At 42.8% G+C, this 60,948-nt stretch overlaps 7 protein-coding genes and 1 pseudogene across 7 annotated transcripts in view; 4 read left to right on the top strand and 4 right to left on the bottom strand.

Moving 5' to 3' along the window:
- The first annotated feature begins 15,863 nt into the window (after window positions 1–15,863).
- LOC127772849 (WAT1-related protein At5g07050-like) lies at window positions 15,864–17,977 on the top strand. The gene is made up of 5 exons (XM_052298832.1): window positions 15,864–16,240; window positions 16,348–16,717; window positions 16,832–16,990; window positions 17,088–17,239; window positions 17,337–17,977. Exons 1-5 carry the CDS (start codon window positions 15,951–15,953, stop codon window positions 17,623–17,625), a joined length of 1,260 nt encoding a protein of 419 aa, XP_052154792.1. The 5' UTR covers window positions 15,864–15,950; the 3' UTR covers window positions 17,626–17,977.
- Window positions 17,978–21,596: 3,619 nt separating this feature from the next.
- On the bottom strand, window positions 21,597–26,734 carry LOC127772545 (65-kDa microtubule-associated protein 5). Its single transcript, XM_052298480.1, has 11 exons — window positions 26,506–26,734; window positions 25,835–26,038; window positions 25,505–25,759; window positions 25,211–25,426; window positions 24,455–24,610; window positions 24,182–24,341; window positions 23,281–23,432; window positions 23,078–23,165; window positions 22,594–22,667; window positions 22,434–22,508; window positions 21,597–22,056 (listed from the first exon to the last, which is right to left on the bottom strand). The coding sequence occupies exons 1-11, from the start codon at window positions 26,557–26,559 to the stop codon at window positions 21,778–21,780; spliced, it is 1,713 nt and encodes a 570-aa protein (XP_052154440.1). The 5' UTR covers window positions 26,560–26,734; the 3' UTR covers window positions 21,597–21,777.
- A 1,065-nt stretch (window positions 26,735–27,799) lies between these two features.
- LOC127774859 (cysteine proteinase inhibitor 3) lies at window positions 27,800–31,713 on the bottom strand. Its single transcript, XM_052301150.1, has 4 exons — window positions 31,395–31,713; window positions 29,106–29,331; window positions 28,631–28,719; window positions 27,800–28,105 (listed from the first exon to the last, which is right to left on the bottom strand). Exons 1-4 carry the CDS (start codon window positions 31,617–31,619, stop codon window positions 28,091–28,093), a joined length of 555 nt encoding a protein of 184 aa, XP_052157110.1. The 5' UTR covers window positions 31,620–31,713; the 3' UTR covers window positions 27,800–28,090.
- Window positions 31,714–33,003: 1,290 nt separating this feature from the next.
- Window positions 33,004–36,173, bottom strand: LOC127774222 (RAN GTPase-activating protein 2-like; annotated as a pseudogene).
- Window positions 36,174–36,498: 325 nt separating this feature from the next.
- Window positions 36,499–38,248, bottom strand: LOC127774417 (uncharacterized). Its single transcript, XM_052300659.1, has 2 exons — window positions 37,158–38,248; window positions 36,499–37,062 (listed from the first exon to the last, which is right to left on the bottom strand). The coding sequence occupies exons 1-2, from the start codon at window positions 38,146–38,148 to the stop codon at window positions 37,046–37,048; spliced, it is 1,008 nt and encodes a 335-aa protein (XP_052156619.1). The 5' UTR covers window positions 38,149–38,248; the 3' UTR covers window positions 36,499–37,045.
- A 3,695-nt stretch (window positions 38,249–41,943) lies between these two features.
- LOC127774345 (uncharacterized) lies at window positions 41,944–46,432 on the top strand. Its single transcript, XM_052300570.1, has 2 exons — window positions 41,944–42,138; window positions 44,265–46,432. The coding sequence occupies exon 2, from the start codon at window positions 44,294–44,296 to the stop codon at window positions 46,145–46,147; it is 1,854 nt and encodes a 617-aa protein (XP_052156530.1). The 5' UTR covers window positions 41,944–42,138; window positions 44,265–44,293; the 3' UTR covers window positions 46,148–46,432.
- A 5,919-nt stretch (window positions 46,433–52,351) lies between these two features.
- Window positions 52,352–58,075, top strand: LOC127773525 (1-deoxy-D-xylulose-5-phosphate synthase 1, chloroplastic). Its single transcript, XM_052299607.1, has 9 exons — window positions 52,352–52,694; window positions 52,788–53,093; window positions 53,208–53,358; window positions 53,450–53,721; window positions 56,070–56,343; window positions 56,466–56,773; window positions 56,866–57,147; window positions 57,249–57,533; window positions 57,657–58,075. The coding sequence occupies exons 1-9, from the start codon at window positions 52,572–52,574 to the stop codon at window positions 57,816–57,818; spliced, it is 2,163 nt and encodes a 720-aa protein (XP_052155567.1). The 5' UTR covers window positions 52,352–52,571; the 3' UTR covers window positions 57,819–58,075.
- Window positions 58,076–60,910: 2,835 nt separating this feature from the next.
- Window positions 60,911–60,948, top strand: part of LOC127774687 (E3 ubiquitin-protein ligase SGR9, amyloplastic-like) — a 1,371-nt gene continuing 1,333 nt past the window's right edge. Inside the window, exon 1 of the mRNA XM_052300972.1 lies at window positions 60,911–60,948. This exon is cut by the window's right edge and continues 1,333 nt beyond it. The gene's annotated coding sequence lies outside the window, so the exon portion shown is untranslated.

The following is a 60,948-nucleotide window of genomic DNA, read 5'->3' as shown; positions in this document are numbered from 1 at the left end:
AAAAAGTTAGCACAAGTACTAGTACCTCATTATCTAAAACAAAAGCACTAGTACTACCTGAAATTGAGATCAAGCTAGCACAACTGAGCAAGCAAATGCTAATTTCTCCAGGACTTCTTCTGAAGCTTTTGTCAATTTCCCGTTCCTTTAACGTGGTAAACTGGTAACCTTTCCTGGAAAGATAATAGTTACGTGTTATCTGCTCAGCTGTTCAAGTGTTTATGGTAACTGATCCAGACAAATCGGAGTAAAGTTTCGATTCCTTCTTATGTGCTTTCCAAAGAGGAACTGAAGTAGAAACTCTGCTCGGATCTTGCGCACCTAGTACAATTATTAGCTAGAAAATGCTTCTCAAGCTTATGGATCAGTTCAACAAAGCACTAATATAAGCAGAGGAAGAACTGGCAAGAAAAACTGAGGAAAGAGCATACGACAAAGCTAAGTGCCTTAAGTCTGATATCAAAAAAAGAAAAAAGTGCCTTAAGTCACAACTGACACGGTGACACTGGGATGGCATTCACTTCTTTTTTTTCTTTAGGCATTCAGTAATGCAGCAGAGAAAGTGCAAACTTTGTACAGATGATTGATTGCTCTGATTGTGCTACTTTTGCTTAGCCAAGGATAATATATGTGATTTGCAGACTATGTAAACAAGGTAGTCTGGCACATGGCATTACGAAATTTATATATGTGTTTGTTGAAGGATGATTGCTTCTTGTAGTTCGATTAGAATTGTGCTCCTAAAGAGCAAGTACTATACGGGCTCATGTGTTATCTCTAAAAGTGCCACGTAAAATTAGATAATGAGATGGAAAATAGAAATGGAGAGGGAGGACGAACCACCTTTTATACAAGTAGCAACCTCTACACAATATTTAAGAAAAGTGGAAATAGAAAGTGAATAATGTGAGAGAAAGTCAATTAAAGAAGATTTTAGAGTTCGTGTACGTAACGTATTATACATGTTGTCTTTATAGATTTTTTTTTTAGAGAAGGGGATTTTTAACCCCAAAAAGTGGAAATAGAAAATGAATAGTGTGTGAGAGAGAGTCAATTAAAGAAGATTTTAGAGTTTGTGTGCTACAGGTAACATATTGTACATATTGTCTTTATAGATTTTTTTTTAGAGAAGGGGATTTTTTTACTCGACCTCTACATCCATCCTTTGCTACTATGAAGATTTGAACTCAGGACTGCTACTAAAGTCATTGCAACTATTAGGCCACATGTCTTTTCGTTTATAGATGATATAGTTAAAATTAGAGATGGTAGTCACCTTCAATATAAAACTTGCTCTAAATATTACTGATGATTAAAGTATTTAACTTCGATGTACACGTGGGCAGACACTGTGTGCAACAAAGACACTTATGTCCGTAGATCATATTGGGTTCTTTGCTTGTTGTATGGGATGGTCAAAAGAGCCAACAATTAGATAGCACTTTTGATGGAAAACTATGTTTTGGCAGATTCAAACTTCAGAGAGACGGAGTTGTTCAAAACTGTACAAGAAATGAAGTTCTGACAACAAATGAGCAGTCGTTGTGCACTTGTGCTTCATAGTATTTCTACTCAATGGAAGAGTACAAGAGGATAAATAAATCTGAAGTTATTCAGCTTTTCAGATAGAAGTTTTTTTACTAGTAGGCTATAATAAATTAACCTTATGTTTCCAACCTTTCAGAAGAATTCATCACTTTAGTCTGTTCCTGATAATACATATCTTTTTCTCATCCTATGGGTATATGTGTTTCATGATAATTTTATGTGCTCCTTGTTAAGCAAAGGTCAGAATCCATTCTACTATCTTAAAATAATATGTGTTTCATGACTCTCATACAAGTTAATCGCACATATGTGACACTATTACCCCAAGATTTGTTCTTTTCCCTTTCCCTTCACCTCGAGAAAGTTAGAAAAAAATATTTGTTCTTTCCCCTTTCCCTTCACCTCGAGAAAGTTAGAAAAAAATGAGACCAATCTAGTAAGGACTAAATTAATTTTATATTAAGGTGGTGGTGAGGCTCGAACCCGTACCAGCTAGCTCACAGCTTGCGTTGCTAGCCGGGAAGACCCCGGGCCTTTCTTAAAAGGAAGTCGAGAAAGAAGAAATAATGGGACCAATCTAAAAAGTACTAGATTGATTTTGAATTAAGGAGGGGGTAAGGCTCGAACCAGGACCGACTAGCTCGCAGTTTGCGTTGCTAGCTGGGAAGACCCCGGGAGGGAGAATGCAACTGTGTAGCTCATGCTCTAGCGAATTTGGTTTTACATACTAAGCATTGCACAGTGTGGCTATGGAAGCTCTTTTTTATTCTACAACTTATTGTTGAGTAATTAATAAAGCATTTTCTTCCCTGAAAAAAGGTTGATCGCATATACTTAACACTATTACCCCAAGATTTGTTCTTTCCCCTTTCCCTTTCCTCCGAGATTACCACAGATTGTGGCAGAATATATCCCGGCTCGAATCAAAACCAGCCGTATATATTCAGAGAAAAATGTTTCCAGCACGAGCAAGCAGCCGTGAATCCCAGTTGCTCCTGCGAATGGAGTAATCGAATTCTACGTATACAGCTAATCTGCTCTTAATACGTATGCATCATATGCTTCTTCCCGGCATCTGAGAAACCAAGTAGTGCGCCTAGAGGAATCACTGCGACAATTAATCAGTCAATCAGCACGAAGCACGCACTGCAATTCTGCAAATGGCATAGCAGAAGGGAAGAACAGTAACTGCACGAGAAGGGCACTGTTGAAGAAACAGTCCCTCGAAAGAGATACCACATATTCAAATCCGTCGTGAGGATTTCCGGTCCCTCGTATATATTTTTTTTCTAAATTTAATGCACTGTTAGAGAAGGATGATAACTATTTATATGATGAATAAGGAGATAAATGGTCATTCCTCGAAGGATGAAAAGAATTTTCCACAGATAGCATCGCTGCTAGCTTGGCAAACTGCAAGCTGGCTCATCGCAGGGAGAGGTGGTATCTGACGAGCCCTGATCTCGAAGCTCATCTATGAAAGAAAAAGAACGAACTGCATCGACTGAAGGACTCTGATCTATCCATGTCACCATCTGTTTCCTATTTTTCTTTTAGTCTGTTTCCTATTTTTCTTTTAGAGTCATGCTTCCTATCTTTATAAGACTATGTACGAACAGATTGTGACTTGTGACTACTATTATTGACAGCACTGGTTTGGCTCAACGGCTCAAGAATTTTGAAGATTTTGGCTCTCTGACAGTGCTACATTTATCAAAAGACAAATAAAAGGAAATGCAATCGTAGCCTTGAACTCGAGAGCTTCCGGCCACAAAATTATTACAGAGGTTCAGCGTTCAGCCGTTCAGGCTATAGCATCACACATCGTGATGGTAAACAAACTAACTCATAAAAATGCATCAAAATTTGGATGAAGAAAATTATTAATTACTCACACTGTTTTATATTATAAAACACTTTAACTTTCCTCTTAGTCAAACTTGACCAAATTTATATAAGAATATAATAGCATTTTTAACCCAAAATAAACATATTATCAAATTATATTTAATATTAGATTTAATAAAACTAATTTAATGCTATAGATATTGCTACTTTTACAAACTTAATTGAACTTAAAAATGTTTGAATAGGAAAGAAAATCAAAACGATCTATCTATCTATTATATTATTAAAACAGCTTTGAAAGGAGGCATCACGTTCGCTGTGGGGGCTAGAAATTCCCACATTAATAGGAGAAAAAGAAAAAAAAGAAAAGAAGAGTCCGAGTAGAAATACTATCTAAAAATAGCTGAAATTCGGAATTAAAAATAAGTAATATTGAAAGAAGTTTCCATATGAGAACCCAATACGAGATTAATCAAAATTTAAAATAAAAATAAAATAAAATTTAAAACTAGAAAAAAAAAGAGTTCCAGTATAAATACAATTTAAAAATAACTGAAATTCGGAATTAAAAATAAGCAATATTGAAAGAAATTTCTATACAAGAACCCAATGCGAGATTAATCAAAATTCGAAATAAAAATTAAATAAAATCCATAATTATAAAAGAAAAGGATAGTCCAAGTAGGAATATAATTTTAAAATATTTGAAATTTAGAATTAAAAATAAGGAATATTAAAAGAAGAGTCCATATAAGAACCCAATACAAGCGCAATTAATTAAAATTGAGAATAAAAATAAAAATAAAATCCAAAATTAGAAAAAAAAAATAAAAGAAGAGTTCAAGTAGGAATATAATTTAAAATTAGCTAAAATTCGAAATTAAAAATAAACAATATTGAAAGTAGAATTCATATAAGAACCCAATACGAGATTAATTAAAATTCAGAATAAAAAATAAAATAATATCCAAAATTAGACAAATTAAAAGAGACTTCAAGTAGGAATACAATTTTGAAACAACTGAAATTGAAAATAAATCTATTATATTATTATTATGGTTGAGATCTATCCACATATTAGATGATATCAGAGTTGTAAAGCTAATAAAAGTCTACGATTTAAAATATAGAATATATAGGACGCAATTTATATATAAGAAATCAAAACGTATTAGGAAAGAAAACTAGACATATTAGGACAGAAATTAGGATAAGAAGCCGCTTCATTGAGTTTGGGGGGAAAAAAACTGGTCCGATTCAATAGAACTTTCAGCGATCCAGCCAAAGGATGGACTGCCAGACTGCAAGCTTCTGCCTGCTATAAACTAACAAGCGGAAGCTATGGGCAAGCCAAAATTTTGATGACTTAAGCATCGGCTATAGTTTTTGAAGCATGACAAATAACATACTAGCTTAATATTTATAGTTTGCAATACGTAGATGTCATTTATTATTTCTTATTAATCATGCCATACATATAATCAATAGTAAATTGCACACACGGTACAACAACTTGGCAGGTGGGTGCGATATAGTGCAAGAACTTAATAATTGAACGTCCGAGTGTAACAACTTGACAGGTGGGTGCGCTCTAGTACAAGAACTTAACAATTTAGTATTTTTAGTGTATCAACTTGGCTAAGCATAGGTAAGGTGAGTTTTTTTCATGAAGTCAATATGCCATTACATAGTAATCATACCTATATTTCTTTATAATATTAAATTTAATCTTTAAGAATTATACTGCATATAGTAGTACAATTTACATCCAATTACCTTTAAGATTTTTTTTTGTTTTCTTCAACTTCTCAAATATCAACCGAAATATAATAATTTCTACATCTAGTTTAATTGATTTTTAGTTATTAGTTATTATGGTAAAAATATAAATATACTTATACAAAATCCGCGCTAGTATATTGTCAAAATTAATACTTAAAAATTGAATTTATATAAAAATGCTCCAAATAATTAACTTGTCGCATAAGTTTTAAATTTATTGTATCAAAATTGTACCTACCTTATAAGTTGTTGCATTTATACGATCACTTATAAAGTTCTTATACTAAATTGCACCAAACTGCCAAGTTGTTGCACTAAAACACTCATTTCTTAGGTTATTGCACCTAATTGCACCAACCTGCCAAGTTGATGTACCGTGGATGCAATTTACTCTATAATCAATATTTACATGAAAGCTTAAAATTCAAGTATAAACATATTAAAACTTTTTTTAAAGCAATGACATAGATTAAAATATTATAATGTGAATACATCACATGTTTTTTATTAGATTGAATTTGGACATGAAATTTTGCAACAACGTAAGCCGTATAAGAAAGAGCAAATGCATAATAATACCAATTAGTTACAAATTACCATGATCGGTATTTTTATATACTTCAAAATTATTAAGACAACTTCGAAAGAAGATATCACGTACACTCTGGGATCTAGAAATTGAACCGAAGAAAAAAAATCTATACCGTAAGATCATGAATCGGACACGTGAAAGAGCATGGACTAGAATTTGATGTGTGCTTCGCAATAGCAATTGAAATCAAAATTGGATTAGGAAACTTAATTTATTACACGAGACAATCATGTCCTGTCCGTGTAGCTAAATTAGAAATCGTATATAGGCACAATTGACACGTCCTGTACAAAATCATGTGCAGGGGAGGCAAACCAGCTGGGCATCCAAATTCCTTCAGCCACGTTCAAGTTTTGCACTATCGCATAATCTCTAGAGGCAGCAGTATGCTTTTCTTTTTTAAAAACAATCCTAAGTAACAAGATTCCCTAATAGTTTTAGTATGCTTTTCTTTCTACATATTTACGGTCCATATGTATAGCTCATATACTCCGATGATGGGGCAGAGCTGAGAAGCGGCGGAAATTACCACATTAATCATAAAAAGTGAAATATTTAAAGGATCTAGATTTTAATGGTTTATATTGATCAATATAGTTTTATATAAACAAAATACATCAAAGTAATGTAAAAGAAAGCCTCTACGTTTGCTCTCAAGGTCTATAAGTAGAGTAGTGATGGTTGATAGGGCATCTAAAAATTATAAACAAAACCCCAAATAGAATCCCAATGACGATTAAGAGGAGGAACGACGGACAGGCCGTTAAGAAGCACGGTCACAGCGGTTGGCGGGACTTCTAGAAAATAAAAAATGAATTCCAACAATAGTTATGTTCAATTTTTAGAATCACAATGAAATAAAGAGTAGGAAGCGGACGGGCCATAGAGGAGCATAGTGGCATCGTTCAATGAGACTTCTAAAAATTATAAAAAATAAAACCCAACAAGACAATAAACCCTAAAAACTACAAGGTCCAACTTTTAAAGATTCGGAACTTCTAAAAAGTAAAAAAAAACAATGATAATCATGTTCGATTTTAAAATCTCAATGATAATAAAAAAGGGAGGCAACGGACGAGCCATAGAGAAGTACAATGGAAAAGCCGCTGACTGTTTGGCGGGACTTCTAGAAAGTAAAAAACGAACCCAAACGATAATTATGTTTAATTTTTAAAATCTCAATGACAATAAATAAAAGATACAATGGACGGGCCATAGAGAAGTATAATTATAATGTTTGACGGGACGTCTAGAAATTATAAAAACAAAACGCTAGAAATTATAAAAACAAAACCCAACGTGACAATAAACTCAAAAAACTATAAGATCCAATTTTTAAAGGTTCCAAGAGAATGAATAGAAATAGTGGTAGATTGAGCAAGCAAATAAAGAAGGAGATGACATAAGGGGTAGCAACTGTTGTGACTTTTAAAAAACTATATAATTAGAAACATGGGGGATGATAAGGTTTGATCTTTCAAAGTCTTAAGACAATGATATAGCTATTTAATAAATTTTAAGTAAAATCATACTAAAAAAATATATAATTTTGTTTGGGTGCTAACCGCGCAATTGCGCGGGCCACCCAGCTAGTTTATTATAAAACAGAGTGAGTACGTAGGCCTTGTTTAGCTAATGGGTTAGGAAAATGATTTCGATCTCACCCACTAAAAGACATATTTAAATCCTAATGATTCATTCTCCTTCTTTCATTTAATTCTAACCATTCATTCGTTTCGCAATCTCAATCTCACCCTCTCATTTCCTATTATCCATTCATTCATTCAAGCTTGCGGTGGTAGCGAATGATTTTTTTTTCTCGAGCCAAGGTGTGACCGGGCCGGTCAGTGCAGATGCTACGGACGAGTAGCATCAACCTAGCTACGAGTTTAGTAGAGATGCCCATGCATGATCGCTCAGGCAGTTGTTCAGTCACGGCTTGCTTAGTGCTGCGGTACGTGTAGATTCATGTAATTTTGCCTACTGCCGTCCCACTTGGAGGTCACGAAGAAATCCACGGATTCGGCGAATAAATCGCGTGCCGGCCGGCTGCCCGCCCCTCCTCCCGAATCGGCTATTACAGGTGTGCGGCGGCGGCAGGAGCTAGTATCCGCCCGCTGTGACGGAACGTGTTTCGCGCAACCTAGCGCGTGCAAAGAAGAAAGGACGTCCTCGCTGTGGCTTAGCTTTAGACAGTACTCCGCCCGTAGTATGATTTCTCTTCCTTTCTCCGCGTCGAGCTCGACGGGGAAATCTACAACGATATTTGGTTCGGGTTCTCGATGGCTGATGCTGGGGAAATTCTTTATTTTTTTCAATTACACGGTAGACATATACACGCGCACCAATCACTATACGTGTAGCAACATACTTACACCTCCATAAATATGTTCCCTAATACATACTCTAAGAGACGGAAATCAGCGGTGCATCTCTGATCTCATTAAAATCATGTTGAAAGACCACTTACATATGCGTAATATTCTTGAGTACCAGGATTTGAGCACTGGTAGGTGAAGTTCTACACCCATGATTATAATTTTATTTGAAAACTCTTTGATTTGAACCCGCGAAGAGAAGTCGCCTCGTTTATTCAAACACCATCAAAACAAATAATTAAGAAAAAACTTTTAAATTTTGATAATATTTGTAGAATATATATACTATCTTTGTCGTAAAATATAGCAACATAGAATGTCTAGTATATTGCTCTATAAAATGTTAAAGTCTAAATTCAACTCACATACGGAGAAATAAAAACAAGTTTAGCATATAAACAGTACACCAGTACTATTTGCACATGATTTGTATTATTTTTCATTTCTGACGTGTAGATTGAGTTTAAATTGATTTTTGATACACATGCCATTGTACCTGGCTGATAGGGACATCCCCAAAATTTGTTTCAGACTTTGTTTATTTACTTGGTGATCAGAAATTTAATCCTACTCTAGGATAGTAAGCATGAGCTCGTTGCTTATAGTATTTAAATTTTGTTTTAAAATATATTTCACCAACGCAACAATTCTTTTACCTAATTTCTCGCATTTTTTAAATCTCAACCAATTACAATAAATCCTTTATTTTATTTTAATCACTCGTTAATCTCCTTATTTTATTTTACTTATGTTCTTAATCTCCCTAAAAAAAACTTCGTGCTTATAATCGACACGGAGGGAGTATGCTTTTAAAGACCTTTGCCAATGCCGACAATTTGTTCTGTCAGAGCAAGGATTCCTCGCTACTACATAGCCCGTCATGCCTTTTTGTTCCCTTTTGTCTTCTCACTGTAATCATGTCCCAAAGGCAAATGTTTTCCAGGACAAATTGATTGTATCATTCGTTTGCCCTCCAAGATCTTCGGTGAAGCACCGACGCCTCCCGGAACCTAGGCAAGAGCCGCAAAAGAAGGAACAGCAGCAGAGGTGCCTACTTGCCATTGTACCTCTGATCAGTGGCAGAGCTTGGAGTGAAACTTTCAGAGGGCCAATACGACAATATAGTAGACTACAAAGTTTATTTGCGAGGCTATTTTTGCTAGTAATTTAGTCAAAGTCAAACTGCTTTAAGTTTGACCAAATTTATAGAAAAAAATAGTAATATTTTCAACCTAAAATAAATTCGTTATAGAAATATATTTAATTATTAATTTAATAAAACTAAATTGGTAATGTAAATATTACTATATTTGTCTATAAACTTGGCCAAACTTTAAGCAGTTTGACTTTTACCAAAGTTAAAACATCTATAACCTGAAACGGAGAGAGTAGCTATATATTATAAGCGGTAAAACTAAGTGACTTTGTATTCTTTAGGAAATTGGAGGGGATATGTCGTTGAGATGGCCTCAACCCTCAAGCTCCTCCCCTGCTTCAAGTCCCAATGGTTATGCAAATATTGTTTTACAAGCAGTAGATCCGTTTGTGTCAGCAGAACTTATACATGGGATTGGTAAGGAACTTGTGGATAATGGATTTCTCTAAAACCTAAATAAACCAAACGGTGAGGGTTGGCGCAACGGAGGCACTTCCCTAGCAATACATAAGTAGTGACGGAAACATCAGCAGGTTTTAGGTGGTGTTTGGATCCAGGGACTTAACTTTAGTCCCTATATTTAGACACTAATTTAGAGTATTAAATATAGACTACTTACAAAACTAATTACATACAAATGAAAGCTAATTTGCGAGATAAATTTTTTAAGCCTAATTAATCCATAATTAAAGAATGTTTACTGTAGCATCACATAGGCTAATCATGGATTAATTATGCTCAATAGATTCGTCTCGTGAATTAGTCCAAGATTATGGATGAGTTTTATTAATAGTCTACGTTTAATATTTATAGTTAGTGTCCAAATATTCGATGTGATAGGGACTTAAAAATTTTAGTCTCATCTAAACCGGGTCTTAGTGTTCTTTACTAGTACTAGTAATGTCTCTAAATAATTGGCTTCAATGGCTATGGCGGTAGCAAGATCTGGATAAATAGCTGATTTATAAGCTAATTACTATTCGATATTATATCAGTCACCGATACTGATGAGTGCGAAATTTGATGCAATGATCGGTCGCTAATTTTGGAGATTATATTTCTTGTTTTGAGAAAAACAAGAACTATATATAACTTACAAGCCGATATGCTAAAATAATGGTTATGCATATTTTCATCAACATAGGTGAAAGTTTTAGCAATAGATGTAATAAGCTGGTGCTCAAAATAGTTTTTCTTGAATTTTAAGTTAAACTGTGATTTTGTAATTTATAGATGTAATCTATTATATTATTAAAGGAATAGAAAAAGAACCTCCATATTCGCTCCCATGGCCTAGAAATTCTCACATTAATCGGAGAAAAAGAAAAGGCAGAGTCCATATAGAAATACAATTTAGAAAATAGCTGAAATTCGGAATTAAAAAATAAGGAATATTAGAAGAGGAGGTTAGAGTCCATATAAAAATACAATTAGGAAATAACTGAAATTCGAAATTAAAAAAATAAGGAATATTAGAAGTAGAGTATAGAATCCATATAAAAATACAATTAGGAAATAACTGAAATTCGGAATTAAAAATAAGGAATATTAGAAGTAGAGTATATAATCCATATAGATAAACAATTAGGAAATAACTGAAATTCAGAATTAAAAATAAGGAATATTAGAACTAGAGTATAGAGTCTATATAGAAATATAATTAGGAAATAATAGAAATTCGGAATTAAAATAAAGAATATTAGAAGTAGAGTATAGAGTCCATATAAAAATTTAAAACTAACTAAAATTTAGAATAAACATAATAAAATTAAAAGTAGAATTTAGAGTCGTATAAAAATACAATTTACAAATAACTAAAATTTAAAATTAAGAAAAGCATGCGAAGAAGAGTTTAAAGTCAATTTAGGAATACAATTTAAAAGTAACTCAAATTCGAAATTAAAAATTAAAGAATATTGAAAGATGAGTTTAGAGTCACATAGAAATACAATTAGAAATAATAAAAATTCAGAAATAAAAATACATAATATATTGGAAGAAGAGTATAAAGTCTATGTAGAAATACAATTAACAAAAAATTGGAATTAAAAAAAAATATTGAAAGACGAGTCTAGAGTCCATATAGGAATATATATAATTTACAAATAACTAAAATTTGATATTAAAAATAATTAATAACTAACACGTATATAAAATACAATATGAATATTACACATTAGTAGTTTTGTAAAGTTATTGCAAAATTTAAAATTATGTTGTCATTTTAATATATTTGAATAATATAATGAGAAAACATATATGCTATTATATGAGAGAAAATATAATGATGCTAGCCGCGCAATTTGCGCGGGCCACCATGCTAGTTTTTTTTTGAAACAAAGGAATTTTCATCATCTTAAATAAAAAAAAGATAAACCAAGACAAGGAAACAACAATCTTCTGCACCAACTAAAATATCCAAATCCAAGATGGGAAAAAAAATTATGCAGCGGCCGGATAGCCATCCATCCTGACAAGGTGCGTGTTCTCATGTCGCATCAAATTAGATGCATCTATGATATCTGAAAATGAAAATGGCCCATGAGAGACGGCTCCATATCTACATATCTGCAAGGTTTAGGGGCACATATGCATACTATGCGTCAGCATCGAATCTTATGGGGTTCATCTAAGAGAAACAAACATCATTCCCCACAAGAAAAAGGTTCAGAGCAGCCGAATCAATTCCTCTTTGCAACATCTAAAGGAGATCCTCCTCGGTGAATTTCGTTTTTTTTCCTATGGTGCAGAATTAGTATGAGTGGATCTAATTTTGCAACAGAGCCACTGATTCGGTCGTAGATTAGTTTCAACTTTAATTGGTGCTTCCCGTTTATATGGACGGCACCGGTATCCAACGACACGAGGAATCTGAAATGAGTTTTCGCATTTCCTGGAAACTTAGCAAGTGATCTGAGAATAATAATAACGGTTTTGAGGAATTTTTCTGTAGGATCTGTGAGGCTCAAGGATAAATCCGTGACCCAACATTGTGCATACCTGGCCATGCTGCGAAGACATGCAAGTGCCAGAGAAGCTTTCGGCATCAAGAACCGGGGCAAATTGCGAGATGAATCGTGCAGTCGGGCTCAGCTAAGCATCGATAATGATCTATATATATATCTCTATCGGTGAACACATATGTGTAGTTAGATGATGCCGGTGTCGTGGATGTTTGTCAACCATTAGGAACAGCTCCGGCCACGTACACCAGTGTCGATCGACGAGCTGAATGTGGATTGTGCTTCAGAAGTTCAGATGGAAATGGTACTTTTTAGAACTTGGATGGAAAGTCTCAAAATGGATGGGTTTCTCCTTTTGACATAACGCATTTGCTAAGTGAACATCAGCTGGAGACTGGTAAATAAATTTGGCCATCCATCACTCCGGTCGGTTTGTGACTTGTGCTTCAATTTAATGTATCTTTTATCGCGATGCTGAGATTTTCTCTTCAGCAACCTGTTGTTCATCGTTGTAACCAAATATCTCTTCAATATTAATAAATTTTGGTCGGCTTCTCTTCGCTGGCCTGGCGGAAAAAAAGAAATGGGCCATCCATCCAATTGCGTACGAGTTATAATGGTTCAGATCAAAACATGTGATACTGGAAGATCGATTTTAATCTCTCGTAGGAATGTCTGGTTATATTTTTTTCTCTTAAATGCAATTAAATGAATATAAAAATATTAAAAGCATAATACATACTACATTGACATCTATTACTCCAGCAAAATTCAACTCAAACCAATCTACACATTAAGAAAAGAATAGACAAATCCAACTGTAAATAGTACTCTACATGCACTTTTAATCTGTTGGATTTGTCTTTTTCTATGAACTTGAAATTTATTTTTTTTAACGAACAACGTCAAACGATGTAATGTTTCAAATTGATAGATCGTGAAAATTTACAAGATTCACACCCTGGGAAACATAAATTAGGAAAAGAAAAAAAAAACACCAACGTGTTCCAACAACTCGTCACTCCTAGGAAAAGGAACACGCACCAATCTAGTCGCTGCTATGCGTGTCTGGACGCCGCCAGCCCAATAAATAGGACACAAACATATTGCTTAGCACCAACTCCAAACAACTGATCAACCACGGGCTCTCAGCCATCGCAACATAGAAAGATTTGGCAAGGGAGGGGGCGAGAAGGGAAGAAGATCCACTCCTCCCTCAAACAAACCCGATGGCAACATCTAAGAGCGTCGCCGAAAACCGAACTGCTGCTCGAAGGTGGGACAAGCAAGAAGGGCAGGGTCTCCTAGATAGCGCCTCAAGGGAGGTCACGGCGCTAGAAGCGCCGCTGCTGCCCGTCCAAACTTGGACGTGGTTTTCACCCGGATGGTCCCGCTATAAGTAGAGGAAGGCCTCTAAAAAAGTTTCTCAGGAGGGATTGTAACGCCCAACAAGATTTCGTCGTTGTCGGTCCGGATAGGAAAGCAAGGCAAGGCTTTCACCTGTAGGCTACCTCAACCTTCCGTCATAGCCCTGACGTCCCGCCACCAACTAAACTCCACTAGCACTCCCTCTCTGCCAAACTGCTCTCCTTCACTGGTCAGACCCTAAATGCACCAGGGGAACCACTGCGCCGATGGTGCCATCTTTTGCTCACCGGCCCCTGCTCCTAACTCTAGGCTGACACTGCAGCCACCCTCTCCGCACACACAGAGCAACGAGCACCACCACCACCCGTGTTGCTTGTTCGGCATGTCGCCACCCTGCCACAAGCCCCTGCTCGCCACATACGCCCTTCCCTTGGAGTGGATGCAGCCGCTCTCGGCAACCATGTATCAATGCCTTCCATAGTTGGTCCCGGCGCGAGCCGTCACCACGACCGGTCCATGGCCGCTGCAGCCTAGGAGGCTTCAGATCCAAACGAGAGGACACCATATCTGATGATGTTGGCCCTCTACCCCACCGCCATTCCATCACACGCTACTTTCATGTCCGATGTCCCCCAACCCCGCCACCAGCCACTTCACCAACATGCTGCCTCCACATCCCCCAACCTTGCCACTTGCAACTCCACCACGCGCTACCTCCTCCGCCCCTAGCCCTGCTGCCTCCTTCAACGGTATCCTCACCAAGTACCGGTCAAGGAGAGACCGGATCTAGGTGGTGCTAACTCCCGAGCCGACTTAGTACCCTAGCCTAGTGTCCTTGCGGAGGAAGAGAGCGCCCCATCGCCATCATCATCGCAGATGTCCAGCTTTGCTGATGAGCTGCTCGGGCAGCAGCGACATGAGGGAGAGGAGGAGAGAGGGGAGCAGCGGCAGCTGGCTTTTTGTCGTCAGGGTCGCCCCTGGGGTGGGGGCGATGCGGACTAGATAGTGTAAATTTAAATTTAGTAGGATGTTAGACACATGACATATGAATGTTGTTAAACATTTTGAAAATTTTTACGACTACAAGAATATAGGTATTAGTAAATTAAGACCGCCCGTAAAATATAGCACGTCAAAGTAAATATTTGAAGCGACGAGAGGAGAATCCCAACAAGAGAACAAAACGAGTTTCCCGTGGTACACTGGCCCAAAAGCCTCAAAACCCGCCCACTCCCGTTTTCTTCCGCTCGCGGAACGCAACGGTTCACGCGCGGCTCGGTCGCGAGCCAGCGCGCGCAGCCGCGGGGCGACGGGGCCAACCAATTCAGCATGCAGCCACTGCCGCCACGACACGACACGGGAGCCCAGCCGAGCCTAGCCAAAGCGTCACGTACGGTACGGCGCGGGAGCGCCGGCTACGTGCAACTCCTCCACCCGCTGGGAAAGTGTTCTCCTTGCGCGATCGTGGAGACCACAAAATCGGTTCACCCCCAACAAAAAAAAAAACAAAGGGAAAAATAAAAATAAACAAACGACGAAGGACACTACTGTTTGCGAAAATGAGTTGAGTACAGTAGCAGCTGACGAACGACGATTGCTATCGGTGAACAACTACTACTCCGTAGCATGCAGTTGACAAGAGGCGAGACACGCGGTCGCTGAGGCTGCACCGGTTACTGTCGCGCGGCACGCCATCGGTCGAGCTCGAGCACCTGCATCAGGTTCGAAGGAAAACGTGGTAGACTTTGCATTTGGATCCAGCGGAGAGGATACGGATACCCCCAACGAATTTTTATTATTTTTTTAACTTCTTTAACTTTTTAATTTTAGAAATAAACCATTCTTAAAAACTTATTTCCTAAATCTGAACATTTTAATCACGTCAATCCACCTTACGTGACAAAATAACACGATCACGTCACCCGCAGTTGACATGACAGTTGTCATCTGGCAGACCGGCATGATCAAATAACGTTGTCACGTTATTCAAGCCGGCGTGACAGTATCGTCTGACCAAAAGATTCAGATCTTGAAAATAAATACGTTTTAAGGTATATTTTAGAATTAAAAAGTTCAAAAAAGGAAAAATCACCCCCAGCCCAACCATCCGTGCCATGCAGAAGCCGCCTCCCGCGCCCGCTCGGCTAAAGATGCGCGCCGCGGCGGCGGAGAAAACGGCTATAAATACGCGACCCCTCCGCTTGCCACACTCTCTCCTCAGAAGCAGCAGCGAGCTCGCGAACGCGCCACTGCTTAGCTTACTCCCGCCTCACTATCTGTCTTGGCGCGTCGTGTACACGATCGAGCACCAGACAATGGCGGTGGCGCAGCAGCAGCAGCAGCAGAGGCAGGCCACCGGTGAGTCGCTGATGCAGAAGTGCAAGCCGTACGTGGCGATGGTCTCGCTGCAGTTCGGGTACGCCGGCATGAACGTGATCACCAAGGTGTCCCTCAACCACGGCATGAGCCACTACGTGCTCGTCGTGTACCGACACGCCTTCGCCACCCTCTCCATCGCGCCCTTCGCGCTCGTCCTCGAGCGCAAGGTCCGCCCTCGCATGTCCTTCTGGGTCTTCCTCCAGATCTTCGTCCTCGCCCTCCTCGGGTACGTACGCATACAAAAATTGGAGATATATGCTCTGTTTTTTTAGCACAGTATTTGCTCTGTTCTCACGCACTGACCGGCCAATGTGTATGTATGTCCACGTGTAGGCCGGTGATCGATCAGAATTTCTACTACGCCGGGCTCAAGTTCACCTCGCCGACCTTCTCCTGCGCCATGAGCAACATGCTCCCGGCCATGACCTTCGTCATGGCCGTCATCTTCAGGATGGAGAAGGTGAACCTGAAGAAGGCGAGGTGCGTGGCGAAGGTGGTGGGCACGCTCGTGACGGTGGCCGGCGCCATGCTCATGACGCTCTACAAGGGGCGCGCCGTCGAGATGGTCTGGACCAAGCACATGCACCTCCACGGCCCGCACCAGGACGCCGTCGCCGCCGCCGCCGCCGACAAGGACTGGCTCAGGGGCTCCATCTTCCTCATCATCGCCACCCTCGCCTGGGCCTCCCTCTTCATCCTCCAGGTCAATATACAGATGCCGCCATGAATCCATGCAACGCTTTAGCTCGTGATTAGTTGCTCGCTCCAAGAACGTTGGAGCTCAAGGTGTTCGGTCGAATCTGCTCTGTTCTTGCAGGCCGCGACGCTGAAGAGGTACGACGCGCCACTGTCCCTGACCACGCTCATCTGCTTCGTGGGCACCCTGCAAGCCATCGTCGTCACCTTCGCCATGGAGCACAGCATGTCCGTGTGGAAGATCGGCTTCGACATGAACCTCCTCGCCGCCGCCTACGCCGTCAGTCTCGAAAACCATCTTACCCATCCTCTGCCTCATCGATCGGGGGGGATCAAACATGGCGTGACACTGACCAAGAACCGATCTGTACGTGCAGGGTATCGTGACATCGAGCATTGCCTACTACGTGCAAGGGCTGGTGATGCAGAGCAGGGGGCCCGTGTTCGCCTCGGCGTTCAGCCCGCTCATGATGATCATCGTCGCCATCATGGGGTCGTTCATCCTCGCTGAGAACATCTACCTCGGAGGGTACGTAGCCATCGATCGACCAATCACCATGGCGACTGGCAGAGCTCAAGCTCGATCGGATGTTCACGTTCTTGCTGTTTCGTTCTTGGTTTTGCAGGATCATTGGGTCGGTGCTGATCGTCGCCGGCCTGTACTCGGTGCTCTGGGGGAAGCACAAGGAGAACGCGGAGAAGAAGGAGGCCGAGGCGATGGAGATCCCGGTGGCGATCAAGGGCGTCGACGGCAACGGCAGGGTCATGGACATCGTGGAGCTGGACGAGGTGCAGCTGGAGAAGGCCCAGGTGAACGGCAAGGCGGCGGCGGCGGCGGCGCACGAGCACGCCGCGGTGGTTGCCGTCGCGGTCCCCGCCGAGGAAGCCCGGATGCAGGGCAAGGACGAGGCCTAGGCTAGACAGATAGGTCCACTGATCGGTGAACCATTGCGTCATTTCACCATCTTTTCTTGCCTCTGTTCTTCCCTGAGATGTTGTAGTGGCACATAATGATGTAAGCAATGGTGGTAATTAAGTAGTAGTAAATTAGTAATTAGTAAAGCTAATGTGGTGTGGAAGATGAGGAGGATGCAGTCATGCAATCGACGAGGGAGAGTTTTGTAACCTCTCTCGATCTGGTTATTCACAGATGATTTCAGGTTGGGATTGTTATCTCATCTAAGGCAATGTATCCCTTCACTCAATGATGACATGTGTGAACCACTAGACCTCAGATTCCAAACCTATGTCAAGCAAGTGTTTGGTCATGTCATGTTATCCCTGTTTCTGGTAGCTGTTTTTCCTGTTTCATGCAACAGTAACTGCTAGCTAGTGCACAAAGAAATTAATCATATAGTCTTTAAGCTCCCATGATTGGGTGTAGGCAGGAAGCTCTCCTGAAACTCTGCAAAAGAAAAGAACTTAGTACATCTAAAAGCAAAACTTTTCAGTTTTATGTATGAAATTAAACAGTGATCCCGATTTCAATATGCGTTTTCGCTACGTATCAAGGTGATGCGGTCGGTTAGCGCAGAATATTGGTTCCGTTCCATGTTGAGAAAAAGAAGTAAAACGCATCCACTGCATGTGAATATGCTATTGGTGTGCTAGGCAACACCAACGATGCATACTGATTCCAAGAACCCTGTCTTAATTGGCAAGGATAGCATCCAAGAATCTCAGCATTAAGCAGTGATATGGGAGCTGGAGGAATAATTGCCTAAAAGCTGATCCTACTTAGCATGCACTAGCCAAGATTCAGTGTCAGCTCTAAACCAACATGCATCTCGCTCTTAACTGATATATTTAAAAATTCCAATCTGTGGCCCCCATAAGCCATGGCCAGCAACACCAGTGCAGTGGACAAGTTGGATCCATTAGGGACACTAGTGCCAGGAACAAGAACAATACCTGAATTTGATGCCCATGTGCCTCCCCTTCCAAAAAGAAAATTCTCATTCTCATGTCTTTTCTCATTCTAAATCCTGGGAAGGGATCCCGATCGATACGCGAATTCGATAAGCTCTCTACTAGGTTCCCTCTCTGGCTTTCAGTTGCTTCAGGGAATATCAGATCAAGTTGCAAGATGTATGCAACTGCATGAGGCACACATGACAAGCAGTAGTCACTTGTTCAGGAAGCTAATGGGCTCTGCATCACTCGCTACATGAAAACCGATACACGTTACGGGTTTCAATTATGCAAGGCGATGCGCATCACGCTCACGCCCTTGGTTCTTATCATGACGCAGCACAGCAGCTTATCTGTCAATCACGTTTCAGATCAGGAGTAATTTTATAGTCCTTAAGGAGGTTTCATGAGGTAAAAAAATTTAGTGTAAAAATTGGTACTATGAGTACCAAATTTACAATAGAAAAAGTGGTACATCATAGTATCTACTCAAAAACTGTAAAATTACTCTTCAGATCAATGTTTACCTGAAGAAGAACAGTACAAGACAGGTCTTAATGTAACCATGCAACAAGCCATGAAAGCAGATTTAACAGATGGAACAGAAAAGAAAGGAACGGCAGATGCTGAGCTTTTAATCAAACAGGTGACTAGTTCGTTAGTTATCTTAAGATAAAATCCATGCTGCAACTCTACCTGTCTCGGCAGATAGTCCTTTCTTTCATTGTTTTTAGATAATGAAATTTATTTCGACCTTGGCAGAAGCTATAGCCAATTATTAACTTATTACAGTAGTCCTTTTCTTTCATGTATTACAGTAACTGATTAGCGTGAAGCATGCTTACTTCTGTTGGTTTAGGAGTAGATGGTTTACTGAATCCAGCACTCATCCTCTAATCAGGTAGGGGGGGAAAATAAAGTGATTCCACTGAACATCTATCAACATCTTATGAATAACAGAAAAGCTATCTCTGTGTAGAGAAGCGATGCACACATAAAGCAAACCACACTCACAACATTAGTGTGCCCACACTCAGCCTACATTCTCTTAATTGTTCCATTTACTTCAGAACCCATGCTCAAGGGATTAGCACAAAGTTCGGAAAGAATTCCAGCCACATTAGCACAAAGCAGGAACAGAAATGCTAGTAATAAGTGACTTAAGCTAGGTCTTAATCATGCACAATACATGATACGGCATGGGCATAAGTATGATATGTCACTCATGCAGCCGGCAATATGCATATAGGCCAAGCCATGTTGCTACCTCAAATTGCGCATATATGATTCCTGTAAATCCAAATGGCTTCAATTTACAATATCTCCTATAGTTTTTTAACTTTTTTCTTTGCGATTTTCTTAATTTAAGCACGTTTATAAACAGGACATTGCATCATGATTGCTCTAAACAGTAAATTAAGCTTGTGCACTATAACGTAGTACTAGTATAAGATATTTTAAGTTGCAGCACTGCTTCAGAAGTGCCGAGCTTTTGATTCCATCTGTTGTTGTGTATCAACAAAAGCAGATAAAACAACAGTTTCTGAGACGACCAAGCAAGTATTCAACTAAGGATACAAATAAATTATCGTAATGGGAGCTTTGATACTTTAACTTATGAAAACAAAAGTGTTGAATAATCTCACATTAGTTGTGGAAGGTCAAATGTCCAGATATAAAGTGGGGGAGCCCCTCACCTCAATGGCTAGCTTTTGGTGTGAGAAAGGCCCTTTACGATTCTACAATTAGTATCAGACTCTGGCTATACGGTGAAGGGGTGGTGAAGAGCTGAGGGACACAAATGTGTGAAAGGGTTTTGGAGATGATTGGATTTTATAAAAAGAAACATGCAACCTTTAACTAACTCCTGTCTTTTACCTCGCAAAGGAGCATTCTCAGTTTCTCACCCTCATCATTTAGCTCGGTGAAAATGACTAGGAAAGTTTATGATCACTGCCTTTGGGATTACTTTAACTTGCAAAGTAGTTTCTGGGTAATATTATTCAAACTATTAACATCACTGTTGTCTTTAAAAAAGATGGTACAATAGTTCAGTTGTGTCGTTTTGCAAGTGAAGTATTCTTCAGTCCCAAAGTAGAGTTCCCTAGGTTGGTGCACATACTTTGCAATAACCTACACATAACTTGTGTGAACCAACTAGGATATCACGATTTACAGGCTTACAGCACGGCACAAATGAGAAACCCAGTCTGCATTGTAACTTGAGAACAATAACAAATGCTGAATACTACTGTAATCAAAGGTTGAATACAATAGCACCCATGATCGAACCAAATTCGACTAGATAAGCATTACTTTTGGAACAAATATAATCTTACCTTCTTATGTCACTGAATTATTTAACTAGAGATTCACCGTGACTTTACCTGTTGGATTAGCATCAAGAGAGCAAGGGGACATGAAGCACCAAAATCAACTTTGAGGCCAATGGAATGACAGGAAAGGCACACTAACTTCTAGACGAGAATGAGATCGACTGCATTACACTAGTGGTACTGACTACTGAGCATGGGCAACTACTAATGGAGAAGGTTGTGTATCAGGGAACAGGCACATGACCCACAAATATGATGAGATTGTCCTGTAAATGAAATGGCAAACTTCAAAATCACTTTGTTTCATAAAGTTTGAATAGTCCTCAGATGTAAATAATGAAACAGAATTGTATCAGTTGCTGACTACTGTTATTGTTTACTAGTAATAACTGTTCATAAGTTGAATAATTATTTACAAGGAAATCTCCATTTTGATATATAATTGTTGAGAAACAAGTATAAGAACAAATTAGAATACCATTTTGCAGATAACTGCAGTATCAACCGAAGAAACTATCGGGAGATGAAATTTACTTTAGGTGAGTCAAGTAAACTTTTTTTGGAAAGACAACTTTTTTTGGACTGAAAGACAACATAATTTAAATGGACACTGTTAAGTTAAAATCAGGAATCTTCCAGTACAGAATCATCCTATAGATGGGGTCATTTCACGTCAGAAAGGTTTTCGCATCAAAAGTTCAGATCACATAACGGACCAACTATTTAGCAAGATGCTAATCGAATAGATCAAGCAAAATGAAAAGGCAGAAGCCCGAGTAAAAGACTCCTACTTATAACTGGTGTTGACATTCTCACAGCCTCACAGGTTAGAATTGTCTGAGCAATCCTTGGGAAGGGCCACATAGTTTGCCGGTATAAAGGCTGTCTTGCCAGCCTCTTTCACTTTTCCAGAAGACAAGCCTCCCTTGCGTGCCATCGGGGTACAGACACGGCGGCTGGTAGGAGTTCCACTGATTATGTTGGCGTTCGAGCTCTGCCCAAGAGGCTTCCTAGCCGAAGGTGGACGCGCAGGGCTTGGCTTCGTTCCAAACGTAGCACCTTGTTCTGCTGCATACTGTTCTTGCAGTTTCTTGAGCTCCTGCAAAGAGTAGAAACATCCAAAAACATTAAGTCATGGAATTTGTACCAGGGAAGTTAACCTCTCCTTCCATGATAGTATCACTAAAAGTAGATCATGCATATGAAATAAAGGAGACATTCAGCTGGCAAAACTGCCAATAAGTGATAAAAAAACAAGACGCCTAAAGTATCTAGCGTGCCATGGCAGGACGTCCGCCCACCATGGACACTAGGGGTCACCCCCAACAGTTAGTGTCAGCGGTAGATCCGCCTGCCAAGCAAAAGCATAGTTATGGATATACTAGCAATATATGCTAAAGGAAACTACAAACTGAACACACTAACGAATGCAACCAAGATTGGGCACGACAGATGGCAGAGAAAACAAAAACCAACCCGCGATCGCCGTTTCTCCTCATCTTTCTGCTGTCTTCTTGAGGTGTATTCTTCTAAACTATCCAACAGCCTTATCTGTAAATGAAAGCCCAAATTGTAAATAAGCAAGATGAAATTGACAAAATTAATTAAAACAGTAGCATTGAGAAACGGGACTTGCCTTATCATACATAAATGGGACACCGTTCTCCTTTTCCCAAGCTTTAATTTTAGCAGTTAAATTCTCCAGCAGAGCTAAAGTATAAAATCACATGGAAGTTGAAAATTAGGTATATTCAGTGATAACTTGTTGATAAAAAAAACTTAAAACAAGAAAAAAGTGCCAGAAATAAAGTTCAGATGTTAGAACTAATGGTAGTTGTTAATGCAACTAGAAAGTAGATCCTACACCAAATAGGGACCACTAAGAATATTTCAAGAAGCAATTTAGCATATGGATATAGACATATAGTTAAGGAATAAACGAAAAAGAGAAATGATCAATTGAATACTGATGTACTCATTAGCTACCCTTTATGTAAACCAAAATAGTGATGATAGGCCTTTTGAAGTATCTTTAATGATTGGAGTACATTAAAACATAAGATATCTGGTATCTCCAATTAACCAGTACAGCACAAAAAAAAACAAGTATATAGGCTTACATGGAATTTTGCTAACCAGCATCCTTGCTTTTTCAGCGCGCTTGAGATTTTTGTGAGCTCCTCGACCAGCATTATAGCGATTCTGATCCTGAAATGAAAACTAAGAATTAGACCTGATATATGACAGATGAAGTTAGACTGAAGATATGTTGCAACTGTTTAAACTGAAGAGCATCCTGTCAAAAAGAGAAAATTTAAGGTACCCTTTCATATTCATCAAGCCAACTCTCCTCTTCAGATGCTAATGTCCATTTTTCAACCTTCTCTAGAATTTCCTTTCTGCTTAGAGCGTGCTCTCTTGCCTTTGTAATTCGACCATCCATTCCTGTAAGCAAATCTGAGAGATCTGCTTTACCTGACAAGGTGCAAATATCATCAAATTTGATGATTAGCAGTAAGAAACCATAAGGGGATACACTAAAGAGAAAATTATCAAAAGTGACTAATAAATTCCACAACAATTGGATAAATCCAGATGGAATTGAAGACTGAATCAACATAAAGGCTAAAAGTGAAGCAAACAACCTATATTGTAATTGCTAATCATAAATCTTATTAATAGTACACTAAATATTTGGAATAATGAAAATAATTAACTAATCATTCTTCTTTTTCATGAAGAAGGGAAGCAACTTGTGTATCCAGATGTAAAACGCACATTACAATAGCAGTACAAGGATAATTCAGTCTATCAAGGAAAAATATTATAATAGCATTCTAAGGATAAGTGCAAGTTATATGGGGCACAATTACATCACGTTCTAAACAGTATTTGGTGGGTTTATAATCAAATAACAAATGCACAAAAGTATTAAGAGATGATAACAACATGATAATGTTTGTGGATTAGGGTATGCTATAATAAGAAACCAGTGGTTTCAATTAAACAGGCCTTTCCTAGAAACCAAACAATACGTGTACATTTTGTTCTAGAAGGAACCTATTTCATTCTTATGCCAAGATTTGAGTTTGTCTACAAGTCAAATGAAAACATAGTTCGCTTCACTACCAGAACACAATGGAAAGGCACAATATAAGAAGAGAAATGTATGATGACTTCAGTCATGAATTTCTCAGGTTGAAGGGAACAAGAGAGAAGTATACCAGAATCAATAAGATCATTGAGAATTCTCCTCTCGTAATCACTGTCAATATCCATGTGAACACTTTTGTAGATCTCTTCAAGCTCAATCATTTTCTTTAATACAAGCTCTTTCATTTTGCTGGCTTTCAAACAATTCAGCCTCTTAACCTCAACCTCTACCTAAAATAAGGAGTGAAAGGATTTTACACAATAATTAAGTTAACTCAGAGACATTAGCTTTAATGACAATCCAAATAAAGCAAAAGAACATAAAATGGTCGATCAATTGTAACCTTCTCAATAAGTTCACGTGCAAGGCATCCTTGGGGCATTTTTGTGTTTGGTGAGACTGAAATCAAAGAAGTAACATGGTCAAAGCATTTCTGTTCAGCAGTTGGTGTGTCCATTAGGTTCCATAACTCAATAAGTGTGCTGCCAAGATCTTGCAACTGCAAAACAGAAAGCAAAGTTCAGCAGTGAGTATAGATATATGAGGAAAAAACATGGAGTGAAAATAAACGTCTGTAAATTCATGAAGTAATAACATGCAAATCACCAGCGAAGCACAGACGATGTGAAGAACAAGAGGGACCACATGAGGAATAAAAACTTGATGGAAAATAAAAATGCTGTAGTATAATGGTACGTAAAAATATTACATTAGTGTGACTCTGTTATGAATGGTAAAGTCAGGAAACCATTCTCTTGACAGTACACAATCTGAGTATCCGGAGATGGTGTACATGAAGTAAGAAAAATGAAAATATAAGATGGTAAGCTGTTACATTATGATCTCAAAAATTATGCTCTCAATACAATGAACTTAATTTCCATTATATGGCCCTAGAGAATTTCCTGAAAATTATGCTTTTGTCAAGGTGAATCACATAATAATATCTAGCATACTGAAGGCCAAATTTTCAAACAGTAGTAGAAACAAACGAACAATGTGAAAGTGTTGCAATAAGAATGATGTAGCAACTTCTTTTACTATATGAACAATGTTTTTGAGAGATACAATTAATAAGTGAGGCAACAAATATAAATACCTTCCGAAGCCTCTGTTTCTTTTCTTGATTTAACGAATGAACTTTTCCTGCAAGCCTTTCAAGTGTGCTGTCGCTTATACTCATCGATGTGGTCCTTCCCAACTCAACGAAGCTGGGATGAACATCATAAAGTTCTTTCTTGAGATCAAGAGACATCATGTTGCAGATTTCATGGATACAATTGATCTGTACATCAATCTTTTGCAGCCTGAGATTCTGAAAATTTTAAAACAATCAATATAAACATAAGAGCTCAAGAATCTGGGAGGCAAAGTTTTAAAGATGGTGCACAACCTTTTCAGTTTGGAGCTCCTTAAGCTGGCTCTTAAACTCTGCTAGCCTCCTTAAGGATAGGTTTGTCTCATCCACCAAAGGAGGTACAGGATCCCCATTTTCAATTGTTCCTGAAATTTCTGCATGTAGCCGAACTATCTGCGCCTGTACAACCATAAACTCCTCGACTCGCTCATCCCTCCTCCGTCTCAAATCTTCCAGAACAGGCTCTACTTTCGCAAGTTGTTCCAGTAATGTACCCCCAAGTTTCTCTACCTGCATATGTAAAAACATACAATAAGCGAATGATACATACAAAAAGGCATGGAATGGATAAAGCAATTCACACACCCTAGAAAAAGATTCTCGCTCTCCAAGAGCAGAAAGGATTTTTTCAATATCCAATTCACCAAAAGAAAGTTCTTCAATCAGGTCCTCCTTTTGCTTTCTTGTTTGCTCTACTTTCTTTCTGTAAACATTGAGGCAATCCTCCTCTAGCTGCAATATCATCCTGTCTCTTTCTGCTTCATTCTGGCCAATTTGTCCCCAGAGTACCTGGATCAACAGATAACAGTAGCAGATTCGTATAAAAAGGCATAAATGATATTAAAGAATTTACATCCAATGTGATGAGAACACATGGATACAAAAGAGGGAACCGAGATTATCATCAGGGGACGCCACAAAATCTAATAATGAGCACAATCGAATTCACGAAATAAGGAGCGATAACTTTGCTTCTAACAAGTACTCACGATATACAGAGCAAAGGATCACAAAACACAAAGATCGTCGTCCGATTCCGCCCACATGGCCACATACCAGTACCTTTGCCGCCAAAGAGCAAACAATCTTTCCTCACAAAAGCCAAAATAAAAAATAAATATATGATTCGAATCCCTCACCCACCATCAACCACGACTTCCCTAAAAAAAATCGCACCAAAAAGAACACGCCCTCGACCTGAATCCAAAACCGCGTCCCAGGAGGCCGTATGAACAGAGCAGGCGCGGGGATCGGACCTGAAGTTCCTGGAGAAGGGAGCCGCAGGATACCCGCGGCGGCGCCGTCGCCATTATCGAGGGGGAAGGGCGCGGGGCGATCTCGCGGGATGGATCGGATTTGGGGGACGGAGCGCGCGGTGCCCCCCGAGTACTAGGGTTTATAGAGAGGAGCAGCTAGAGAGAGATTTGAAAGGGGAAGAGCGGGAGAAAGGGGAATCGACGCGAGGGAGATGAGGGACTCGGGAGACGAGGGGTTACTAGGTGCGCCGTTCTCGGCTGCTTTGCTGGACCGTGATTGACAACGGTCGGCCCGTAGCCCGGCCTAGGGTTGGGGCCACAAAAAGAAAGAAATGGAATTTGAAAGAAGAAATGAAGAGAGGATGAAGGAATTGAAAGCTTGTTTTGAATTTTGATACTACTCCCTTCTATAATAAATTTAATGTTGACTTTTTCCATTTATCCCAAAGTAAATTCAATTTAAGTAATAATTGTATCGAAGTTTGTGAAACCAGAAAATAGTAATTATGTTGAGATTAAATAAAGTGAGAAACAATTGCATTGGGATATGATAAAATATGGGTATTGTAGTTTTTTTTTTGTTTTGTATTGGTATGTACTGCCTCCATCCAAAAAAAACTCATTTATGGGTTTGGTGATGTACAGAATCAAATTTAGAAGTAGTTTTTTTTTTTTACAAAAGAAGTATGGCATAGGTGAAAAATATTCTTATTTTAGGATGGAGAGACTAGTATTTTGAAATTTGAACCTTGATAAAAAAATGGCGAAGTATGGGTGTTTAGGTTGTGGCCAAATTCTAGGAACGTTACTTGTCATTAAATTTTGGGCATGAACAATGTTGTGTTATATAAAAGAGAAGGATGTCATTTGTTTATATATAGGCGATATGTTTATAGAATTTGCAATGATTTGTGGAGGAAGGAAATAAAAGAGAAGGATGGCATTTGTTGACTGACTATAAAATGTTATAGACAATTGTCCATACCACTTTGTCAAGTGTACAGAATTAAATTACAAATTTTGTAAAATCCATTGAAAACTAGTAAATAGACAACATTCAGCAGTTGTATAATCGTTATCTAAATTATGACATGAAAAGTTTTTTTTTTAAAAAAAAACTGTTGTTTAAACCGTTCTTCGTATCATCAGGCAATCAGACGATTAGCATCGTCTTCTTACCTGAAAAAAAATAAGGCAAATCTTGAGTAAAGAGTAGCCAGGTCGCATGAAAAAGTGCTGCTGGCAGAATCAGGACGACAAAGCATTTTTCAGCGACAATAGACCAGGAGAAGAATCGATGAAATGCAAACACATGCAGCGGGTATACCATACAACGGTAGCTATACATGCATGGGAACGAAAGGTATGGAATATACATGGGAGTGTTCACTTTGCAGTTTGCAGCAACAAATATACACTCCAGATGTCAAACTCATGTCTGCTCAACGGCATATTACGATCTAGACATCATTCCATAACAGTGGGGAAAACTTCACAAAAGGATAACAGCTACTTTACTTCACAAATTACTGACAGCTAGCTCTCAGAAGCTCAAGTCTTCCATATCCTCTCCATGGAGCTAGATTCACACCGAGTATGTCTGAAAGTAAATATGAGTTAAACTGTAAGTCAAGATTTGTTCACAATGAACCAAAAGAAGCAAATGCAGTATGAAAAATGTTCCTACTTTTACACAAAATGCTCATCATTCTCATAATCAAAACTACATATTTAGATCATATGCTTATTCAGAAATTATATGGTCTGACTGCATGCATCCTGGGAGTCTCTCTTTGAACAGGACGTAGTACGGTATACCACATATGCCGAAGGACCAAACCAAATATACAAAACAGAGCTACACAATGCAAGTGCTTTAAAATGAAGTTCTTTCTCAAGATTTTTAAGGATTAGCCTGCATCAGAATAAATTTTTAAGGATTAGCCTGAATCAGGATTCAGGACATCATGCAAAGCCATTATTTCTTACTATCTATAAATCAAGCCAAAGATTAACCCATTAACATGCGCTAGAAGTTGACAAGCAGGCTTACCAATCAGCAAACTGATAGAAATTGCATTAATAATGAGTTCCATAAAAGCATGAGATGGATGAAGGACAATACCTGAGAAAAGGTTGACAGGTCAACAGAGACTTTATTGTTCTGAGTGTTGTGCAGGTCGTTCCTTGATGCCACAGTGGGATCAGCAGTATCTGGAAAAACAACTGGTACGAGTTATCTTTCTCCCCAGTAGATTGAACCGGATGATATGAAATTCATATATCAGAAAACACACGATATGAAGGTTTGCCAAACAATACCAAGTTTCTAGCTTTTCAGAATTTTGTTTTTAGGGAAGCTTTTCAGGAGTTATTATCAGGCCAACATGACAAGTCATATCATTTAAATATTTTTTTCCTGCACTCGCTTTAATTCCTAGAAAATTATACATTAGATACGTAATTAATGGGGAAGTTGCTCAAAACTTAAAAGAATATACAACTGTCATCCTGTCCGCATAAGAAGTTCTTCAGTAATGTAGAGAACACTCAGCATTATTACCGAAACTATTCCAGAAACGTAATGAGATGAAACATACCTTGCCCAGCGTTACCATCAGCAGCAGTGGCCGACTGTGACTGGGAGTCCCCAACGTGACGGAACTCGACGACTGCCTTAAAATCTAGCCACGGCTTCACCCATACCTTTGCACTATACAGGCTTTTCTTTCCAGAATCAACTACCTCCAACATCAGGTCATGCAAGGTACCAGTCACAACTTGACGCTTGGCTTTCACTATCCGTGCAAATTCCAATTCAGCACCCTGAGAAACAAGATTAAAATTAGAAGAAATCAAGAACAAATACTTGATGAAGAATTCATCCTGCGTACAAGAGGAAATGTCACAATATTCCAGAAGATCTGCAGAGAGCATCTTAAAATTTGGACAATTGCATCCATGCCCCCACTTTCAACCTCAACTACTGACCGTTTTACACTTTTACTCCCATTGTTTAGGGTTTGCAATTTTACCCTCACTTTTTTGAAAGCGAACCAGCCGTTTGCCCCCAGTTTTGACGTCAGTTAGGTGGGTCCCACGTTTTTGGGTTAAAGAAATACAAATGGCAATGAAAAATTTATTTACAAAATATTAATTTACCATTCTACCCCTGAGTGAATGGATAGGGATCTTTCACCTCTCCTCCCCACCGAGTCAACCATTGGTCGTGGTGAACCGTGAACAACCCGAGACCTAGAGACGTCGGCGTGCGTGCGGCGACGAGCGTGGCGGCCAGACGCGGCAAGTCTCCGGCGGGTCGGCAGTCGCGGGGCTTCCCGTGGTGTCCGCTCCCAGGCCCGGCGAGTGGCGGTCGAGTGAAGCAGCCGCCGCCGCCGCTTCCGTCATCGATCGAAACCGCCGTTTTCTCATGATGCCGTCATCTCTGTTGCTTTGCTCGATCTGGCCGTCAACACGAAGCAATTACTGTTGGATCTTTGTCATCCTTCGATTTTTGCTTAGCACATGCAGATCGGAGAAATAATGGATGGTTTTTTTTTTTTTTGCAACTGTATTGGATTTGGGGATTTTCTTAATTTCCTTGTATTCTCCTTCCTTCTCTTCTTGTTGCAAATCCGTTGATTTGGGGATCTCTTTCCTCGTGTTCTCCTTTCTTTTTCTTTTCTTGATTCACGAATGACTTTTTCATGGGAGGCTAGACAGTACAATTATTTTGGTTGGAGAGAAGATGCAGTTATGCTCAGATTTGTTTCTTGCCATGAACAAGTTCATTCTCAGGCTACCTGACCGGGCAAGCACTCATGTCTCTCAGGCACACAAATTTATCAAGCATGTTGCTGAAGGCACCAACCAAACAGGCCCGAAATCCTATCAATAGATTTTCAAGGAAGAAGTTAACAGGAAGATATAAGGAAAAAATACAACCACCACCAAGGATATAAATGTCCTTTCGCCCTAGAACTAACACCGTCAAACCAGGCGTCAAAACTGAGGGCAACCAGCTTCCTCGTTTTCAAAAAGTGAGAGTAAAATTGCGAACCCTAAAAAGTGAGGGTAAAACAACAGTTGAGGTTAAAAGTGGGGGCATGGATACAATTGTCCCCTTAAAATTCAGTTTCCATGGAGGCAAGCCAAGGATCTAATAGCCTCATTGGATGATACAGCTCACTTAGGCTTGTTAATTATTGGTTATGCTCCTTTTTTGGTCTAGCCTCCCAGTTTAGTGCTTTCTAGATTTTTTTTACTACTAGCATGTTTCAGTTTTCTAGCAGGTTGGGGTTTGTCCAACCGCTTACTATGGTTTCGGCTCGATGCACCAAATGCAGAGGCTGTAAATGTTAGTATTACTCATCTTCCATATCTTAAAAAAGAAAAGGAACATTTGACCCAAAAAAAAACCCAACTTATCTTAAAAAAGAAAAGTAACTCAGAACAACAGGGCAAGATACTATAGTCGCAAATAAGGCACACGCATAATTGTGTGATCATCATTGATCAGTGCTAGCTGTTTACAGCTTGAAGCAAAAACATCAAATTGCCAAGGTTCTATACGATTCCAACAATTTCATTGCACAAATCGTATGTTCCTACTTAAGTCAACGGAACCAGGACTAGCTAGTGATTCTAACATTATCAGCAGTAGATTAATGTCTTAAATCTGCACCGCGCTGACCAGACCTAGGTGATAAAGTGAAGTGCTCTCGCGAGATAATGCAATCTACTCCGGTTCATGGACCTAATTTAACCTGTTTGTAAGGAGACTAGTAGACCTATATCTGCGTAAGCTGATGCGGTTCTCCGATTTATAAGAACTAAATAAAAGAAAATCCAACGGAATTGAACTCGAGGGGAAGGCGCAGAAAGCGGACCTGGTTCTTGTTGTACTCCGCGACGGCGAAGCGCGCCGCGTCCTCCGCCTCGGCCTGCTCGCGGCGGATCGCGGCGAGCATGCCCCGCACGAGGACGCTCTCGTCGCCCCCGAGGTGGAACCCGGCGGCGCGGGGGGCGGCCGCCGCCACGGCCAGTAGGAGCAAGGCGGCGGCGGCGGCGGCGGGTGCGCCGGAGCAGCAGCAGAAGCCGCGGCGGCGAAGCATCGTCGTCGTTGAGTCGTCCTAGTACTACTACTGCTCCGATCCCGAGCTTTCCTTTCCTCTCCGGTTGGTTGGTTCGCGTCGGCGTGTGGTGCTAGGCTACTTCGGGTTGGGGAAAGCGAGCCGCGGGTGGGGACAGGGTTGGCGTGGAGGGGACAAAGACGTGTCGCCTAATCTGGCCCGTCCGATCGTTGGATCGGGCGGTAGGTCAGTGAGGAGTTCGACCGGGACGCGGAGCGATTTGGCTGTGTCCGGCGCAGACACGCAGTAAAAAAAAGCGAGCAAGCCGAACAGCATGCCAAATTGCCAATATGGCACGATTCTTCGCCGTTTGTTCCGTTCCATGTAGTTGTATACTCAAGAACATCAGTGATTGTTCTCAAAGAAAAAAAGAACATCAGTGGTATAGATCATACGGAAAAGTCTGAAAAAAATTCACAATTCAGCCAAAAAAAAAGGACAAAAACGTCTAAAAAAATCAGAATTCGGGGAAAATAATATGAGATTTAGAACCCTTTGAATCTTTGAATCGTAGGAATGTGAAAATGGATCAACATGAAAATTAAGAAATCTAACATAAATGTAAATGTAAAATAAAGGATTACAAAACACACAGAAATAGTTGTTTGATTGAATTGTGGGAAAAATATAGGAATCAGATAAGAGAAATAGACTCAAAGAAAATTTTCTAACATGTAGGAGCTCTTGCTATAGGATTTTGAAAGATTTAATCCTTTGTATCAAAAGGCTAAATAGGAAAAAAATAATATTTGAATCCTATGAAATTTTTATACAAATCTTTTGATTCAAAAAGGACCCTCGATGGCATAGAGCATGGCGAATGAACTACCATGAATCATTGAGCTATGAATCCTTTCACATCACTACCGGTAGAACAGTGAACTTGCACTATTCGATTTAATAAAACGTGATTTTGGAAGATGGAAGGTAGATTATTCTGATTTCAACACACAAAAATGAGATCACGATTGAGAAAACAAATAACGATCACATGCAGCTGGGTCATCTGATTTAACCCAAGGATTGTGGCAGGCCCCAAGGATATGTAGTAATATCACGTATTGTAACAAAACAGAGCATTAAAATATATCACAACAAATGTATCCAAATGATAATAAGGGTCCAGCTTCAGCTGATCCTTGACCTCACAACCAAGTTGATGCTGATACATGGAAGTTCTAATGGAAAGTTACATAAGTTCGGATAAACCGCCAAGCTAAACCATTTGGTTGCTCGACTCAGTGTTCAAAATAATGAAGCCGCAATACGTCTGTTCAAAGTGTAAAGTCAACCTGACAAGAGAAACATTTTGAAGCTAATTGGAGAATAAGGTAGTAGCTAGTTGATCTAAACATGATTAATCGTCTTACTCAACCTTCAAGACCTGCAACTTTGAGTCCCACTCACCATCATCCTCTTCCTCCTTGCCATCATCATCAAGGTCCCTCTCAGGGTCATTCTATATTAGTAACCCAAGCACATCCACCAAGTTCTTACCACTCTTCATAATATCCTTCACCTTATCAATCTCTTCATCAGAGATGTAATTCCTGTTGATATTTAGTTGCACAAAACATGACTTGTTAGCGATTGCATGGGCAAAACACCGAGCTCCCATCCTCTGCAACATATTCTTTGCTAACATCAAGCTCCTTCAGATCCCGGTGCCCATCTTCCAATGCTTTTGCAATTACCACAGCACCATCATCCTTCAGTCCATTTTCAGCCAAGGTCAACTTTTTGAGTGATTGAAGTGTTGTTATGCATTCTGCCAAAGCTTGGGCTGCTTTGGTGTTAATCTTATTTCTAGCCATTTCAAGAACCTCAATCTGAGGTGTCAATTGTTTGCGGGTATTGACAATTGCTAATGTGCCCTTATTCTCAAGATTGAGGTCACCGAGATACAATTCAGTAAGATCTAAAACTTAGAAAGGGTTTTTCTAAGAGCCACCCATGCCTCGGCCAAAGCAACTCCATCATCAGGTCCTACATATGTCGCCGAGCACCTAAAACACTCTAGATTAGGAGAACATTTACCATCTCCGCAACAAACATAGCACCTTCATCCCCCATCATGTTATTGTGGAAGTGGAGAACCTTAAGCTTCTCGGTAGAAGGAATAAGTTCATAAAAAGTTTTTGCAGCTTCCTCTGATATACCATTGTTCATCATATATAGTTCTTCTTCTTCCAGGGTGTCCTGTGATTTCAGGAGCTCTTCAAATGCTCTGACGCCCTTCTCACCTTAGGCATTGTCAGAGATGTTCAAGTATCTCAATACATCACCTTCTAATACTTTTGAGGAGATGCGCATCACATCAAAGGCCATCCTGAGTCCTTCTAGCAACAAAATCAGATATATCTACCTTTGTGAGCTGCTTTTGATTGATTCAAGGATAGGCCTAGCAACATTGGTAGCACCAATACCAAGCTCATGTTGCTGAAGCAAATCCATTTATTTGTACTAGTTTGGTAAGTGGGCTCAAAAGTTCCTTCGCTTCATCTGTCTCAATAAAAGCACACTTGCTACCAGATATATCGATTACAATATCAATAGGTTCAAAAAGGTGTATCAACAACAGGTTCTCCAAAAATGACAGCGTTTCTAATGTTGTAACCTTCTTGGAGGCCTCGTTTTAGAGGTTCTTTGTCGTGGCTATGTTTCCTCATGGTGTGGTGGTTGTGGTGGTGGTGTGGGCACATGACATGGTGTGCTTTTCCTTTTTTTTTCTTGAGTATAGCCTCCCAAGGCTATAACCTTGTAACACTTTGCTTCTTTCAAAACCTTGTAACACCTTGTAACAATTCTTTTGCCTATTCCCCCCAAAAAAAAATACAACATCGGAAATTTTCTATATGAAGAAGTTGTCCGTAGACGCCTCTAGATGAATATCCTACATTAACCTTTGAGTTGGTTAAGGGCAAACAAATATCTTTCCCTTCTTGAAGGTGTTGTAATGGTTGTAGTCATTGTGTTGTAGTTTGGATTGTAAAAGGGTAAGTTGTTCCAAGACAACATGGTATCATTATGTTTTATTTTTCTCTCTTTTTCATATATTGAAGATACAGAGATTGGATGTAATTTCATTTATTAATGAGATATCAATTATCTAAAAAAAATCTTTTCTCGAATCTAGAACAATTTTATGACTCTTACACAATTCTTGAAATGTTTCTAGGAGGTAGATAATGTATGTGCATCCTCTGTATTTATGATGGATGGTACTCTATGTCAAAGTGAAATTGAGTCTTGTGATACAATATTCTCATCCTGATGCAAACAACCAAGGGCTAGTTCGAATATGATGCTGCATGTGGCTTCTATCTTGTCTTTTGTTAGCACGTTTCACAAATTGCTAAACGCTGTGTTTTGTGAAAATAATTATATAAAAGTTTCTCTCAAAATCAAATAAATCCATTTTTTAATTTTGTAATAGTTAATACTTAATTAATCATGTGCTAATGACATGTCCCATTTTACTTGCCGGTGATAATATTTAGCTTGCAACAAATTCAAATGGAGCCTAAATGACATTGTAGCGATTTACTATAGCATTTGATCTAGAACATCCGTCCTTGATCATATAGACAAAAGTTGATCATAACTAATGTGTTCTCCTATAACTTAGTAGCTAGATGCTATTGCAAAGAAACCCGATTAGTCCATACACGCAGTAAAAGAAGTAAGTTGAGATCTTCTCTAGTTGACGGTTAACTTTGTGACACCACAATTTGTCAAAAATATGGGATAGCATACAAAGTGTACCCGATAATTTATTGGTCACATGAGGTGGTAAACTTTTGCTAAAGTAAGAGCATGAGAGGTGGGCCGGCATACTAACTAAGGGCATCTACATCCAAAGCCACCCCTATAGAGTGCCCTCACTAATTGAGGGCACTCTAGAGAACTCATCTCCCAATGGAGAATACTCTAGATGAGCTCTTCAAAATCTGAAGCAACTTAGTGGAGATACTCTAGCCCACAACGGGTGTCCTGGCCCAAATAGGCCCGGTTAAAAAATTCTGCCCTTACCCCTCGTTCTCACCGACGCCTCCCTCTTTCTCACCCCCTCTGCCCGCGTCTCTTCCTCTCCCTCTCCCTCTCTCACCACCTCCCTCCTATCCCTCCCCACCGCCGCCGCTGCTTTCTCCTGCCACCGACGCCCTCCCCTCTCGTCGCCGCTCTCTCCCTGTCTCTCTCTTGCGTAGGCGGCGCCGCCACCTCCCTCCCCAGTCAGCCGCCGCTCGTCGCCATCCACCTCGTCGGTGCCGGATCCACTCTCCCATGCCCCCCCTCTCTCTCCCCCCTCCGCACGGCCTCTCTCTCCCGTCACCGTTTTCTCCCTCTCTCCCCCACCGCTCGTCGCCGGGTGCGGTGGCGGACGGCGAGCGGTGTGCGGGGTGGCCGATGGCGTGCAGGACGCGGGGCATGGTCGGCCTCTTCACCGTTGCTGTCGCCGACGAAGCCGCCGTCGTCTCTCTCCCAGATCTGGCTTGCCAGCAGCTGGATTTGGTGAGGGTCGTCGCTCGTCGCCATTCACCACACCGACGAGGCTGCGCCGCCTACTCCGGCTCCACCACACTGTGCTCGCCGTCGGCTCCGCCTCACCATGCTGATGTGAGAGGGGCAAGAAGGAAAACTAGAAAAGTATAGGGGGGAAGGTGGGGGACAGAGCACCGGGGTTGCCCAACGTATAGCCTCAAGCGGTGGCTCAAGAAAAAGGGAGTTGAGGAGCCAGAGGCGCTCCCCCCCCCCCCCTTCTAGGGGTTGTGCCTCCCTCCAAGGGCACGGCTCACGGACGGAAGACGGACGGCGTCGATGAAGGTACGAGCCAGGGATACCCATTGCTCATGCTCTAAGATGTAGCTTGCCTTGTTGAAGTACTCAACCAAACAATTGCATAACAAAGTATGACATGTTTCACATTTTAGGGTGTTAATGTGTTGCAATGAACGAAAAAACCCCTAGCCCTCAAGGCCATGCATCCTTTTTTCTGATTTTTTTTTTGAAAAATGATAATATAAACTATTGTGTCACATGCCCTTCTATAAAAATTACAAATTCAAAATAGGTATACACGCATATAAACAAAATAAAAGAAAAACAGACTAAACAAATTGCAGTTGAAGTAGTGGTGACTTTTGAGATATTCAGCAAATAAGGACACATGCCTTAAAAATTACACTTACAAAACATTTCTTGTTCATCTAGTAATTGTTTCATTCTGGTATAGGAGATACATGCCCGCATGATAATCACTTCTATATTGATATTGTGGAGAGGGAAAAAAGTGTCTTTCCTTCCATGAATTGAACTTCTAAGATCCAACGCGAGAAGCAGCATATAAACAACACTAAAGAGCCCTAGTAGATCACTCGATCAAAATTCACTCACATATTTTACCACCGTTACAGAAATGAAAATCCTGCAGAAAAAGGCAGCAATCTTGCATGTCAGCAAACGATCGAAGGAATAAGATTCACCCCAAAAAAGAGAAGAAGATGTCTTCACGATGCTTACCTGAGGCAAGAACACCCAAGCAAAGCGCGACGATGGCACGCGGCGCCGCGGAGGCGGCGTTTGGCCGTGCCGCGTCGGCGGAGGAGTCGCAGTTGGAGGTGGAGTTCCAGTCCCCGCAGAGGCAGAGGTCGCCGTGGCTGTCCCCGTCGTGGCCGCACACCCCGCCCGTGGCGCGGCACGCGCCGCAAAACCCGCGGTTCGCCTCCGGCAGCGCCCACGACACCCGGATGCCGTACGCCCACCCGGCCGGCCCGGCCGCCCGCACCGGCGCCAGGCTGTACGCGCTGCTGTACCCTTCGCACTCGAGGCGGCTCACGTTCACCGCCCGGATGGCGTCCCACGACACCGCGCAGCACTCGGGCGGCGCGGCGGCGCCGTACGCGGCGCCCGACGGCCGCCGCCCGCCGTAGTCGTCCCACGCGGGGCAGCCGTAGTACTCGCCGCAGCCCATCCCGGAGACGTTCCGGCACGGCAGGTGGCGGTCGGGGAAGCCCTGGAACAGCGGCGAGCTGGCGCGGCAGCCGAGGAGGAGGAACACGTTGTCCGGGTCCGGCGCCAGGTACGGCGCGCGCCACGGCTCGACGACGAACCCGTTGCCCCTGCCGCCCCGGGAGCGGTCGAGCGCTCGGCAGTCGGACATGGCCGGGTCGTGCAGGGTGAGGCCGCGGTAGGCGTAGTCGATGTCGAGGACGCGGTAGGAGCCCGACGGGAGGTGCAGCATCAGCGCGCCGTTGATGCAGTAGAGCAGTTCGCGGAACCCGGCGTGGCCGCACCCCGCCCGGAGCGCGAACGGGTAGTCCACCGTGATGTTGCCGCAGAAGGACCGGCACGTCGTGATCGGCACGTTGGCGGCGCCGACGCCGGCCGGCGGCCGCTCCACCGCGGCGAATGCGCACAGCGCGAGCAACGCAGCTAGGGAAGGACGTGCTAGCGGCGCCATTGCTATGGTGGTCACTCGAGACGGGATCGAGATGAGTGTGTGTAAGAGCATTACATGCTAGGTAAGGTCGTCGGCATATAGCATGAGCTCAAGTTACACGGAGATTGATACCTTGCTTCAGTTCGAGTGAGAGCTGGGAGGCATCATTTGCTTTTTCTTTTTTGGGCTTTAGCTTTAGCTTTGCTTTGATTTAATCTTCTTATTGTTAGCGTTCATGTTCAGGACTTGCTTTTCGGTGTCTTTACCATCCTGTAGTCAAATCAAGCGAACCATACCACATTCTTCTTACTAGTTGCCAACACTAAGGCTGTGTTCTTTCCTGGGTGATCTAGGTGATTGTGAGTGAGTTTTGCTTCGTTTTCTGCGCGCACGTTTCCCGAACTACTAAACGGTGCGTTTTTTTGCAAAAAAATTCTATAGGAAAGATGCTTTAAAAAAATCATATTAATCCATTTTTGAAGTTTAAAATACTTAATAGTCAATTAATCATGTGCTAATGGCTCATCTCGTTTTGCATATCTTTCCAATCTCCTCTATCTCCTCTCCTCAAACACAGCCTAAATTAGTGCACATCAGTTACAATCTAGTAATTATTAATTTTGGTTTCATAATTAAATGACTAAAATACAAAATTGAGAGCCTATGTTAAGTACAACTTCATATTTATCTATTCCGAATTTTGGATTATTGAATTTTTAAAACTTAAACTAAAGAGTTCACAATATTTTCAATTGCATGTTTTTTTTAAAGTACAAACTCTAAATACGATCTATGGTCTCGACAATATAAACCACCTAACTGGCTACATTTTTTAAACATGGGAACTCCCTCGGTATCCAGCTAATATTCGTATATATAGGGCTATCAAAATAGCTTGAGACTCACGAATAGCTCGAGCTCAACTCGCCCTAGGCTTTATTTGAGCTTGGCTCAAGCTACAAATGAGTGTGAGACTAAGCCAAAGCTCAAGTTCCAAATCAGCCTAGTTGCTTGTCTGAAAAACTAGTAGAGAGACTACACATTAAGTATCCACACAAATAGGTAGTATGTCTTGGCATCGTGTATTTGTCTTATTATTTTTCTCCCCTTCTATTAATATGATTATCAATATATTATCCTTAAAATATATGTTATTCTACTCATTAGCCAAGCTCGAGCTTGATTGAGCTCAAGCCAAACTTGCTTGGAAGCTCAAAGGGAAAACATGTTGGGCTTGAGCCTAGGCATCCAAGTTCACTCAAGCTCAGCTCATTGCCAGATATAGATAGATAGGGCTCGTTGATTAAGCTAGAAATCCCAACTCAACATGTATCAATTATCATATAAATGGATAACGGCCGAACACAATCCAACTAAATAGCGCTATGGACATCATGTACTTCTAGTAAATATTTACTATAGATTTGTAATCATGGCACATAGGTAACTCCACATGGTCATGGGCCATACAAGATTTTGGGCGGGGCTTGAGAAACCATAAGTTTCTTGGAGCCAAGCCTAAGCCTAGCCTAAGCTAAAACTTTAAATCCCAATGTACTAACCAGCTGCAGAGAGGAGGATAGAAGGCCAAGCATTGAGTGCACATAAGCCATGATATGGGTCCTCAAGCTCCAAAGGGTGGGAACGAGCCATGGGGCTTTGGATTTTAGCTAACAAGGGAGGAGGCTGTGATTTGTCAACGACAAAATAGTGGAAAGCCAAGTAGGTTTAGTAGCAACACCTGGGAGGAAGGTCACTTGTGCTCACGGAGGTGATGAACAATGGGAGAAACGTTGGGAGGTGGGAGGGCTTCGTGGCAACTCCAAGTAGAAGTGGGTGTATTATTCTAATTTGTATGGTGTAGACATTTTTTTTATGGCCAAGCTTTATGGGTTGCTATTTATAAAGCCGGGGACTAGTACAAAAATTGCTTGGGCGACTTGTCGTCGCCACTTTGTACTCCCTATGTGTCGCTGACTCACCATCGACCTTGTCATTGGCATTGCTACCTGTATCAATATGCTTGTCAATTCCTCAGGTTCCACCTCCCTCTATCTTCTTATCGCCTTCAATTTTTTGCCTTCTCTATCTATGGCAGGAAGTCCCCCATACCACCCTCTTCCCATATTGGTCGGCATCACCTTATCCAATCACCTACATTGTGCTCACACATGCAACAATGTCACCTTCTTCTTCTTCTTCTTCTTCTTCTTCTTCTTCTTCCTTTCTCTCTCTCTCTCTCTCTCTCTCTCTCTCTCTCTCCGCATTTGCTCACTCTTGAAGCGGCGCTACAATCATCATGTTTCCGTCAAACTCTTTGGTGCCTACCAACCATCAACCTAATTGAACTTATTACTGTGAAATGATTAGACTGTGCAGCTGGAGACTAAAGACAAATATAAAATGCAAAAGCTAGAACCTTAAATCATCTGTACATTTTCTATACTTGAGTACTAGGCTCTATCGAACATACATGGAATGGAGGTAGCATTTTGCTTAGGGATTGTTATTTTTCACATGATTTTTTCATCCACTTAAGTTGTTATTTTTGGTCCATCGGATCAAGATCCGATGATCCACATCTAAACTCCTTTCCAATATACATATTAACCCTAACTCCTTCCCACTTCCCACCTAGCCGCCGCCACATCTCACTCGCACGATGCACTTCCGCACTCACGCACCTCCTCCCCCAACGCCGGTGAGCACTACAGTTGTTGTCGATATGCCAAAAATAGTTTTGACTCCACCGCACCCTCCTCCGTCTCCATGGGAATCTTCTTTCTGGCTCCTTTCCCAACTAAGGCAAGATAGCCGCTATTCTTCCCCACCTCCGGTGGCTTCCATTGTCTTCACCGGCCACCGCCACCTAACCACTCACTCAAGAAGGCCCCGCCACCATTATCGTCCATTGCCATCCTCTGTCCCCGTGGCTCCTGTGATGCCACCATTGCCTTGTCACCTACCGCCAAGTCAAAGCTACCCACGCATCCCCCATCTACCTAGGGCTAGGGAACCACCATCTCTCCCTCCTTCCACCCCTATCTCAACCCCCAACACTAACTTGTTGAAACTCGCTCAAGCTGGAGAAGGAAGTCGTGGAGCACGGACCGTGAAGCAGATACAAAGGTCACAAATCTGTAAGATTTCGTTCTGATTTTATCGAATGATATTTAGCATACCTGTTTTGCTTATGTTAAGTCATGGATGTTTAGTGAGCTCCTTCTTCTATGTAATGGTGTTCTATACGACATAAGACTCAAATTGTTGGATATTATGGAGGTATAGTAAGAATAGCACCATGTTGAATTTCTTTGCCATTTGCCTCTTGTTTTTTCACTTTAGCCGATATGAGTTTACCCTACCTTGGAATATCTAAAGGGTTGCTTACATTGTAGTCAAAATAAACCTTACTAAATTTTAGCAATTTAACAATATTACCATGTTTTGGAATGATTATTTATGTATTTATCAAAGTTTGGTAAAAAAAATTAAATAGATATATATCTTTAATAACTTTATCGAAAATTGGCTTTGTTGAACTTTGGGTATCTCAATGGATTCGGGGTGCGGGTGCGAGAGCCGGTCTCCTGCACAACCAGACCATACATCCTAGTCCACGGTTTGGCCCAACCAGGCCTACCTAAGTTTACGGTCTGGCGCTGGGCCTGGACCAGAAGCTTCCATTCCGCCCACTCCCAACCAAAAATTCTTTCCCATTTCCACCCACGCGGACGGGACGCAGGAGGCTCTTCCCACACACACACCACACGCGAGCAGGCTGAGCCGGACCGAACCAGACGAACGAGACGAGACGCGCCCCACCCGATCGGTTGGTTGATCCCCCCCTCTCATCCCTCGTCTCCCTCGCCTCGCTCGCCCCGCTCGCCCTCGTCTCCCCCCCTCTTTCTACAGCCATCCGCGCCCCGGCCCCCCGCGTCAACCAAACCCTAACTCGCCCAAATCCGCCTCTCGATCTCGCCTCCGCCGTCCGCCGCCGCCGCCGCCGGCCGCCAAAACCCTACCGCCTCTCGTCGCCTCCGTCCGCCGCAGACGCGCCCGGTAAGCGTCCTCTTACCCCCTCCTCCTCCTCCTCCTCCTCCTCTCCTTGATCCCTCTCTATCTCGGGGTTCCGATTCGGGCGACGCGCCTGGGGCCCCGGGAGTTGATCCGCGCGGGCGGAGGAATGGGGCTGCGGCGTGGGAACCGCCGCTGCCGCGGAATTTCGGGCCGCGCGCGCGGTGTTTTGGCGCCAGGGGGATCGCGCGATTCGGCGGTCTGGGGGGGCCCTGTGGCGTCGGAGTTGGAGGGTGTCCCGCGGGTGGCTTCGGCTCGGGGGACGCCGCATGCCTAGAAATTTTGTGAAATTTCATTTGGGTGGGTGGAGTGGCGTGCTTTGGATTCCAGGGGAACCTTTCCATTTCGCTATGTTTTTGGTGAAACTGTGGAGGCTATTGTTCTAGGGTGTTACATGGCAGGATAAAGTTTCTCTGTTTTGTTTGCTTTCTGATAATTGGTTTCAGATTGTAGGTGGTGAAGGAAACACAAAATCCATTTTAAATGCTATATTAAGTGCAATTGTGTGATCGAACTTATTGTTTTGGTACTTAAGATTCTGGTTCAGATTTGAGAATCCTGAAGAAGGCAATGGAGGAAAATATGTTCCGAGCTAATCGTAAGAACAGGCGGTTGGATTATGTAATTGTGTTCTAGTAAATAAACAGATTTGTCGATACACATGGACCAAACAAGCAGTATTTAATGTAGCTAGTATACGGTACTAGAGATATAGATGGACAGAGATTGATACTCAGATTGACATATTGCCAAAATGTAGTTGATTTAGTTTCAGTAAAACAAAGGAGGTTGCACTAATCACATCGTTTGGTGAGCAACTTAGCATGCTTTTGCTATCAGCTCATCGTGCATCTTAATTACTGTTACATTGGCTGCCATATGGATTGTGGTGAATTGATGTATTTTATGTAAACATGGTCTTGAGTTAGCACGCCATCTGTTTTTCTGGACTGTTAAATATATAAATTTCTGTATGCTACATTCTTTGTTTAATCCTCGTTTTTTATTTATTTCTAATTGATGTCTTCAATGGTGTTTAGACGTACCCAACCATTGTTTGTAAACTATGAGGTTTTCATACTTGTAGCCACTGGGAATGAAATGGAATGTTGTGTTAGATATGCCCCCAAAAAAAAAGTCAACACCAAGGAATTAACATGGCTCTAAATCTTTGTCTGTTCTTTATGGGCTATTGTTCTCCTTTTGCCTATTCTAAATTCAGCTATGCAAGAACAAAATTGAGGGATCTGATATATTTGATTATGAAATTCAGGCTAGTTGTTATTGTGCAAGAACAAAATTGAGGGATCTGATATATTTGATTATGAAATTCAGGCTAGTTGTTATTGTTTATGTCGGAGAGGTTTTTGCTGAACTGCAATTGCATTCATGAATACCGTTATACACTTTAACCAATAGGAAAATGTATTTTTAGTTAACCAATAGGAAAATGTATTTTTAGTTAACCGCTGCCATGTAGGGTACTTTTGCACTAACTTGAATGTTTCTTCTGTGCTTGAGCCTTGAGAGAACAATTATATCACTACAAATAGCTTGGTTTTGCCAACTGCTCTAAGAAACTCTCGGTTTCTAGTTGAGCTACATTTATCTAAGCACAAGCTGCAGTTTGTGCTGACTAGCATGCCATAGTGAGAATGGCTTATAAAAACCAGTAGTTATTAGGATTCTAATCTAGACTAGGTGTTCTTACCACCATCAAATATTCTATGGTACTCCCTCCGTTTCACAATGTAAGTCATTCTAGCATTTCCCACATTCATATTGATGTTAATGAATCTAGACATATATGTCTAGATTCATTAACATTAATATGAATGTGGGAAATGCTAGAATGACTTACATTGTGAAACGGAGGAAGTAAGTGTTAATTTATTGCACTTTTGCTGCCAGTAGGTATCTGGTGAGCATTGAAATGTCATGTTTTTAATCAAACTAGTGTTAACATCATAGTGATCCTGAAGTTCCATCCAACCTATGCTATTCTATTTAAAAATAGAGGAGTCCTTAGATGGGCATATGCTATGATTTTCTTTGCAATAAGTCCTATGTTTTTTTTGTAGTTATAAACTATTTTGAAAATTGGACTGCAGGTATACAACAGGGTGATCGTCGGTTGAAAATGCCATCTGCATCCAAATCCAAGTCCAAAGACAGGTCAGCTGCCAAGGCACCAAAAGAGCAACCTAAGGTTGCAGCAAAGCCTATGGGGAATGGCACAGTTGCAAGTGCCTATAACAACTTCTCTGGAAAATTCCATCTGTTGGAGCCATCATCTTCTTTGCTGGTTAGCCAGGGCAATGACAAATTAAGGAATACAGACGAGATAGATGAACATTCTCGTAGCTCCCATGGTACAGGAGACTTTGATTGTGCCTCTAACAATGGTAGCTGTTCTGGTGAGTCAGAAGATCCAAAGGAAAAATCAACGAGTACTGCACCTCGAGTGGACTCTGTTCCAGGATGTGATGTCGATAAACGTGAGAAGATCAGACAGAAGAATGAGAAGAAGCATCAAAGGCAGAAGGAGAGGCGTGCCCAGGAGTTACATGAGCGCTGCAAGGGATACCTAATGTCGAGAAAGCTAGAGGCACTTGCGCAGAAGCTTGTTGCTATGGGTTTCTCATCAGATCAAGCAACAATGGCCCTTATACAGAATGAGGGCTGCCTTGAAGAGTCTGTTGCCTGGCTATGCAGCTTTGATGGAAGTGAGGAAGCCAAACAGCAAACAGCAGCAGATCAACAACCTGGGGTTAATTTGAAGATTGATATAACTGATGAACTTGCAAAGATTGCGACCCTGGAGGTTAAATTCAAGTGTACAAAGCAAGAGATTGAAAGGGCTGTTGTTTCTTCCGAGGGTGATCTAGAAAAGGCTGAAGAGGTTTTGAAGACACAGAAGCAAGAATCAACAGCAACTGCATCTAAGCCTGAAGGATCTGGCGATTCAAGTGGCTTGGCTAACAAAGCGCAGCTAATGCTTGCACAGAACCCAACTAGGCCTCAAACAAATGGATTTTCTTCAGTTGGGGCTCAGCAAATGAGGAGAGATGAGAAGGACTTAAACTACAAGCTTTTGTTAAATGGTAGTGGTCCAAAGGAACATGCAGTTAAAGGGTTTCAACCATTGGCACCATCTGTTAAGCCAGAGATGGGCCGACCACAATTTGTTCAACCTGAGAAAAGGCGGCTTAATGCTAATTCGGTTCCATCGGTTTCTTACATCACATCATCCCCTTTACCTGTTGCAGCACCTCAAATAAAGTCTGAAACGCGACATGTGGCAGGGGGCAATGAGGTGAAAAATGCAATGCATAATGGAAACTTGAGAGAGTCGGTAGTTGTAATGCAGCGTCCCCAATCTGCAGCTGCCAAACAAAGCCTGCCATCTACAAGCCATAGTATGTTTGCGTCAGAACCTCCAAGGGAATGGTACTTAAATGGTGCATCAGGTGTGGATATGATGTTGAATGGTGGTTTAGGTCATGGCCTAAGAAATATGAGCTTGGATGGTGTTAATCCTTCCAAGCAGTTTGTGCATGCAAACCATCAACAAAGTTTTGTTTCCAATCCTATAGATCTGGCTGCTAATGGTTGGGGTGGTACCTGGGGCTCTGGAGGTACATCATCTTCCCTTGGTGCGGCTTCATCACTTGGGTTGTTTCGAGGATGGAGCTCGTCCGAGTCGTCTTCATCTCTATCTCGTCCTGATTGGAGAACTAATGGGCCTTCACCATGTGACTACACCTCAATAGACTGGAGCCTTGACACAACGTTGTTAAACCCTGCAGCGAAGAGTGAATGGCTGTCCGACACATGGTCAACCATGTTCATGGGTGGCAGATCCACAAGACCATCTGGGAACCTTGGTGGTCCAGGCATTGCTGGGTTACATGAAAGCAATTTTCCAATGGATCCTTCTCCATCACCCCGACCCTATGATTGGCCTTCTTTCTGCAGGGGAGGATCTTCCTAGTTTCCCCTACCCTGTAGGTAAGAAGCCATCGAATAAAACAAAGTAAAAGATGTTATTTGTTTCTGTTCTTGTTTTGGTCTCAGATCCAGTTGGTTGACAAGTTTTACATGTGTATTGAACCGTGTTTGTGTATCCTCGACTGTTGGCCGAGATTAGTCATCTTTCTGTGTATGCTGTGCATGAAAAATGAAGGAAGAAATTGAAGATATCTTGGCTTAAAAACGGACGCCCCTATCTCTCTGAACAAATAGCTCACCAATTGTTCTTTGGTGATCTGTTGCTTTACTTGTTCTGTCTTGCGAATGCTGTTTTTTTTTGGGGGGGTGGGGCTGAGGGAGGGGGTTCATTCCAATGAAGTACTCCTATGTGTTTGTTTTTGGGGCTAACGGATCTTTTGCTTCTACCACTAGGTAATTCAAATAGTTTAGATGGCTTCATGACTCTCTCTTTGTTTTACATCATTTGTTATTTTACCCACTTGAAGAGATTGTCCTCTTTCTCAATTTTGCTTACCTGGGCGGAGTGCACGGTAGAAATTATATCGTCCTGTTAATGTTTTTGAACTTATGGCATTCTCATTTGGACTTTACATCCCGTCGATATTATCTTTATTCTACGCTTACACTAGGTTTTTAATAAGTTAGTCTTATGTTTAAGATGTTGCTATTGTACTTCCTCCATAAAAAAAAATCTAGTATTAGGATATGATATATTCTAAAGTATGTACAGATGCGTTGTAATAGAATATGTCACATTATATTTATGAATCTTATTAAAAGTAGCCAAAATACCTTATGTTTACGAACGAAGTGGGCATTCTGGAACGGGGAAGTACTATTATGTTGCTACCCCTTATATTACAACTTTTTTGACACACGTATGACTATTTCATCTTATCCATTACTACGTACGCTCTTTAGGTTGGCCAAACTACTAGCTGGAAGCTCGAAATGCTGAATGATGGAGTACTACAGTACACTACTCAATCAACATCGCCCGAGAATAAATTGGCCTGCCAAACATCCCTCCCGCTCCATCGTACTACTCGTACAAGGCCCAGCCAATGTCAAAGCCGCAGCGCATCTCTCCCCCTCTTGTCAACTTGACAACATTCTGTACCTGCGCATCTAGCCAGCTATATAGCCTGCTACTTGTACCACTCCTGCTGCTAGCCAGCTCGCTCGTCGCCTGCGCCGATCAGTCGTGCTCTCTCTCTTCCAGCCGCATTTGACGCCTCAGGGCTGGCGGCGTGGCATGGCAGATTGGCGATTGGCTAAGGCACTCTGCACACGTCTTTTCACGTCCCGTTTCGGCGTGGTGTACATCGGATCGCATCGATTCGTACGCGGTTGGGGGTGATGGGAGAGCGCGCAGTAGTAGCAGGTAAGGGCATCCATAATGTATTTCAAAACCAGTCCATAGCCAATAAAATAATACATTCAGCTATCTAACCACATTGTGGATGTAGTCCATAGGAGAGAAATAACAAAAGTAATCCATAAACATATGGGCTACCCATATAGAATAAAATATGTCATTTGTCTCTATTTCCTCTCTCCTCCTCATACTATTTACTAACCATATACATTGTGAATGTTGCAATAGTTAAAATCCACAAATGTGGGTCCCATCTATATGGACTACTTTAGCTATATACATTGGTGTTGCCCTAAGCTAGCGCTAAACATATTCCCTCGTTGACGGCCGGGCAGGCGCAGCTGAAGCCCCGTGCGGTATCATGTGGCCCTGTCTCGCCATCTTTATTATTCCACCGTGATCTACGCTTCATATACTCCCACTCATCTTTCTTCCCTCCCTGGCGCCATCAGCCTATTCTCTCCCAAAGATTTCCATAGATTTTTTTTCTCACTAAAAGCACTAATGTGTTTGTATTCTGCGTAGGAAGAATATTGCCGTAGAAAAACAAGTTATGTGTATGATGTACTCGATAGAGTTTGTGTTGAATAAGTGTACAAAGTCAGTTACATTTTAGCACTTAGAGTTGTACTGGGTGTTAGGACTAGAGTAACAGTTTAGACTCTACTATAGAATCTCTCTTAAATAGAGAGGTGTACTTGTTGTAATCGTATATGGCGACTTAGCATAGCGAGAGAGAGTTGCTGCTAGCAGCGTCCCACCATGAATCATTGTAACTGTGTTACGCGCTATGCGGACTTGATGTCATCCCCACCTTCCTCGTGACTCATGAGTGCGGCACGCACCTTTTTCTTTGTTTCGGAGCGGGGCGCGTACTATTACCACTACATACTACAATTTCTCCTTAGTTACTACAAGGGTTAAAAAGGTAGGCGACAAGAATGCGGTCACCGTAATCAATGTTACGGGATGTAGATTTTGACTGAACCTCGTTAATAAATATCGTGCTTTAATATCGTTATCGTGTTTGGATCTTCTATGGTATTTCTTCTGTGTTTGGTTTCTGATGATGCTATTGGTACTGATTTTATAACGTACTGACCGTGTGCAGTGCACACCACAAAATGTGGCGAGCAGTCAGTAGTTTGCTGCAACAAACAAATGACCGTTCTTTTTGGCTGTCTGTCACACGAGGTGCACGACACTGACCGGATATATGCCGTCCTGGCTCAACGATGCAACTTCACCTCGAGAGATCTAGTAGTGGACTATGTACATGATTGAGTAGAGTCGGAGTACTATTAGGGTAGCCTTTGGAGGTTCTAGGTGAACTGAAACTTAGCTAGTAGCCACGACTAGGATAAACAACCGTTCGTAGTATTGCACAAAGGTAGTAGTATTACAAAAAGCGAGGAACATCCTGAATTCCTGATTCGGTGCCTTGCACAAAGGTAGGAATTGCTGGAAGAGCCCGGGAGCGTGTTCGCCCCATCCCCAAGCACAGATGCTCAGCTCCACTGGAATATCATCGGTCTAGTGGGAGAGATCCTAATCTGGAAACTGTTTTAACAGCTTGAGTGGACGTCCATCCGTTTATTGCATATCATTTAAATGGTTATGAAAAAAATTAAAAAAATATGAACTAGATAGATCAATATGTAATATATCGATCCACAAACATGCAAGTTAAAATTTAACTTCTACAAGTTGTAACAAAAATAACAAATAAAATTCAAATTACTATATGTATATTTACAATTAAATTTATTATTTTTGTTACAATTTGTAGAAGTTGAATTTGAACTTGCATGTTTGTGGAGTGATATATTACATATTGATCTATCTTGTTATTTTTTTTTGAAAATTTTTCGTAACCATCTAATTGATATGTAATAAACGGGTGGACGTCCACTCGAGCTATTAGAATCCATCTCCATCCTAATCTGAGATATCAGCGCATGCAAGTACAAACGCCGAAACGCGTGAGGCCCCCTTATTGCCCCCTTTCGAGCCAGGGATATACATATTTGTTTATTTTCTTCGTCCGAGTAGAAATAAAACCGTGTGAAATTACGGTGTTTCAATGGAGGCTTTTCCAAATTTCGTGTGGATTTTGCAGTTGTTTATTACAGTAGCTCCAATAGGAGTACTGTAGCGCACTGAGCACTCATCGACACGCCAGTAGGAGTTGTTTGCCGGTGGATTATTGAACCAACCGCCCAACACGCCCGTGACACGCGCCGCGCGGTGCCGACGCGCACTCCCGTGTCGCGCGATCGAGCGAGCGACCGGCCGCCCCCACTCCCGCAGTGTGGCAGGCCAACCGGCCGACCGAACGTGTCGAGCGTGCGTGACGGCCTCCTACCATCCATCGGCCGGCGCCCCACACACCGCACGTAGTGGCACGGCACGACCGACGACAACGAACGCGCGGAGCGCGCGCGGGCGCATCGCGTCGTGACACATCGCACACGGGCCCGGGCCGTCCTGCCTTGTGCCTGCCCTGCCGGCCGCGACGACCGTGACGCGAGCACCGTCTCGATCGCCGGCCGCCCGGCCAACGCGAGCGCGCGACGCGGCACGATTGCCCGAGTTCGCCGCGCGCGCTGCTACCCCGTACGTGCGCCGTTCGACGTACGCGGCTTCGAGTCAACGGGCATGCGCGGCCGGTCGCGGCGCCGTCGCGCGGGCACCCTCTGCCTTGTTTCGTTGGGAATACGGTACCATTATGGCATCCATGCAATGTACAGAGAAACGTAGTAGTACGTATATATACGTACTCCACGCTACACGATCGTTGGATCTGACACGTACGTAGGGGAGACGCTTGCTAATGAGTTGCTTTCGTGCAATGGCGTGTCGGTCCAGATGAGATATGTGGCGGCCATGCGCGCCCATGCCTGGTCTCTATCACTTTGGCTGTATTTAATTCCCTTCAAACTTTCAAAAATCCGTCACATTAAATATTTAGACATATGCATGGAGTATTAATTGTGGACGAAAAAAAACAATTATACAACTTGCATGTAAATTGCGAGACGAATCTTTTAAGCATAATTGCGCTATTATTTGACAATATGTTGCTATAGTAAACATTTGCTAATGACGGATTAATTAGGCTTAATAGATCTATCTCGCAGTTTACAGACGGAATCTGTAATTAAATTGTGGTTCATATACGTAAATAATTTTTGTGACAAGGAACTCAACACGGCCTTTATTAACTAGGGTCCCTGTCCATGATCACCGAGTATGAGAGGCACCGGAACCAGATCCTTTGACTTTTGAGGGGTCAAACAGTGATCTGCGTGACTGCATTCGGTATAGGTAAATATCGTACTCCATCCGTCGCGATTTTTATCTATCTTAAACTAAATGTGTCATATTTAATCAAAATCTGTTATATTTTAGTACTCCCTCTGTTTCAAAATATTTAACACCATTAATTTTTTAGCATATATTTAACCGTTCGTCTTAATAAAAAGTTGATGAAATATGTAAAACTATATGTGTATATGAAAGTATATTTAACAATGAATCAAATGATATGAAAAGAATAAATAATTACTTAAATTTTTTTAATAAGACGAATAGTCAAACACGTACTAAAAAATCAACGGTGTCAAACATTTTAAAACGGAGGGAGTATAAGCGTAGAGAGAGAGAAGCATATAGTAGTATATATAACTACATATCGTAGCAATAGAATCGTTTCTAATCCATTTAAGACTAACCGGTGACTATATAATCCTATACACCTCTGAATGTTCACCTCAAAAATCTTCACGTGCAGTTGGGCAGCTTGCACGTGAAGATGGTGATCTTTACATACCATCTCGGGGAGACGGATCGGTCTTCCGCACGTGAAAATGCTTTTTGGGTAGCATGAAAAAACGAGTTTTGTCAAGATGATATACGGACGAAGGCCAATGGATAACCGATTTGTTTACAGTGGGTTAAAATAGTACTCCTTCTATCCCAGTTTAATTATCACGTAAGGTTTTTAAGGTCTTCCTAAAATGAACATCCTCTAATAAGTGCATTTTTGTTTATTTATGTCAAAAGTAAATGTGTAATATTGAATATATTAAATGCAACCAACCAAAGAGTAATTTCTATTGGTCCAACTACATATAATATTTAAAACTTGATGCAATCCACGGAACACGAAGCAACGTAGCACCTTAACCAATGAGAATTAATTATAACATGATGGATGTTTTATTGTCCTTGGTCTCTACGCTCTTTGCTTAGGTGATGATCAAAATTGGATTGAGGGAGTATAATGCTTAAACCTAGCAATTATTAGTCCCTCCTTCCCAAACACCACCTAACCAATGCCGATGTAGAAAGTTTTTAAGAAATTGTATGTGACACGAATAATCCTGAACGATAATCGTATTAATGATAGTGGATGATAAGATTTCACTGTGTTCCAGAACAATTACACAATAGTAATTGCCTACTACGTTATAAGTTGATAACCCTAAACATAGCTATATTTAAAATATAATCATATATTTAAATATAGTATATTTTCATCCAATCATATTACAGATGATATTTCTCCTAGCATCCCCACTAACGAAAAATAAAATGAAAAACCCTGTCCCGCTTTTCCTCCTTCCCATAACTGATATTTCTATGATTTATCTTATCCCCCTATTATCCTCTCGTGATACTTTGTCGAGCTGGTCCAATGGGGTGCCAGGAAGTAGGACACTCAGCAGTCTCAGCTCTCACTCTCCGTCCTGCTCCGGCGCTGCAGTGAGCGAGCTTACATATGCACGTCCGCGAATGAATTGCAGCCACACAGCCCCCGGCCCGTTGTCCTTTCTCCACCTCGGTGGTCATCAGCTAGACAGCTATCGCGCGCCGTCCCACCACCATCTTGCTCCACTACGCGGACCACCGCGCGCGAGCAGAGCATCTCCTCACTCTCTAGCTTGCTCCAGTTTCGCGTAGCTGCGTGACAGTTCAATTGAACTCTCTGGATTCGTTGGTTACTTCGTCTGAGCTGCTGCAGCGTTGAGGAGGAGGAGGAGCAATGGCGCTCACGACGTTCTCCATTTCGAGAGGAGGCTTCGTCGGCGCGCTGCCGCAGGAGGGGCATTTCGCTCCGGCGGCGGCGGAGCTCAGTCTCCACAAGCTCCAGAGCAGGCCACACAAGGTCTGTGTGGTCGATTGCTGCTACGGTACTGGGCTATTGGCTCTGTTCTTACGCTATGGTTTGTTGTTCTTGCTGCTGCATTCGCCATTGCAGGCTAGGCGGAGGTCGTCGTCGAGCATCTCGGCGTCGCTGTCCACGGAGAGGGAGGCGGCGGAGTACCACTCGCAGCGGCCACCGACGCCGCTGCTGGACACGGTCAACTACCCCATCCACATGAAGAACCTGTCCTTCAAGGAGCTCCAGCAGCTCGCCGACGAGCTCCGCTCCGACGTCATCTTCCACGTCTCCAAGACCGGGGGACATCTCGGGTCCAGCCTCGGCGTCGTTGAGCTCACCGTCGCGCTCCACTACGTGTTCAACACGCCTCAGGACAAGATCCTCTGGGACGTCGGCCACCAGGTAACCCTTCGCTCTTAGCTCCGGTCGGACAACGTGCCTCGCCATGTGAGGGTGCTTCGAAGCTCGGAGACAAGGCCTGACCAACCCACCCACTTTCTTTATTCACCAACGCAGTCGTACCCTCACAAGATTCTGACCGGGCGGCGCGACAAGATGCCGACGATGCGTCAGACCAACGGCTTGTCGGGATTCACCAAGCGGTCGGAGAGCGAGTACGACTCCTTCGGCACCGGCCACAGCTCCACCACCATCTCCGCCGCCCTCGGTAACCTCCTCTTCTTCCTCCAGTCTCTCTGCATCGAGCTGTAAATTCTCTGTGAAACTGACCTACAGGCCGGCGTACGTGAGATTGGCAGGGATGGCGGTGGGGAGGGATCTCAAGGGAGGGAAGAACAACGTGGTGGCGGTGATCGGCGACGGCGCCATGACGGCCGGGCAGGCGTACGAGGCGATGAATAACGCGGGGTATCTCGACTCCGACATGATCGTGATTCTCAACGACAACAAGCAGGTGTCGCTGCCGACGGCGACGCTCGACGGGCCGGCGCCGCCGGTGGGCGCGCTCAGCAGCGCCCTCAGCAAGCTGCAGTCCAGCCGCCCACTCAGGGAGCTCAGGGAGGTGGCAAAGGTAAGGCCTCACAAGCGTTCAACGCTCACGCTCGATTGCCCACTGCCCAGCAAGGCACGTGAATGAAAAAGAAAAGGGAAGACAAAAAAACAAAAAATAGTGTCGCCGGATAAGCGTAGAACTACTACGAAATGCGCCAAATTTTTAACGGGTTTTAGAATGAAACCGTCTAGTTTTTACCTAAATTTTAAGGACACGTTCGCTTGTCCAGAGAGCAGAGGGGCCTTACGAAATTTGAAGGCGACCGTGGAAATTAGTGAGGAAATAGTGACAATTTAACTTGCGTCCAGCAGCAGCAATCAACAGTGTTAAGAGTACGCCGTTAGCAAATGTGTCAGTGTCTCGCTCGCTTTTTCAATTTCAATTGCATGTTGTTTGATGCTTGCGTCGCATACATTCCAAAATAAGCTGTGTCAGACATGGGCTAGTTATACGTGTCTCGCATGGATCCACTCACCACAAAAGAAAATGGCGATGAAATCTATATGCTTCAGTCAATAAACTAGTAGGAGTACTATTATAGAGTACAGTAGTACTGCACACAAACCATAACACATTTGTCCTTTACAAAGCAGCTTAAGCCAGTATCTCAACAAGTTTGAGACGTCTCTTAACAACCAAAATATTAGACCATACTGCGTGTTCTCTATGCACGCTTGAAACATAGGCATCAGATTAATCCTGAAGTACAAACACACGCATACCCACTGAAGCATATACATGTTTTCTATGTCGTCCAATCTTTTCCTTTTTACGGATTCAATTATCAAGGACATGCTTTCAAAGCTTCTAAACGGTCCAATTTTTTAAAAAAGTTCAACATATAAATGTAATAGTTAATACATTCATCTGTTCCTTTAAATATTATCACAAAATCAGATAATCCATCCTTTCAAACTGGGCTGATGTTTGGGCTTTAAAGAAGGGGTTGCTATACAACGGAATCTCATTGGGACAGGATGATATCGGTTAGATATCAGGTCCTAATACCTCTGAGGTAACATGTCCTGATACATAACTGGTAGGTGATACCTATAAGGTATCAGGCGATTTCTACAACGTATCAGGTGATACTTGCGAAATATCAGGTGAAACCTGTCAGGTATCAGGCGATTCCTACCACGTATCATGTGATACTTGCAAACTATCAGGTGAAACCTGTCAGGTATCAGGCGATTCCTACCACGTATTAGGTGATAGTTGCGAAATATCAAGTGAAATGTATCAGGCGATTCCTACCACATATTAGGTAATGCTTGCGAAGTGTCAGCTGAAACTTGTCAAGTATCAGGCGATTCCTACCACGTATTGGGTGATACTTGCAAGATATCAAGAGCCGGGCACCAAAGCGTCGTCGCCGGTGGTACCACCATCCACGTCTCACGCCGGAGCTTGTCGCCGGCGGCAGCATCCTCCACAGCCTACGCTACGTTAGAGCTCATTGCCGGCGGCGGCGTCCTCTGTCATCCACGCTTCACGCCAGAGCTAGTCGCCGACGGCCACATCCTCCACCGTCTACGCCACGTCAAAGCTCGTTGCCGGCGGCTGCGTCCTCCGTCATCCACGCCTCACGCCGAAGCTAGTCGCCGACGGCCGCATCCTCTGTCGTCTACGCCACGTCAGAGCTCGTTTCCGGCGGCCGCGTCCTCCGTCATCCACACCCCACACCCGAGCTCGTCGCGGCAGCCGTGTCCTCCATCATCCACGCCCCACGGCCCACGCAGAGCTCATCGTCGATGGCCGCATCCTCCTCTGTCCACGCCACGTCGGAACTCGTTGACGCCGGCCGTGTCCTCCTTGCTCCGCGACTATCCACTCCAGTGACAGCACTGTCCTCGGCCGTCGCAACAACCCACGTCCATCAATTCCGACACCGAGCTCGTGTTGCTCCTCAATGCGTCACCACTCTTCGATTTAGCGACGGCGGCCAAGCCCCGCGCGACGCCGCCGTCCTCAGCTGGCGTGAGTAGCTGTGCAGCGCGACGATAACGTGCACGACGACCTACAATGGCTCACACCGCGCCGCAACCTCACGCGAAATATCCTGTCTCAGCTGCAACGCCGCCGTGAAACCTGGTTGTGGCCATTCTTATCCATAAGCGCGTGAGGCTGGGAGAGGATGACGATCCTGTCCTGAACGTTAGCAACGGTATCCCGGTATTTAGCATTCCCGTAAAAGAAACGTTGGCTGGGCCAGTCAAATTTGCTCTTTTGGGCTGGAAAAGAATCCCCAGACGAACCAGCCCAGATCCTATGTGGGCTAAAAGACACACCTAAATGAAAGGTCGGCCCAGTTAATACAATTTTGACACCCTACTCTTCTTCTGTGCGCGCGCGTGTGAATCCAGGGCGTGACGAAGCAAATCGGAGGGTCGGTGCACGAGCTGGCGGCGAAGGTGGACGAGTACGCCCGCGGCATGATCAGCGGCTCCGGCTCGACGCTCTTCGAGGAGCTCGGCCTCTACTACATCGGTCCCGTCGACGGCCACAACATCGACGACCTCATCACCATCCTCCGCGAGGTCAAGAGCACCAAGACCACAGGCCCGGTGCTCATCCACGTCGTCACCGAGAAAGGCCGCGGCTACCCCTACGCCGAGCGCGCCGCCGACAAGTACCACGGTGAGAATCCCAAATCGTCGTGACCTCCTGCGTTTCTTGTTGAAATGTTTGAATCATCATGCGTGAGACCAACCGCGGTCGATTGATCGAGTTTGGTGTGTTCTTGGTGATCGATGTTGCAGGCGTGGCGAAGTTCGATCCGGCGACGGGGAAGCAGTTCAAGTCGCCGGCGAAGACGCTGTCGTACACGAACTACTTCGCGGAGGCGCTCATCGCCGAGGCGGAGCAGGACAACAGGGTCGTGGCCATCCACGCGGCCATGGGGGGAGGCACGGGGCTCAACTACTTCCTCCGCCGCTTCCCGAACCGGTGCTTCGACGTCGGGATCGCCGAGCAGCACGCCGTCACGTTCGCCGCCGGCCTCGCCTGCGAGGGCCTCAAGCCGTTCTGCGCCATCTACTCCTCCTTCCTGCAGAGAGGCTACGACCAGGTTCGCCATTCTTCACACCATCTCGATCGATCTCTGCTTTCCCGTACCGCCGTACGCCATTGCTGACGACGCCGTCGTTGCTGGCTGAACAGGTGGTGCACGACGTGGACCTCCAGAAGCTGCCGGTGAGGTTCGCCATGGACAGGGCCGGGCTCGTGGGCGCCGACGGGCCGACGCACTGCGGCGCGTTCGACGTCACCTACATGGCGTGCCTGCCGAACATGGTCGTCATGGCCCCGTCCGACGAGGCGGAGCTCTGCCACATGGTCGCCACCGCCGCGGCCATCGACGACCGCCCCTCCTGCTTCCGCTACCCAAGAGGCAACGGCATCGGCGTCCCGCTACCACCCAACTACAAAGGCGTTCCCCTCGAGGTACGACGCACATACGTACACTCCATGGCCGGCTTCTCTCGGAGACCAATGCATGCAAATATCTCACAGCTGGCCGGCGCCGGTCGCCGGAGTTTTGGCAGGTCGGCAAAGGGAGGGTACTGCTGGAGGGCGAGAGGGTGGCGCTGCTTGGGTACGGTTCGGCTGTGCAGTACTGCCTCGCCGCAGCGTCGCTAGTGGAGCGGCACGGCCTCAAGGTGACCGTCGCCGACGCGAGGTTCTGCAAGCCGCTGGACCAAGCGCTCATCAGGAGGCTGGCCAGCTCCCACGAGGTGCTCCTCACCGTCGAGGAAGGCTCCATCGGCGGGTTCGGCTCCCACGTCGCGCAGTTCATGGCCCTCGACGGCCTCCTCGACGGCAAACTCAAGGTAATTTTCGTCTCGCCATTGACCAACATCCCGTCTTAGAATACTACCAGTAGAGAATACCGTGACGTAAACGTATCGGTGTGTGTAAGGACAGGTCCTGATGTTTGTGTTTGATTGGTGCAGTGGCGGCCGCTGGTGCTACCCGACAGGTACATCGACCACGGGTCACCGGCGGATCAGCTGGCGGAGGCAGGGCTGACGCCGTCGCACATCGCGGCGACGGTGTTCAACGTGCTGGGCCAGGCGCGGGAGGCGCTCGCCATCATGACGGTGCCCAACGCGTAGCAGATGCGTGGCGCCTCTGGTAGAGACAATGCTTTGTACATGTAGAGATCAGTGAATTGTATATTAGTCGGCGTCGGGATAAATATTGATTAGTGATGCTGAGGGGAACAGTTACAGTTTTTTTGCTCTTCAGTTGTTCGTGGACGGAGACCCGGCTGCTCGATGTTCGATCGCTTGTATATCTAAGAAATGTTGTAAATGGATAGATTTATTGATCATGATAAGGATTAGTCGGGTATTAATTGAAAGCATCAAAATGCGACTCAACGGAAAGCAAATACTCCCTCCGTTTCAAAATGTTTGACACCGTTGACTTTTTAGCACATGTTTAACCGTTTGTCTTATTCAAAAACTTTTGTGAAATATGTAAAATTATATACCTACATAAAAATATATTTAACAATGAATCAAATGATAGGAAAAGAATTAATAACTACTTAAATTTTTAAATAAAACGAATGGTTAAATATGTACTAAAAAGTGAAGGGCGTGTAGCTATCTAGCTAGCATGAGTCGCTGCTGTCTGGCATGCGTGCATCGTGATGTTTTCGATCAAGTATGCAGTAGTACTGAACATTATGGGTCAGCGTGGCAGGGGGCGTCGCAAGTTGGTGCATGCACCGCTTTTTTTCTGGTTCATTCTGTCCAACTGTTCATCTGGGATAGCGTCATTAGCATCAGGACAGATATACTGTTAGACAGCCCATATGTGACATCAATAATTGGGTTGGATGAGGATCAGAGAGTGCACACTGCAGATATATATAGGATTATTACAAGTAAGCTGTGCATTATGTGGTAAATGTGATCGCGCATCATCAACAAGGCTCAAATGGACTAATGTAAACAAACACCATTAAGGACGACTATAATAAGCATAAGCATCTGGGGATCCCTTTCATCCGGGGATCGTTGATTTCATCTGCTCACTATAATTGTTGGAGGCGGTATGTGCAAAATTCGTGGAACTATACGTGCCTCTCGATATATTTTCTCACCAAATAACACGAATCTTTCTAACGGTTGGATCTAAATCGAATCTTCCAGATTCTCCTACGTTTTCATTTAATTTGTCAGTGAGACCCAATGCCGCACACCCGAAGCAGCATCGTGCAGCCATCTTCACCACCCGGCACACCGCCACTCTCCACCTCACCAGTAAAACCCTCCTGATCGTGCGTCCTCCTCCTCATAACCCTACTTTACCATGCTTCTTCATCTTAATCCCCAGCTTTGGTGTCTCCACCATGCTACCCTCTTCCGTCTCTAGTGACTCGATCCTACTGTTGGATCCGTCACCACCTCCTAAGCTAGAGGTGGTTGTAGACCATGATTTAATCCCAGAAATCTACCGAGTGATGTATAGCATTGCCAAAACTAAGTTACCTCTCACAAAGCATAGCTCTGTAAAATCGCAAATCACAAGTGATGACTAACGACAACATAGTGTTTCCTAAAAAAATGCACACAAGTACGCAACAATTCAGTGCTATTACATTGGTACTTGAAGTTAAAAGTTTCGCAAGGCCAAACACTTAAGTAGATATGGCAGCGTCTCGCATATCTGCAGTACCAAAAAAAAAAGAACAAACTGACAAGGTGCCAATTTCATTGAACAAAACATGGGAAAATTTCATATATAGCTATGGGTGAAAACCAATACTATATGGTGGGCTAGGAATTAACACCCATGGCAGCAACGTTGAAAACCTCCTGACTCCTGCAAGGACCCATGTCCACCCCCCCTCCCCGCTTTGATTTTTGTGCCAAGGCCTAATCACCAAAGGTTCCTTGTGTTAGAAGATCATCTGAATCCTTTTCTTCCATATCTCCCACGAGACGAGCAGGTTAGTTACATGCGTAACCCTTGCATTGGCACTCCTCTCGTGTTTGCGATCGCTCCCACCACTCATGCACTAGGCTGGTAGGCTTGCACTCTGCATGATCTAATTGTCCACGTGAGGTCCAAGAGACAAGGATTGCAAAATTCTCATTGTGTTCAGCATTCTGCTAGGAGGTGAAAAGTTGTCTCTTGCACTCGGTGGCATACAGAGCATCTGGAATTATTTGGCCATCCCCAGGTCACTAATATATTTGAAGTCTAGATTCTGGTTTGGACGACGAGCCACGTGAAAGAGTTGTATTTTTTTTGTGCCCAAGGCTTCCAAATGAATTAGATTGTACCTAGGAATCGGGCATTGAATGCAGATGCAAGCAAGTACTCCTGGTGGCTTTGCGTGAGTTTTCATGAAATCTGGTATTCGATCTTTGCTATCAATGAAGTGTACTTCTCTTACGGAAAATTATTTTAAACTCTCGAGGGGACATCTTCTCGTTGTTTGCATGTCATCCAAATAGTTTAATTTGTTTTTTCGTTGCAACATATATAAGCTGAATTTTAACTTACGTGTTTGTGGAGTAATTTATTATATATTAATATATATTCTTAAAATTTTTTTCATAACCATTTAAATGACATGTAAATAATAAGGATGCGAGTTTAGAATCCACTCTCCTCCTCTTACTAGTACAACATTCCAAACGATGCCAAACTGGACGATGAGCTCCACCGTCGTGCCATCGATGATTGGCAGGTCTAGGACTCTAGGTCGTGTAGCAACTAGTCGGATTGATCGAGCAGTTCCGCAGGCTGCAGCCGATCCATCTTGGGATCCACTTGGTGAAGATCTTCGGCACCGAAATCCCAATCACAGAGACTCACTGCCCGTAGTAGTACACACTACACACTACTCCCTCCGTCAAAAAAAAAAAAAAAAGACAAACCCTTATTTCCATGCCCAATGTTTGACCGTCCGTCTTATTTAAAAAAAATATGAAAAAAAATTAAAAAGACAAGTTACGTATAAAATATTAATAATGTTTTATCATCTAACAACAATGAAAATACGAATTATAAAAAAATTTCATATAAGACGAACAGTCAAAGTTGGACACAGAAACCTATAATTTATCTTTTTTTAGGACGGAGGGAGTACTAGTCCAGCTTCACACAAGTTCCGAGGCCCACTCGATCGATTGCCTCCAAAACCGCAGCATATATACGGACTCCCTCCAAAAAGAAATTTCCCACCACTTCACTCGATCACCACTACCCCCACTCGCTCCCTCC

The sequence above is a fragment of the Oryza glaberrima genome, chromosome 5 (genome assembly GCF_000147395.1).
Source record: "Oryza glaberrima chromosome 5, OglaRS2, whole genome shotgun sequence".
NCBI lineage: Eukaryota > Viridiplantae > Streptophyta > Magnoliopsida > Poales > Poaceae > Oryza > Oryza glaberrima.
This window is presented reverse-complemented; position numbering and strand designations above follow the sequence as displayed.

Coding starts and splice junctions, on each gene's coding strand:
- LOC127772849 (XM_052298832.1), top strand. CDS start 15,951: ATGGCGGTGGCGCAGCAGCAGCAGCAGCAGAGGCAGGCCACCGGTGAG. Junction 16,241..16,347: donor TTCGTCCTCGCCCTCCTCGG/GTACGTACGCAT, acceptor GTCCACGTGTAG/GCCGGTGATCGATCAGAATT. Junction 17,240..17,336: donor GAGAACATCTACCTCGGAGG/GTACGTAGCCAT, acceptor TTGGTTTTGCAG/GATCATTGGGTCGGTGCTGA.
- LOC127772545 (XM_052298480.1), bottom strand. CDS start 26,559: ATGGCGACGGCGCCGCCGCGGGTATCCTGCGGCTCCCTTCTCCAGGAA. Junction 23,433..24,181: donor CAATGATCTTATTGATTCTG/GTATACTTCTCT, acceptor GCACCTTGTCAG/GTAAAGCAGATCTCTCAGAT. Junction 22,057..22,433: donor AGGAGAAACGGCGATCGCGG/GTTGGTTTTTGT, acceptor TACTCTTTGCAG/GAGCTCAAGAAACTGCAAGA.
- LOC127774859 (XM_052301150.1), bottom strand. CDS start 31,619: ATGCTTCGCCGCCGCGGCTTCTGCTGCTGCTCCGGCGCACCCGCCGCC. Junction 29,332..31,394: donor CGGAGTACAACAAGAACCAG/GTCCGCTTTCTG, acceptor CTTGTTTCTCAG/GGTGCTGAATTGGAATTTGC. Junction 28,720..29,105: donor TGATGGTAACGCTGGGCAAG/GTATGTTTCATC, acceptor TTGTTTTTCCAG/ATACTGCTGATCCCACTGTG.
- LOC127774417 (XM_052300659.1), bottom strand. CDS start 38,148: ATGCTCTTACACACACTCATCTCGATCCCGTCTCGAGTGACCACCATA.
- LOC127774345 (XM_052300570.1), top strand. CDS start 44,294: ATGCCATCTGCATCCAAATCCAAGTCCAAAGACAGGTCAGCTGCCAAG.
- LOC127773525 (XM_052299607.1), top strand. CDS start 52,572: ATGGCGCTCACGACGTTCTCCATTTCGAGAGGAGGCTTCGTCGGCGCG. Junction 52,695..52,787: donor TCCAGAGCAGGCCACACAAG/GTCTGTGTGGTC, acceptor TCGCCATTGCAG/GCTAGGCGGAGGTCGTCGTC. Junction 53,359..53,449: donor CACCATCTCCGCCGCCCTCG/GTAACCTCCTCT, acceptor TGAGATTGGCAG/GGATGGCGGTGGGGAGGGAT.